Source organism: Quercus suber, unplaced genomic scaffold, assembly GCF_002906115.3.
Source record: "Quercus suber isolate HL8 unplaced genomic scaffold, Cork oak 2.0 scaffold_457, whole genome shotgun sequence".
NCBI lineage: Eukaryota > Viridiplantae > Streptophyta > Magnoliopsida > Fagales > Fagaceae > Quercus > Quercus suber.
The window spans coordinates 412,760-484,848 of NW_027069908.1; the positions used below are offsets into that span (position 1 = coordinate 412,760).

Consider the following 72,089-nt stretch of genomic DNA (forward strand, 5'->3'; position numbering starts at 1 on the left):
AAGTGAGCAAATTCTATTAGAGTTCAGAAGATCAACAAATTCAGTAGAGTTGCATTCCACTTCCATTTTTGAAAAACTAGTATTTTTTGCAGAATTGCAAAGCTATCTTCATCACAGAAGTCATTGTACAAAGGGAATTCAAATTCTTCTCTACCTGAACACTTGATGCAACTAACACTTCACCTTTGTTATTGAGTATAAGAAAACCAAATCCCACCAACGTAATCTAGCAAAACTATCCACATCCAGTTGAGTTTCAGACAGAAAAAAGAAACTTTGGGTTCTTCTTTGCTCGCTAAACAGCAAAGCTCTGTTTTGTCTCTAGGATCCCAAGCCTTCAACAATGAAGGCTTAAAATTTTCATGTGGGAAATGGGGGTGGAAGAGTACCACCATCGAAGGGTTGAGAAAGACACAGGCTATCACTATTAATAGCTTGTTTTTTGTGAGCAGGAGACTCTAACGGAGAAGGAATTATGGATGGGCATTTGGTTGGATGAACATAGTTGTTAGTTTTTATACCCCTTAACACAATATGTTTACATAGTTGTTAGTTTTTATACCCCTTAACACAATATGTTTAATGTAATATTAAGCCAAGTTGATTAACAAGTTTGTTAATTAAATATAGGTTAAACAAATATGTGTAAAACAAATATAATGTGGAAAGTAAAGAACACAAAAATTTGATGACTCAAGAAAACCAAACCGATAAAAAACCTAGAGATGATTTAAGCTAACTATTCTCAAGGTAAAAACAAATCCACTATGAAAGAATTGAAGTTTGTATAATAAGACTTAGACCACTAACATTATATTGCTATCTTGTGTAGAAAACTTACTACAACGACCACATGACAGCTCCGAGTTCATAGACTACTTCTTTCCTTGATCTACAGCAACCACAAGTTCTCCTACTCATGACTTTGAGACGCCTCTCAAAGATTTCAAATCTTCCTGAAAGTTCTTTATGCAGCAATTGAAGCAATCATCAAGTTCTTGACATGAATCTTGATCTTGATCTTGATAACTCTATGTGTGTATATGAAGGTAAACATCTCTCAGATCTCACAAAAGATTCAACACACAACTCAAAAAAGACTTCTAAAACGTAGCTAAGGTTTTTCCTTTTATACTTGGAGTGAAATACTTAACCCTACATGTCATATGGACTTAGGTTGGTTTGAGAATTCTGCAGAAAATTACTGGTGCACAACTCTTGATCGATTGAGTCTAACTTTCGATCGATCGAGCCTAGCAGATTTTGAATAGTAATTCCTACAATTACTCGATTCCAACTTTACATCAATCCAAACTATGAGCAAGCCTAAATCTAGACTAAATGTTTTGATCATAATTTGCCAACATATACAAATTGAAATTCTAATACATTAGTTCTTAAAGTCTTAGAACCTAACAATAGTTATTTTGTACATCAGGAGATGATTGATTGTTGGAATTACGCTTGATACGTTTCCATGATTGAAGTGATGATTTGTTATAGCTTGAAAAATCCTCTGAAATATTTGGGGTTATCTCCATCTCAACATCAACATTTGAATATCCCCAATTTTTATCATCCAAATCTGAGATCTTTTCCAAGTTTCCTTTGATAGACAACTTCTAATCCTTCTTGCCTTCCAATTGTTGCCTAGAGCACGTATCCTTCTTGTTATTTGTTGGAGTATTTGTATTTGAAATACTTTCCTCCAAAATAGTGGTAGCTAGACTTATCCAAAGGAAGTACCTTATTGGTTTTAGATACCACAGAATTTATTTGTTGTGGATTACCTAGTGATATGGCGTTTGGATTTGAATAGGGGATAAGGCTTTCAGAAATTATGGGGTTAGGTAGAATACTATCCCACTCAAAATTTGAAATTTGATTGAATCTAGAGATTTTGAATTTTCCAGCACATTTGAGTTTCTAATGGAGTCATGCAGCTGTTGTCCAACTATTCTTGTTGAAGATTTTCCAGCCGGCGGATGATAATTCAGCTGATGGTGGGTCCAAGACAGCTCATCATCACCTTCTTCCTCCTTGGAGACCTGTGTTTCCTCTGCACCTTCTTCACTTGATTTGGCTAGACTGAATTTGTTTTTCCCGTGACTCAATCTTGGAGCCATAACATGATGCCATGGGCCAAATTGGAATTCATCCTCCTTCGGAGAAAGACACCCATTTTAACTTTTCAACATTCCTGATACTGATGCCCAAATATACCACAATGTTCGCAAAAAATGGGTAGTCTCTCATATTTAAAATAAACACACCCTTCTTCCAGATCTTCAATATGAATCATCTTTCCTCTCATCAAAGGTTTTGTGATATCAATGTCCACCTGAATACGAAGGAATGGGCCCTATGCAAGATCACTCTTCGGAGCATCAACCAAAAGAGGGATGCAGATCTCATTGGCAATGCAATTACCAACAATTCTATTCATACTTTTAACAGGAATGTTAAAGACCCGAATCCAAAAATGAGAACGTTGGAAAGTCACATAATTAACTTTGGCTGATATCACCATTGAAATGCTTCAACAAAATAAGTCTCTTGTCATAAGACCATGGACTTCTGTCTAGAACTTCATTCATGTCCTCCTCTATTACAAAGATAGCCAAAAATAAATTGTTCCCCACTTCCTTGATAGATACACCATGCAAACCTCATCAAAGCTGTTGAAGGGTGGATTTAAAGGCCTCCTTATTAAAATCTTTATTTGTCTGTAATCTGAATAAGATGCTAAACCGGGCTTGTTGTTTAGAGTGAGCCACATCCTAAGAATTGACCGCTAAAACTCATTTTTCCTCTTCAAAAAGATTAAACTTCTTCTATTGCTCTCCATAGCCTTGTCCATGTTGCAACAAAAATGGAAAGTACGAACGGAGAAAGGTAAAGAAAGAACGAGCTCTAAAGAAAAGAAAAAAAGATGAATGAAAGTAACAAGAATAAATAGTCCCCTACTATGATTGGATGAATAGATCAGAGAGATTTGAATCTTAAGTAATAAAACGTAAGTTTGTTGCTTTTACTTTCCAAGACTACCAAGAGTCAGGGAGAGAAAAAATTTTAAGTAGACAAATAATATAAGGTTGATTGGGAAATTAGTCGTAAATAGCTACAGTTTCCAATCCTATAAGGTTTAGCAAGGAAAACAACAAACTATGGTACATGCAATTTAGCCAGATTGGTGGTGAACGTAATAATATATATAAAAAATTAAGTCCAAAGAATAACTTTTACATATATATGTATGTATATATATATATATATATATATATTTGTGACATTATTTAACATATTTTATTTTCTTACATTTAACAAAGTATTTACATAAAGTGTATATATAACATTAATAAAAATTAAAGGATTCTTAACTCTTAACCATGAAATCCACATTTAGTGGGTTTCAGTAGCTCAACTAGTAAAGTCTCTAATGATTGTATTAGAGATTTGGGGTTCAATCCCCGTCTACACCAAAAACTGATTGGTGTCTTGGTCTGATGATAAAGAGCTATCATCAGGAGCGGACGCCATAAGTTGAAACTCTCTCAAAAAAAAAAAAAAACCATGAAATCCACATTTATATATAGTGTATTCTAAAAAGAAAAAAAAAATCCATATCTCTAATTTTCTTAAAACATTAAAAAATAAATAAAGAATGTTTTTATTAAAAATATTTACTTATATATTTCTAGGATGTCTCCTAAATATTATTAGGTTCAATGAGCTATTATGGTGTAAGAGTGATTAGAGGAAAAATAAAGTGCATTAATAATTAATAAACTTTTTTATTTTTATAAAATACATTAAATACACTTTGAATTAATGAGCTATGTATGGTATAAGAGTAATTTTAAGAAACAAAAATGACATGGAGACACCAAAAGTAAAAGAGATAGGATTATTTAAATGTTTGCAGAGTATGCCACAACAGCAGTTTACAAAATATTTGTAGAATAATTTGTATCTATAACATTACTCATAGTCAAATCAGGGGGCCATTATTTAAATTTATACATAATTTTTTTAATATATTTTTACAAAAAATAGAAGAAGAAGAGCAATTTTTGGAAAGTCACATTTGATCTTCAATAATATGAGTAACACAATATATATATATAGGGTCCGATTAATATATGCCCTAAGGACACATATTAATCATCCAATTTAGGAAATTTTTTATGAGAAATTGAAAAAATCATTAAAAAAGTTAGTCATTTTTTCATTTTTCCATAAAAATTTTTCTAAAATGGTTTAATAATGTATGATCTAAGGGCATACGTTAGTATGTATATATATATATAAAAACAAAATTTAGGTTCAGTACTTCAGATGTCGTTCCTTAGATTTCATTATTAACTAAGATTCAACTATATTGTTGCTATTTAACTAAAAAATACACTTCTATCTCATAGAAAAAAAATTTCACATAGCAAAATCTTAATAAGAAAACTTAAATAACACAACATCTAAATATTGTATCTAAGTCTTGTCCTATAAAAAATTCATTCACATTAGCTTATCGAAATTTCATATAATAGTTGGCAGCCACCGCCAACTTATTAAAATAAACTATATATTCAACTTTAGACATAAAGTTGAGTTCATAGGTCCCATTTCAGGACAAATATATTACAAGATGAAAACTTAATTGAAGTTTAAACAAAGTTCTGGAACACATGCTACCAGAGGGCTTATTTAAGTTAGACAAACAGTAGTACTTGGTGTAGGACTTACAGGTAGAGCTTCCAGTTTCTGGCACTTAGACTCTTGTTGATATCATCAGCTATGGTCTCTGCATCCCTCGCTACTCCAAACAGTCCCCTCTTTGACAACCCAGCACAATACAGGCCTTTCTCTCCCTTAAAGTGAGCTGGGAATAGATTTTTTGGCATTCCTTCTTCATTCAGAGCATATTTATAATCCTATAAACACATTATTTTAGTCAATAATTAAGTACAAAATTTCTAGAAGTTTAGCTTCGTCTTTGAGTAAATTGTTAAAACAAACTACGTACCTTAAGCCAATTATTAGCTGAGCTTTTATAACCAGTTGCAAACACAATCGCATCGAACTTCCTCTCAGTGCCATCCATGAACTCCACACTGTCTTCATTGATTCTCACTATACCAGGGACAACCTGTGTCAAAGATAACAATAGATTTCATGTCAGAATTATGTGCCGCAACATATAGAAAAAAAAATCCCTTATTCCCAAACCAACCAAGTTTAGTTCCAACAGTTATGAATATTCTTGACTATTATAATAATCTCAAATTAGTTATTATCAGCCATTTAAGACAAACAAAATGATACAAACAAAAACAACTTCAATCCTCAATTCATGCATAGAAGTTGAGGCTAGTTATTTAATATAGTGGCTATTACTCTTCGTCTGCTCAGTGGCAAAATTAATATAGAATGGAAAGCAGTTACGGACAAGCACATGATATACGTGGTTTTATATGCGTTATGGACAAGCACATGATATACGTGGTTTTATATGCGTTATGGACAAGCACATGATATACGTGGTTTTATATGCGTTATGGACAAGCACAATACACAATACACGTGAATATAAATTAGTAATTTAATGTTAGATTAAGCATAAAAAGATATAATATCCATTATCTTGTATCTATTTGTTAGGATTTTTAAGCTTTACAAAAATATCACTTGATGAATTTTATTATATAAAAATTTTCAAATTTTATACTTCTTCTCAAATTTATAAAAAAATTCAAAGTCCTAACATTTTTTAAAAATATCAAAAACAAATTTTAACTTTTTTTTTTCTCTTGAATTAAAATTTTTGCATTTTTCTTTTTCTTTTTTCCCCCCTTTTTTAAAACTTTTGAATATTTAGAAAATATTGATATACCCTTAAAAAAAGACATTGATATAAAGGGAAATATTTTCTTTATATTTTGTTCAACAAAACTTGATCTATAAAAGATATACATAAATGAAAAGGAAAAAAAAAGTTTTGGGTGGGGCTGGGGAGTCATATCTATTTTCTAGACAGTAGTATAAAGAGTATGAAATTATAAAAACTAAAAACTAAAAGTCTTATAGTTCAATTAATATCTTTTGGTATTTTAAATAGAAATATCTAAGATTTAAATCTTTTCCCCTCCTATTCTATCTTTGGGATTATCATTATAGCTTAACTAACATCTCTTATTACCCCTTGATATATCATGCTTCACCATCTTAATGAAACCCTAGAATCACAATCCCTCTCCCTTACCCAACTATGCTTCATCAATTATGATCATCATGTATGTTTAATTATTTCTATCTTTATCAACAATCAAATTTTTACTATTCTTAATATGTTAACAGATTTAGTTGTTTGATAAAAATGTATTGATCAGTAGTAGCAAAAACATTATGAAGTTGTCACTTTAATTAAGTTACTAATTATTATAATAATATTAAATGAAGGTACGCACCTGAATCTCTCCTTGTTTGATCTTTCTAATTGCTCCAACATCAATAACAGGAGACCTTCCGGTTAACGATTTTTGAAAGAAGGGGCCTATATTTGGGCGATGGATGCCATACTTGGACAGATTGCCGAAAAAGAAAGCTGCATGTATCACGGTCAAAGCATCAACAATGTGAACCGGGAGATATTTCATTAAAGACATTCCTCGATGCACAGCTTCTCTGGTCAGCACATGAAACTGCAACCAATTGCAATAGTAGAATAGTCATGAATCAGTAATTCCATTAAAATCGTAATGTAATCATGTCTAGGTTTTTTCATTCCCATAAGTATATTCATGCGAAAGTATTTTTTTAATTAGGCCTGGGTTTCTACAAATATCACCATCCAATTTTTTGATCTTTATTTAACTCTCTATTTGAATAATTAATTTGTTGGAAATTAGGTTTTTTTTTTTTTTAATACAAAATAGAATTCTACTTTAACATAATCTAAGTGTATATATGTGTGAAGCTTCCTCCTGGAGACTTAAACCCCGGCCCTTGCCCTCTACACCCTACAAACACTTATACTTGTAAAGTGACCATCGCACCAAGGGTATGCGATGGTCTGAAAATTAGGTTTCTAACAACTCAAAAAGTTGTTGATATTTTTCCTTTAATATTCTTATGAATTTAATCAAGTTTTTTCTACCATATAATTATTTGATTTTTCCTTATTAATTATTATTACGTGGACATAACATGAATTAATTCGTTAGCTTTTTACCAACAACACAAACAGGAAAAAAAATTTAAGTAATCCGTGAACAATACTCCCTCGTTTCACATAAGAGGTGAGCTCCACACGTGGGTCCCACCATGGGATAATTGTTTAAATCAAAAGTTCAAGAATTATTAATACTCATATTCTAAGAATAATATTTGTAAAACTCTTTAGGTAGTTTCATATAAAGGTGAACTCCATGAGTCTTGTATATGGATCCCACAATTAGTGAGAGAGAAATGTGTAACGTAAAAAATATTTTATGAAACGGCTTCATGATCCCTCTCTCACATAGCATGTATGGATTTCACGTGTTGTAAGAGGGTGATCTCATTATATACCTCTTGGTGTAAAACCATGGGTGTAAGGAATAATTTCTTCTAAAACTCTCATCTCCTCTCTTCTCTGTCTCTTTTCCCTACACGCTATCACAGCTTCCTATGCCTTACTATCTTAACCTGCTTATTAAGTTGTATTCAATTAGTTGCTCAAACAACGTTTAATCCACCTATATGTACAAAGATGGAAGGCAAAATCTGCATTTATCATCATCAGTCTATTTTTAATCTCATGATCTCATCAACCTCAACTCAGCAGAGAGAGAGAGAGAGAGAGAGAGGTATCCCATAAATTAAGCATGCATGCAAGACAAAAACTGGTCTAAGTTGGTTGGTTACTTGGTTTGAAGACAAAAAAGATGAAATTAGCTCTCTTTATGTTATAGGGAGAAAAGTGGCAGTTCTACTATTTAGGCTCAATTTGGGCTGCCCTGCTGTTTGGATGGAGGAACCCGTCATTTTCCTAAACCTAAAAAATAGCAGAGTTGTCAATCTGCATGCAATTAAGGGGAAAAAACTAGCTGGGGAAACTGATATTTCTATCGCATAGGGACGGAACTAGGATTTGAAGTTGAGGAGGGCAAATATAATTTTTCTTGGTTTATTTTCTAAAATCTTAAATATATATCTACTATTTAATATTTTTTTTTTAAATTTGGGAGGGGGGGGGGTGTGGGGGGGGGCATAGCCCCCTCAGCATGTACATGGTTCCGTCTCTGCTATTACATAGGGACGGAACTATGATTTGAAGTAAAATGGGGCAAATATAATTTTCTTGAGGGGACAAATATAATTTTTTTTGGATTATTTTCCAAAATCTTAAATACATACCTACTATTTAATATTTTTTTTAAAATGGGGGGGGGGGGGGGGGGCATAGGCCCCTCAGCTTGTACATGGTTCCATCTAAGCTCAAAATGACCTCCTACTGCTTGAACAAGATGGAAGAACGTCAGTATATATAATAGACTGCAATAATGGTTTTTTTTTTTTTTTTTTTTGAGAAGGCAATAATGGTATCTATTTTAACTGAGAACAAGAAAAGAAGCATTTACTCTTGCATTCAACTAGTAGTAGAGTCAGAATTTTTTTTTTTCCAAAATGGACCAAGCTAAATATATATATACACATAAAAAAAATTAAATCCAAAAAATAACATATATATAATATTAATTTTTTTTGAATTTATATATAATATTATTTTATTGCTTATACATGGGATGTTTGTAATTTTGATTTAACATATTTTCTTACATAAAAAAAAATATTAACATCAAATAAGCCTTTAAATTTTTACACAAAAAAAAAAAAAAAAAAAAAAAAAAGAAGAAGAAGAAGAAGAAGTAAGTTTTGACATGTTTAAAAATACACAAGTCAATTTAATAAAAATAAAATATAATTAAATTATGTATGGTATGCATTAAATACACTTTAATTTAACCATGACGAAAGGTGCCTTCTTAATTTTTTTTATACAAATATTTTATAAAAGTTAACACAAAAGAGAGTTTGTGAGAGAATTTTTGTAGAAGCAAATTGATTCTAGATTATAGTAGAATTGGCACTGCATGAGAGAGAGAGAGAGAGAGAGAGAGAGAGATCATATACCGGGCCTCTGACAACAATGGAGGGGCGACTATAGAAGTTTGAGAGGTCATAAGCAATCTCCATTCCGGAATTACCACAGCCAACTACCAAGACATCTTGGTCTTGATATTTCAGACCTGATTTGTACTGTTTGGAATGTACAATCTCTCCCTTAAAGCTATCCAAACCAGTCACATCAGGTATATAGCCCTCGCCATTCTCACCGGTAGCAACCACTAAAAACTCAGCAACATAAACCTCCGTCTTCCCTTCTATGGTGTTCTTAGCTTCAACCCTCCATTTGTCTTCAGAATTGTCATAGGAAGCCGACTCAACAGAGCGGTGGTAGCGAGGGTTGATGTCAAACTGGGACACATATTCATCTATGTATCGAACAAAACATTCCTTGGACATGAAAGCAGGGGTATTTGGTGGATGTGGCTTATATGGTAAGGAGCAAAATTCTTTAGCTAGATGGAGAACTAGTCGATCATAGGTTCCTTTCTTCCAAAGAGAATTATGGCAATCTTCTCTTTCAAGGAGCACATAGGGAATGGAATGATGGGTCAAGCAAGCTGCAGTTGCAATGCCAGAAGGGCCAGCTCCTACAATCAAAACTACTGCTTTACTCTCCATTGAAAATGGTACAAACAAATTAAGAGCTCAAGGTTTTCCCTTGTGCTTGGATTGCTTCAATTTCTGTGTTCTTGCAATGGGCTAGGATGTGTTATTTATAACTGGTACATGACCTGAGATTAAGAAAAGAATCTTTGACTAATGACTTCATATCATGTGTAATTATCATCGGTTTATCTAGCCCATAGGTTGCACCCAGGGGCGGCTTAATGCATTTAGGGGCTTAAGGCGAAAATTAGTTATCTTGTTTCATATATAAAATTACTATTAATCAACATAAACCACGTATAATTTTTTTTTTAAAAAAGTTTATAAATACAAAAAAATTTGACAAAACTTTGATGTGGCAGATTAATAGTAGTAAGTAAAAGAGTGATGTCAGTGGTGAATTTAGTTGAAAACTAGTAAAAGTTTGCTAACTTGACTATTGTGAAAAATATTGTGATTTTTTTTGTGAATTGCTTTCTTTCTTTTCTTTTTTTCTTTTAGAAGTGCTACATTCAGAATATTTTTCATGACAAATTTTAGGTGTTAAGTTGCTTCTTGTTTTTTAGTTGAATCTACTACTAAAATTATTTTTTTGTTGTCAATAACAACCTTTAACAATCTGCTTTTAAGATTTTTTGTAAAATGTTGTGAAAAATGTTGTGGACATAATATTTTTTTCTCTTTTTTATTTGTTTTTTATTTAATAAGAAAATATTATTTTATTTATTGGTTAATATTTTGGCTTAATTAATACTATTGGTTAAAATTTAGAAGCCTTTTTTTTCACTTGTGGCCTTAGGTGGCCGCATCAATGGCTTATACCATTGAGCTGACCCTGGTTGCACCTAAAGCATGCAATGCAAGGTCTACTACGTAACGGAAGGTTGTGGGCTAATATTTTAATCTATTAGTTGGTAAATTTTTTTTGGTGTTAATTGCTTGAAAAAATCTTTTTAATTTTTGTGGTTGATAATTCAAAAAATGAGGGAGGGAAGATTTGAATCTTGTTTCTTTTCATAAAGAAAAGTAGACACCATCACTTAGGACATGTTTAGTACATTAAATGGAGATTACCGACATAAATAGTAATTTTTATAAAATGTAATAACTAAATATACATTTGGTAGACTGTAATAGGCACTGTAATGTAATAGTTTTTTTTAGAGATAATTACAGTATGCTGTTGATCCCGCAGTTCGAACATTTTCCCTCCTAAACCCCTAAGCACTTTATACATTAGGAGATGTCAATTCAACTACAAGACCTTTAACCTGTAATGTAATAGCTATCCATATTGTTTAACTATTTAATAGTTTGGTTATATTTTATTAAAGGGAATAGTAATTCCTTATAAATAGTTATTCTTTAAAATGAGGAATAAATATTCATCTTTAAAAGGGTTGTAATAGATATTTCTTAGTAGGTGTGTTAATTTCTTAAATTAATACATTTCCAAATAAACAAACTTTTTATATGCACATAATAATTATGAAAATAAAAAATCATAAAAAAAAATAACTAATCTCTCTTTCAAATTTAAAAAATATTATTTTTTAAGATATATAATTATATGAGTAAGATATTTCTTAAAATATATCTTTAAGTTTGATTTAAAATATTTTCATTTCATTGTCTTCAATGTTCTATTATTGTGCTGTCATCAAACAAATTAATAGTAATAAGTATTACATTACAGCACGTTGTTTTCCTTGTATTACCTATTCCTATTCCTATTCCTATATAATTATCATTACAGTATACCAAATGTGCCATAAATACATAAGTTTGGTTATGAGTTGTAACATTAGAATAAAACTTAAGATCTATTTTATAAAATATCTTAATCATACATTTATATTTTCTAGAAATTTTTTTTTTTTAATTTGAGAGAAAGATGAATTTTTTTTATGATTTTTTTATTTCCATAATTGTTATATGCATACGAATTTTTTTTTTTAATTATTTGATTTTAGAAATTATTACAATTACTAAGAAATAATTATTACAAATTTACAACCCTTTTAGAAAATAGATATTCATAAGGAATGATTATTTCCTATAATAAAAATTTAACAAAACTACTAAAATAACTAAATCATATGAATATCTTAAAAAAAAATCATAAAAATAACTATTACATTAAAGTGCCATTACAACACTATTTTATTTACATTTAGTATTTATGCATTTAATCTTAGTAATGGGTCATTTATGACCTCATTTCCACCAAATATGGAATAATATTTAATTCCAAATGGCAGATACAATTTGGTAATTAATTTTAAATGATTTTTTAGTCCAAAGCAGGGTAAAATGCCTTTAACACCCTTGAACTTTGGAGTAATTGTACTTACACTCCTAAACTTTTATTTTAATCAATTTAAAACTTAAACTTTAATATTGTAAGAAATAGACCCCCTTAAATTTTATTTTAAACTATTTAATACATATACTTTAGTACTAAACTTTTATATTGTTGCAATGAGAGCCCTCCATTTTCATTTTTTTTAAATAATGATTTGGTGCAAAAATAAGTTGAATTATAAATTTTTTGTTAAAAAAAAAAAATGTTAAGGGGGGTATTATTGCTACAATATCAAAGTTTGTGTATTAAATTGGTGAAAGACAAAGTTAAGTGGATTACTTTGCTATAGTGTCAAAATTTATGTACTAAATTAGCTACTAAATTAGCTAAAACAAAAATCCAAGGGATGTAAGTAGGGGTAAGCAGGGACCCACCCAACCCAACCCGAATAGAAGGGATTTGGGCGGGTCAAGTAGACATTCGGGTTGGGTTTAGGTATCTTGCTCAGGAGAAAGAAGGGGAAAAAGAACTGAGGATAAAATTGGAAGAAAAATTAGAATTGCATGGACTTTAACAACAAAATTTAAACAAAACAAAATGAAAGGAATGTAGTGAACTCAAGCCAAAGTTGGAAGACTAAAATGGAGAAAAACAAAGTTTCATGAATGATTTACTATTGGCCAAAGCAAAGAGGCTAATCTGTGATGTAGCCTTAAAAATTTGAAGAGCTTGTATATTCTCTCTAATAATAATTATGAGTGAAAAAAGTAGTAGCTTAATATTATCATTCCCAATCTTCATGTTATAAAACAAAATTACATGTTCTATCAATTGTAAATATACGTAACCAATTTTTTATGTTTTCCATATTTTAAAATTTGACCAAAAAAAGTATAAGAATATTACACAAAAATAGTGTACCTAATTTTTAAAAATATTAAGTTTGATCCAATTAGGTATTGCAAGATCAAGACACATCAAGATTTTAACAGATAATAGGCATTTTCATAGTTAGGGTTAATCACGTGTGATTATGAGTAATTAGAAATGATTGGTTTACCACATAAATAATTATAATTAATTAACGTTAATAGTCTCATTAGTTTGGGCTCATTGTAAGAAATGCACATCAACATGCATATGATTATTCTAATGGATAATTAGGTATTAATATTTATTGTTTATCTTAGAAAATAAGGTGTTGAACTAAAATTTAAAATTCATAAATATTTCTTGAACAAAATTTCTGCATTTTGATAATATTTAGAAATTCATGACTTTTCAGTGGAAAATCAGAAAACTAGAAATTTGGACAGAATTTCAACATTGTCTGATGAGGAGAAAAAAGGTGTATGCATGACCATGTTATACAATAAGGGGTTTTTAGGGGTGGCGTATCATTTAAGTAGTCAGTACTTCAGCTATTGCATCTAGTCAACTACTTGGCCAATGGAGCAACAATCATCAACTTGTTCGACAGTGGTGTAATAGTAGCTAGCATTATAACAAATTTCATGTTAACCAGTTCCCTTAAAGTAATTGTTAATAAATCATATTATGAAGTTTTTATTTTTTTTGAGAAACAAATTAACTACTAAACACACACACACACACTTAATTACATTCTCTCACCAAGCTCAAACATATTAGAAAGTTTTAATATTATTTTTACGAGAAATATAAAAAGCTGCCAACATAATCAATTGCTTTATCATTTTCTCATAAAATATTTCTAAAAATAGTTTCTAAACTAATACTTTTAGAGCATTCGTTAACATTTTCCTTACAACAAACAATCATACATGATGAAGCCAAAAATATCACTAGTGAGTCACACGATGTTTGCACACTCGAAACGATACCTGCACAACAAAAAAGGGAGAAGACCTTCTGGAGAGCACCGGTGTGGTGCCGGCCAAATACCCTCCGAAGGTCAAGTTAGAACTTGTTACAACTCTAGGGTGTTACAGAGGGGTTAATTATGCGTACCTCGATTTGTGAAGGTATTGGGGCTTTTTATAGTAGTAGAGAGTTGACCTCTCTTCCTTGGAGTAGAAGTCTTTTCCTTATAGGAGTCCTTATGAGCGTAGAATGCAGAATCCTTTCCTTGTAGGACACCATCACTAGCGTGGGATACAAGTCATTTCCTTACATACTTATGCGTGGTGACCAAGACAAAGATATTATTAAAACCGTCAGCTTGTCTTTTATCCTTCGGTCATATCGGCGTCAGCCCTAAGATGGAGTTAACCCTGTGGAGCAGGCTTCTTTCCATCTTGGACCCGTCATATCACTGTCCGTCAGCTAAGGGGGTCTTCAGCTTCTTACTTCAATTAATACCGTCAGCCTAAGTTGTAGACTTCGTCAGCTGTGGGCGCTTATAATTCTCACTTATCAGTTGCCCCCTACTCCATATCTCTGTCAATTCTAACTGACGGATTATGAGTTACATTTTTCCGTTGTTAATTTCCACTTAAGCCAGGAGAGAGAAAATGATTCAAAGGTGACTCCTCGAGCCGCCAACCATTAAATGCTCAGACACGTGGCATACTCTAGTTGGCTCCGCGTCTGGACGAGGGCATTGCTTCGTCTTCCGCGCCTTTTCCCCTTATATATAACCTACTTCTTCCCCCCATTTTTTCATTTTACCTTTACTGATTCTTGGAGAGAAGATCCGTCGCCTTTGTTCCATCAATTTCCTCAACATCGTCACCCGAGTTTTTGCCATCGCTTCCAAAAACCGTCACCCGTTTCGAGAAACTCGTAAGTCCTTTCTCTATCTTTACACATGCTCTATTTCAATCAATCTTTTATAGCGAGGTCATTAACTTAGGTGCTTAGAATACATCCATCACTTGTAGGTACTCATATGTCAAGCGACACATCGAGTGATCAATCGTCGGTGGGGAGCGGGCTACGACGAAGTTTTTGGTTTAGGCTATGAGTCTGGGAGTTTTTCCCAGTCGTCAGAGAGAGAGTCGTCTGCCCAATCTCTCGAGCCTATGACGAAGTGTTTGGTTCAAACGATGAGTCCAGGGGCTTTTCCCGGTCATCAGAGAGAGAGTCGTCTGCCCAATCTCCTGACGAGGAGGTAGGGAGTCACAGTGATAAAGGTCAGGAGGAGGTAGTAGGTGAGGAGGGTGACATTGAGGAGGAAGGAGAGAGGGATAGTGACAGAGATGAAGGTGACAAGGAGTCCTGTGAGGGAACTTCAGGAAGTCCCGGAGGTAACCATCCCTTCATCCTTCCCGAGGAATGGGCCGTTAACAAATTTTTACCAACAATGAGTGAGAAGGTATTTAAGGAGTTACGCATTCGTTTCCAGATCCCAGACCACATCCCAATCCGTCTCCCCAAGAAGAATGAAAAGTGCTATACGGGGGAGAACCGCAGATGTTGGTATGTATGACGCCATGTTTGCTGCGGGGCTTAGATTGCCCCTGACGGCCCTACACCGTCAGCTGGCTATTTTTTAGGGTTGTCCATCAGCCTGATCGCCTCAAACTCATGGAGGATCTTCATAAGTGCTGAGATCCTTTGGGGTCGTCTAAGTGGAGGACATCGTCAACTCACTTTAGACGAATTCTTCTGTTGCTACAGACCCCAGCACCTTTCTTCTTCCGAGGGGATATACCATTTTGCTATCAAGGAGAGAGAGTTAAGGTTAGTTTCTGAGATGCTAGATCCCAATAGAGTGTGGAATAGTAAATACTTTTTTGTTAAGGGGACAAACTGGGTATGTCGTCAGGAGGAATGAGAAACAATTCCCCATGGTTATTTTGATAATACATGGGCTTTCGTCAGGGACTCAGGTTTTAACTAACAGCTATTAACCCCATCAGTTTTTTTATATATATACTTTATTTATTTTTTATAGCGTCTTAACATCGTCAGTTTACTTCTTTTTTTTTTTTTTTTTTCAGCCCGCATTCATCCCTTTATAACTGACGAGCAAAGAGACTTTATCCGTCGGGTTCTCGAGATCCCTCTAGAAGAGCGAAAGTGTCGGGATCTAATTACTCTTGACGCTCTCTACGCATACTGTGGGGGTCCGGTACCATCGCCAGAAGCTTTCAAGTTAGAAGAATTTTCTCGCCGTCATAAGTAGTCATTTCCGTTGTCCCGTTATTTCTAGTTATTGCTGTCAGTTTTCCTCATATGTCCCATTTTCGCAGAAATTGAGGTAGCACAGCAACGTAGAAGGGTTGCAGCCGCCCGTCAGAAGGAAGAGAAAAGGGCTAAGGGGGAGTTGGTATCTTTGTCAGCCCCTAGGGCCGTCGCGAAGGGTTCATCGAAGAGGAAAACCGACGGGAAGGATGTCCGTCCACTCAAGAAGGTGGCCGTCACTACTGGGGATGAGCCCTCAGAGAAGTCAACCCCCAAGTCAGTACATGGGGCTGGAAAGGGGGTAATGACTTCTTCTGGTCCCGTCCTTGTGATTTGCTGGGGACGGAGGATTTGGGGGCGTCGGCTTTGTTTGACCTAACACAGGTAGGTCGTCTTCCTTATCTATCTTCTCTTATCTTTTCCTTGCTTATTGATTGACGGTTGTGCCTTTAGGCTTTGGTACGTGTAAAAGCACTCCAAGACTGGTGTGTGGCCAAGGAAGGAGTCATCACCCGTGTTAGTAAACACAATGCTAACATGTTGAACTAGCAAGCACAGTATAAAGAGGTCGTTTGTGTTCTGAACGTTGAACTGAAAGAAGTAAAGCGGAAGATGGCAGAGGCGGACCGTCAGAGGGAGAATTTAGAACAAGAGCTGACGGCCCTACGCGATCAGGTGGAGACGGCTGGGGCTGACGCGGTCCAAAAGTTTAAGGCGTCAGATTCTTTTATCAATTCCTGCAAGGGATATTACGGTACTGGATTTGATGACTGCCTTAAGCAGGTCGCGTCAGCCTTCCCAGACTTGGATCTATCTGGGATCACGTTAGATGACACTCTGCCAATGACGCTTGCTACATTGAAGGAGACGACTCTAAGGACGCTCCTCCAGCTGAAGATAGTGGCATCGTTCTGGCCTAACCAGCTGCAAACCCTCCATCAACTACTCCCAATCCTCTTGTGGAGGTCCTAAATGGGGAAGACCCCCTTATTCAAAAAAAGTGAAAAGATTTCTCATGACGCCCTTACTGTTTACTCATCCTTTTCTTTGTAATTGGTCTTTTGTTCCTTTTTGAAAACAACTTTGTTAAATGCCCCTTGGACTTTTATTTGTAATTCTTAAACAATTTTTAAGTGCCCCTTTGGGCTTTAATTTATGAGCGACTCACTCTTGCTTGCAACACTTCTAGTAACCGTTGCTTTTAATTATGTGTATGGCTATTCAATCCATGTGCTTCTTGCCTTGTAGACTTAGTTTATTTTCAAGTTGCAGGTTGAGGGCGTCATCCTGGTTGTGGGTTATAATTTTAGTAGTGATTATTGATTTAACCATTTTAATGACACTGTTAGCTTTGATAAAGTCGTTGCCCCCACTATGGGATTTTTAGCTGCTCCTTCACTTTTGAAGCTGCCCATGTTTAGTGTAGGGCTTGTTTTGTTTTAAGGGTTTGTTACGTCCGTCGGCTTCTTGCATTGGACTTACTCCTTGCTAAAATTCCTTTGTTTTGAAACTGTCACTTTGTTGAGTCCATTAATTCTGAGGAGTCCGTCACACGAACCGTTAGCCTTACAGCTTTGTCCATACTACGGACTTAGCAGAGCAATTTTGTTGAGATCGTCACTTTTTATGAGCCCATCTCTTTTGATGGGTCTATCACATGGACAGTTAATTTTATGGCTTTGTCCATAATATGGACTTGGTTTCTGGCCCATCCTCTTGGGATTGGCTCGTCAGCCTCGAGGGCTTACGGTCGCCTATTGTTGCAAACCGTAGTTTATCTACTTTTAAAGGTCTTCGCCTTTTGTGTTATTTGTCTTTTCCAAGTTTGTAGATAGAAAACTTCAGCCTTATTGCCTCGTCCGTTTTGTGGACTTGGCCAATACGTCAGTCCTTTTTATTAGACCGTCAACTATATAGCTTCATCCGCTTTGTGGACTTGGCCAACTTGTCAGTTTTTTTTTTTATTAGACCCTTAGCCTTATAGACTCGTCCACTTTGTGGAGTTGGTCAACTTGTCAGTTTTTTTATTAGACCGTTAGCCTTATAGATTTGTCCACTTTGTGGACTTGGCCAACTTTAGTCTTTTTATTAGACCATCAGCCTTATAGATTTGTCCACTTTGTGGAGTTGGCCAACTCGTCAGTTTTTTATTAGACCGTCAGCCTTATAGATTTGTCCACTTTGTGGACTTGGCCAACTTGTCAATAGAAACTTTGGTTGTTCTAAATAAACTCCTCTTATTGCCATGCATTTATATAAAAAGCCGTTTCGAAAAAGAAAACCTGCCCTTTGGGCTTATTGTAGCAAAAAACAAAGTAAATGATAAAACTGAGGAGTATAACTAAAATCTACGGCAGTAAACTATGAATAAAGGGGGGTGTCATCCTTCACGTCGTCATCTCTACTAGTAGTATTTTCGAAAGTGCTCAGCATTCCAAGGATGTGGCAGCTCCCGTCCGTCTAGCATCTCCAGATGGTACGTGCTCTTCCTCTGCCACGCCATGACTCAATAAGGTCCTTCTTAGTTTGGGCCGAGCTTCCCTTAGGTCGGGTCTCTTGCTACGCCCATGACTCTCCTTAGAACGAGGTCTTCAACCTAAAAGTCTTTGTGTCTGACCTAAGAGTTGTAGTGCTTGGCCATGTGGTCCTGGTACCGTGCGAGCCTTTGTTCTGCTGCTGCTCTGACTTCGTCCACCAGATCGAGCTGTAGACGCATGGCCTCGTCATTTTTTCTTTCGTCATGGTTATGCACCCTGTAGCTTGTGAGTCCGACTTCGACTGGGATGACTGCCTCACTCCCATACGTTAGTCGAAATGATGTCTCTCCTGTTGGTGTCCTTGCCATAGTTCTATAGGCCCAAAGTACGCTTGGCAACTCTTCTACCCATATACCCTTTACCCCCTTGAGCCGAGTCTTGATAATCTTTAGCAAGGATCGGTTCATGACTTCGACCTGTCCGTTGGCTTGAAGGTGGGCGGGGGAGAAGTAGTGGTTCTGTACCTCCAACTGCGAGCAGAAGTCCCGGAAGGAGTTGTTGTCGAATTGCTTCTCATTGTCTGAGACTAAGACTCTAGGGATGCGAAATCTGCATATGATACATCGCCAGACGAAATTTGGTACCTTCTTCTCTGTAATGGCTGCCAAGGCTTCAGCTTCCACCCACTTCCTAAAGTAGTTGATACCTACTACCAGAAACTTCAGCTGTCGTATCGTTGTCGGGAATGGCCCCATTATGTCTAGTCCCCATTGAGCGAACGACCATGGTGCCATCATCAAGATAAGTTCTTCGGGTGGTTGTCTGATAGCTTTGTTGAACCTTTGGCACTTGTCGCAGCTTTTTACATAACCCTCGGCATCCTTCTGCATGGTTAACCAAAAGTACCCTGTTTGCACTAGCTTATGCACTAATGATCTGGACCCCGAATGGTTTCCACAGATTCCTTCATGCACCTCTCTCATGATGTAGTCTGCTTCCTCAGGACTTAAACATCTTAGGAATGGCCGGGAGAAACCCTTTTTGTACAGGACATCTCTTATTAAGACGAATCTCATTGCTTGGACATTCAGCTTTCTAGCAAACTCCTTCCGTCTGGTAACACGCCATTCTTTAAGTAGAAGATTAACGGTGTCGTCCAATTACTTTTGGAGCCTATCTCTTATATATCAATGGAATCTATTAGTGGTGAAAGTTGAACAAAGGGGAGTACATTATCCAAGGTGGTCATATGTTTGGCTGAGGCTGCTTTGGCCAAGCGGTCGGCTTGCTCATTATCCTCCCTAGGGATTTGTACAATTTTGGCCTTCAACTTGCCTACCCTTTCCCTTGCTTGGTCCAGATACCTTTTCATCCTTTCGCCTCGACATTCATAGTCCTTGTTTATTTGGTTGGTGACGACCTGAGAGTTGTAGTAAATGATCATATTTGCGGCTCCTGCAGCTTTGGCGAGGTCGAGCTTTGCTATTAAAACCTCGTACTCCACTTCATTGTTCGTGGTAGGGAAATCAAGGCGGACCATACACTCAACCATGTCTCCTTCAGGTGTTAGTAGCACAATGCCAGCTCCCCCAGCCTATTTATTGGATGATCCGTCTACATGTATGCTCCATTGCGGAGATTTCTCTGCCCCCCTGTCTTCATCATTTGTAAATTCCGCTATAAAATCTGCGACAATCTGTCCTTTAATGGCGGTTCGTGGGCAATGCTAGATATCAAACTCGCTTAATTCTATGGCCCATAGCGCTAACCGGCCAGCAGCTTCTAGGTTGCTCATTGCCCGCCGTAAGGGCTTGTCGGTTAAGACGATCATCGTATGGGCTTAAAAGTACGGCTTGAGTTTGCGTGCTACCATAACTAGCGCAAAGGCGAGCTTCTCCATGGGTGGGCATCTTTCCTCAGCACCACGAAGTGCCCGACTGGTGTAGTAAATGGGCTTTTGTACTCTTTCTTCCTCTCTGATCAGGGCAGCGCTGACGGCAATAAGGGACATGGCTAGGTAGAGAAAAGGTTCTTCACCAGCCTGCGAGTGACTTAGTAACGGTGGGGAAGAGAGATAAGCTTTTAACTCCTCAAATGCTTGCTGGCACTCGATAGTCCATTCGAAGGATTTCTTCAGCGTACGAAAGAAAGGTAAGCATTTGTCTGTCACTCTTAATATGAATCTATTTAGTGCCGCTACTTTGCCATTAAGGCTTTGCACTTCCTTCACATTTTTTGGGGGTGCCATCTCCATTATGGCCCAGATCTTGTCTGGATTTGCTTTGATACCTTTCTGCGACACCATGAATCCTAGGAATTTTCCTGCCATCACTCCGAAGGCGCACTTTCCTAGGTTAAGCTTCATAATGTAGGAGCGAAGAGTGTCGAATGTTTCCTTGAGGTCTTCCAAGTGGTCTTCCTCCCTTCGGCTTTTTACCAACATATCGCCAACGTAGACTCGGACATTTCTTCCAATCTGCTGCGTGAACATCTTGTTCATGAGCCTCTGATACGTCACACCCGCATTTTTTAGGTCGAATGGCATTACTTTATAACAGAAGAGGCCTTGACTAGTAACGAACGAAGTTTTCTCTTGATCGGTTTCGTGCATCCTGATCTGGTTGTAACCAGAGAAAGCGTCTATAAAACTTAACAGCTGGTGAAGTCCACGCACATACTTAACAGCTGTCTTTGGGGAATGCTTTGTTCAGGTTGGTGAAGTCCACGCACATACTTCACTTCTCACTGGCTTTCTTAACCATTACAATGTTTGCTAGCCAGTCGAGGTAGTAATCTTCTCTAATAAAGCTCGCCTCTTGTAGTTTGCGGACTTCTTCGGCTATAGCCTGATCTCGTTTTGGGGTGAACACCCACTTCTTTTGTCGAACGGGTAAAAAGGAAGGTGACACATTCAGCTTATGCACCATGACCGAAGGGTTTATTCCTGGCATGTCTTCGTGGCACTAGGTGAACACATCCCGATTTTCCTTAAGGAATGTTATAAGTTCTAAGCGAACCGTCGGGCTGGCGAGAGTATTGATCCTTGTGGTCCTGTCCGGCCAGGAGTTATCAAAGGGTATTTCCTTGAGCTTCTTTATGGGTTCTGCTCCTGTCCGCTTCTCTTCTATGCTCATGGTTTGCAAATGATTATCCATTTCCAGCATTGCAATATAGCATTCCTACGCAGCCACTTAGTCCCCTTACAATTCCCCTACTCCGTATTTAGTAGGGAATTTGATCATCAGGTGATAGGTCGAAATTACGGCCTTCCAAGAGTTATGGGTAGGTCGCCCTATGATGGCGTTATAGGCAGAAGTGCAATCAACCACAAGGAATGCGGCGTTCCTAGTGGTTTGTTGAGGATAATCTCCAATGGTGACTGGCAACATGATCGAGCCTAGGGGGTACACTTTTGTTCCGCCGAACCCGACGAGTGGGGCGTTGGTTGGAACTAGTCGCTCTCTGCTGATCCGCATCTGTTGGAATGTCGGGTAATAGAGAATATCTGCAGAGCTTTCGTTGTCAACTAAGACCCGGTGCATGTTATAGTCTCCTACTTGAAAGCTAACGACCAGTGTGTCATCGTGCGGATGGTGGAGACATCGGGCATCTTCTTCCGAGAACCCAATAAGAGGGTTGTCGACTCACGGCATCTTCGAGATGATGCCTGTGAGTTGGACATTTTGGACTGCTCTGAGATAAGTCTTACGAGCTCTATTTGATAGGCCGTTGGCGGCCGTTCCCCCTACAATCATCCTTATGTCTGCCAAAGGTTGCCTCGGTCATTCGTTGTCTCGTCAGGGAGCTTACTCTTGTAAAGGCGGATCTATTCTTTCCTTGCTAACAAATTTCTATAACTTTCCTTGTCTAATGAGGGCTTCAATCTGCTGCTTCAAGTCATAGCAATCAGCTGTGTCATGTCTGTGGTCACTGTGGAAGTGGCAATATTTGTCTCTAGACCGCTTGCTAGGATCCTCCTTCAGTTTTCCAGGAAAGATTAAAGCCCCTCCGTCCTTGATTTGCATCTGGACTTGATCTATCGGGGTGGTCAACGGGGTAAAGCTTGTAAACCTCCTTCCCGAGGGCTTAAAACGCCTTTCATCCCTTCGGTCTCCCGTCCTTGGCTTCTTCCGCCCTTGCTCTTGTCGTGTATCCTCTTGCCTCTCCCTTTTTCTTGGCTTTTCCTCCCGAGCCTGCAGCGTGTCTTCAGCATTCATGTACTTGGTGGCCTTGTAGAGTACTTCTGACATGGTCTTGGGGTCGTTTTTGTATAGTGAGAACAAAAACTTACCCTTTCGCAACCCATTTGTGAAGACTGCTACAAGTATTTTGTCGTCGACTTCATCAATCAATAGTGCTTCCTTATTGAAGCGCGTTATGTAGGATCTCGACGTCTCATCCTCTCGTTGCTTGATACTCATCAAGCATGCTGTGGACTTCTTATACCTGTGTCCCCCAATAAAGTGGGTAGTGAACTGAGCGTTTAGCTCCTTGAAAGTGTTAATGGAGTTCGGCATCAGTTGGCTGAACCATACCCTTGCGGGTCCTTCAGTGTAGTAGGGAAGGCCCTACACGTGATTTCGTCCGCTACCCCTTAAAGGTGCATCAAGGTCTTGAAGGTCTCTAGGTGATCCAAGGGGTCCTTCACCCCGTCGTAACTGTCTATATGCGGCGTACGAAATTTATGTGCTAGGGGAAGGAATTGACGGCTGCAATGAATGGTGAGTCAGTGCGATTTACCAGATCGTCAAGGTCGTTGATACCCATCCTTTGAGGGCATTCATCATGACCTCCATTTGTTCCTTTATTGCCTATATCTCCGTGGCAATGTGTGGTTGAGTTGCATTCGTGAGGGATGGCATGCTCAAACTCTAACGCTCTGGTCTACTTAGAGCATTACTGCCCTCCAGCCTTTCTCGTTCTCTTCTATCAGCACTGGTGCCTTCTTGGTCCTACTTTTGAGTGCCTGGCCTACATTTTTCTGGTGTAACTGTTCCTCCAGATCGCGGTTCTGCTTAGTAAGGCACTCTACGGCAGCGCCCAAGGTTTGCACCTACCTTTCGAAGGCCGCTGCGCGGTTTCGTCTCCCTGAATGTTGTTCGTTGTCGCCATCAAGCGAGTCAACACCATGAAACTCTTTTGTCCGAAAAGCATTTGCAATGGCTTACAAACTAGAAAACGTCCGATTGCTTCGTACAGACGGCGCCAATTGATGAAGCCAAAATATCACCAGTGAATCACACGATGTTTGCACACTTGAAACGATACCTGCACAACAAAAAAGGGAGAAGACCTTCCGAGAGCACCGGTGTGGTGCCCCAAATACCTCTAAGGTTAAGTTAGAACTTGTTACAACTCTAGGTGTACAGAGGGGTTAATTATGCGTACCTCGATTTGTGAGGTATTGGGCTTTTTATAGTAGTAGAGAGTTGACCTCTCTTCCTTGGAGTAGAAGTTTTTCCTTATAGGAGTCCTATGAGCGTAGAATGCAGAATCCTTTCCTTGTAGGACACCATCACTAGCGTGGGATACAAGTCATTTCCTTAATACTTATGCGTGGTGACCAAGACAAAGATATTATTAAAACCGTCAGCTTGTCTTTTATCCTTCGGTCATATCGCTCAGCCCTAAGATGGAGTTAACCCTGTGAGCAGGCTTCCTTCCATCTTGGACCCGTCATACACTGTCCGTCAGCTAAGGGGGTCTTCAGCTTCTTACTTCAATTATACCGTCAGCCTAAGTTGTAGACTTCGTCAGCTTGGGCCTTATAATTCTCACTTATCAATAAAAATTGTTAATAGAAATATAGTGGCTGGATCGCTATAAGCATGTCAACAGCATTCTGGCGGAATCTCTGTTACTTCACAACCCTAGCAAGTAGTATCTCTATGAGTTTTTAGTCCATAAATCCTTGGCAACGAGTGTTTCAACTCGTCGATATCGAACAATTAGATCTACCCATTGCCCTATATGAACTCACAAAAAACAAATATTCACTTTAGTAGCTTAGTAGTCCTCAGATACTAACTATTAGTGTTTCAATCATGAAGGGCTGCTTATTTTATTATAATTATAATTATAATTATTTATATACACCTACAAGCAGGGGGGATCCAAAGCAAAGCCCTTCTTCTATTGTATAACCTAAAAAAAAGCTATATAAGCAAAGCACCTAAATGGTTGTGGAAACGATACATTTGGTTACCTTACTGACTCTGATTGGGGCTCACTTCTTCAAGCTCCGCTTGCTAGTTTTCATTTTGATAGGAGTAGGTGCTTGTTGCTTGTCAAAGTTGTAGCTTGAAAACACCAACAAACCAAGAAACCCAAGACTTGCAAATGCATGGGGCTTTGGAGAAGCAAACCAATACGACAACATGGAATTTGCATTTGAATTTGCGGCTTCCTTGCTCAAGTAGCCTTTTGTCTTTAGTGTCGCCTTTAGGACCCGATTGGATTAAGGGAGGAAAGAGAGAAAGTAGAGGGGAGTAGAGTAGAGTTGGCTGAAAATCTATTTTCAGCTAACTCTACTCTAGTATCTCTCTTTCTCCCTCAATCGAAACAGACAATTAGTGTCACTTACCCAAATTAAAATAACTTATACATTAACAATATTCATGTATAAAAAATTTGTCATAATTGATAACCATAACAATGGAAAATTTTTCATAATTGATAACCATAACAAAGATATTATCTCAACAATCTATTATATTAACCTATATTAATAAAATATATATATATATATATAACTTATTAAATTTTTGGCTTTTTTTGTTTGTTTAATACGTTGTGTTTTTTGGTCTACAACTCCACACTATACCTCCACATAATCACCATTAGAATTCTTAGCCATCATTGGAGATTCCTAGAACATAATCCGACAATATTCCTATTGTAGTAATAAATCAATGTGTTGATAACCTTTGAAATCATAATCACTTATGGGTAAAAATTAGGACAAAATTGGCACATGCCCTTTTCGGGCAAAATAAGTAGCATTTTACCCAATTTTTCAAACTAATTAGGGAAATACCCCTCTTTAAAATCGAGTTTAAAAAAAAAATTCTAAAACCTTATAGTGACGTTTTAGGGAGCCTATAGTGACGTTTTAATGACCTATAGTGGCATTTTGGAACTTGAGCTCCATGAACTCAAGTTATAGGTAATCTTTTTTTATTTTTTTACCTATAACTTGAGTTCATGGAGCTCGAGTTCCAAAACGTCACTATAGGACTTAACTCGATTTTGAGAAAATCGAATTTCAAAAGAGTAGCATTTCCCTAATTAGTTTAGGAAATGGGGTAAAATGCTACTTATTTTGCCCGAAAAGGGCATTTGCCAATTTTGTCTGTAAAAATTATATATATATATATATATAAAAGGAATTCTAGTCATAGTCCTGTAAACCTTTAAAATTCTATCAACCTTACTTTCTTAACTACGTCTTGAGTTTAAAAGCTTCTGAACCACATGAACCAAAAAGAAAAAGGAATAAAAATTTAAATAAGTAAATATTCCATTATTTCTTGAGATAGATAGTTAGTAGGGCCTCTAGGTGGGTGAATTTGAACCAAAGGCATGAAGCATTACAAATGATACCATTACTACTAGATCATTCTTAACCCCTAAAAGCTTCATTTCCATATCTTAATTCGAAGCAACACATCTCATTTGGTGCCAAAAAGCAATGTTATCAATGAGAAATTGGTGGAATTTGGGAGATCAAAATTCAAAGTACATTTTCCCATGATGTTGTTGGTAGTTTAGACCTAACCTGATTGGGATATATTGGTGGAAAAGAAGTTCTATGTACATCTTAGAGAGAAAAGGTTTGAGGACAACTTCAGGAAAGAAATTTTGTGGAAGGCATTGGGATTTTGAAATTTATTATAGAGAACTATTAAACCATGGAGCTTGCCAAACTAAGGCTCCACTTGGGAGTTCATAAGGGAATGCAATGGAATGGAATGGGATGATCATAAGAGAATGGAAAGGAATGGAATGGAATGGAATTAAGTAACCTTGTTTGGATGTTTTAAAATAAAGGAATGGAAATGAATGAAAATGAATGGAATGTAAGTAATCCTGTTTGAGAGCAACATGGAGGAAATGGAATGGAATCATTTTATGACAATATTACTATTAAACCCCTGTTTTAAAATAAAGGATTGAATATATAGGGGTATTTTGGGAGTTTTAGTAAAAAAATCATTAAATCTAATTGCATTCCCTCCTATTCCTCCCAATTTTTGGGGAAATGAAAATTTGAGGTTTTAAGGGAATAGAAAGGAATGAGTGTTCCCTCCTACCCATTCCATGCCCTCTCACTTAAACTCCCAAACAAGGAAATGGACTTTCCATTCCCTTCATTAAAACTCCCAAACAAGAGAAGGGAAGAATATTCTAAAATTATTCTTTTTATTCCTTTCCATTCCATTCCATTCCCTCCTCTCAAGCGGAGCCTAAGAGACAATGAATTAGGCCAAATTTGAGCGCACCTTTTCACAAACGATAACTTCTGCAATTGAACCTTTGAAAATTGAAATTAATCATAGAGATTAAATATGATATAAAAACACAACTTATTTCTTTTTTGAAAAAACAAAATATAGAAAGAGATTAGAATATATATGCATTGCTACCCCATTTTAATTACACACACACACACACACACACACATATATATATATATATACAAGATATAAATTATACTCTAGGCCTAATTTAAATATATACGTGTGTGAAACTCCCTCCTAAACGAACCTCAGCCCTTGCCCCTCCTCCCTCCCCTTCCACTCGACAAGAACATTGTACTTATAGAGTGACTATCACACCAAGAGTGTGCAGTAATAATTGACAATGATTGAGTAAAAAAGAGTCATGTAATATAAAGCAATGCTATTAAGTTTTATATTAATAATTTGTTGAAATATGAAAACTTGGAAAATCATATTGGATATGGCAATAATGGTAGCTTAATTGCTGCTCGATGCTCTCCATTTAAAGTGCTCGATGCCATTACTCTCAAAAACTCAATTCTTGACACAATTTTTAAAACAATCAGGCTTTAAAACTTTTCATAATTAATGTTCAATACTTAGACAAACAAAAGATTGAATATATTTCTATTCAAAAAATCAACCAAGATTTTTTGATATGAGAGAGAGAGAGAGAGAGAGAGAGAGAGAGGCTCACCTAATAGTTGGTTCAGAAGAAGATGAGTGAGAAGAACTTCAATGCAGATGAAAAGAGAGTAAGAAGGAGTGAGATGTTTTAGGTGGATGAGTTGAGAAAACAGAAAGCTAAGTGCGGAGAAATTTATAAACCTAAATGAAACGCCATTACTTTTTCCTTCGATATGACGTCATGATGAAGTTGATTTTATTTGTTTTCCCCTTCCATACATAGAGTTATAATTCAATATTTCAGTAGTACAACAATGATGTGGTACTCACTCTCTCACATTTTAATGAATCTTATTAATTAGATTTATGGTGTGATTCACCATTTACATAAGAGAATGGAGTATCACTTTACTTTACTTCAAGAATACTTAATGATTTTCTTCCATGCCTATATGAAACCACATTGTTTTGAGCTCACCTATGTAAGGAAAATTTATAGTGCATGTTAAACTCCCAATTATTTTAGGAGTAATTTAAGAATGCAATAAAGTATTTCATACTTAAATGTCTTACCATCGCATACCCTTGGTGCAATGGTCACTCCACAAGTATAAGTGCTTGTGGGGAGTGAGGAGCAAGGCCTGGGATTCAAGTTTCCAAGAAGGAGTTTCAAATACATATATACTTAGATTAGGCTAAAGTAAAAATTCTATCTTGTATAAAAAAAATAAAAAAATAAAAAAGTCTTGACACATGACACGTGACATATAATAGCGATAACTTGATAAATGTTAATATATATATGGCGTATAGATGAGGAAGTGACACATAATAGTCATAACTTGATAAATGTTAGTAATATATATGTGGCGTATAGATGAGGAAGTGATGGTATGAAAGTTATACTTTGATGAGTTATATTATTTTGTCCTATTTATTGATGTTTTGTTCTTTCTTTAACAAGATCATCCTAATCATAAGCAATATTTTTTTATTAAAGAAAATGAGTTTTTTATTATTATTATTATTATTATTATAAAAAAATTGCTAAAAATGCTAAACTGAGAAGTTGGAGAAATTTTTCAACAAATATGGGGGTCACTAGACTTTATGGCTATGTATTATATGAAACAATGTTAGTGGTAGTATTATGGCTATGTATTACGGAACAATGCTACTATTTTGGATGGATTTTACAAAACTTGGATGGTTTTAGTATTATGGAACAATGTTTACTAATTTATATGGTTATATATTGATTTTTTTTTTTTTGAGAAACCGTTATATATTGAAACTTGAATGAGATGGTTTTGAATTATAACATGGATGGTAGTAGTATTATAGTGATATATAAGTGTTAAAAGATTACTTATGTTTTAACTAGGATAATGAAGTAAAGAGCCTTGTAATTTAGCTGGTTAGTATCTACTATTTCCAAAGTAGACATTCAAGGTTCACATTTCCCTCTCCAAAATTATTAATAAATAAATAAAAATAGAGATAGTGTCATATGTGGAGTATATGTTTTATTGGTAAAACTACAGTCAACATACATGCCTTACAAATTTTTTTTAAGCATAATTTATTGTTATGTATCAATAATATATGTTTTCTGATTAGGGAAAAAAATGGTAACATATGTTTTAGAAGTTGTTAATAATTTTTTTTAATTTTTTTAATTAAAAAGGAAATTTTTTTATTTTACATCACATCAAATCTCATAAATTAAAAATATGCAATTAAAAACTTAAACAAATCCTAAAAAATATTTTAAGCCGAAAATTTTACATAAAAAATTACAACTAAACTAACAAAGCCTAAGTGAAAACTATTTTCTCTAAAGATGGTGAGGAATTTAAAGACTTAATAATTGTTCTAATAGGTTCAGATAATTAAGTAGCATTGCGGACATATTGAAGAACATTAGATCATATAAGTGTTGGGGATACTTTTTTTTTATAGAAAAAGTGTTGGGGATACTTAACTATTGATAAGCCTACTACATAATTAATAAAGGAAAAAAGCTTTATGGGCATTTAACCAACTACTATTATTTAATAAAGAATTTAAGAAACAACATATTACTATAAAAGGATATATAAGAAAATTTTATTACAAATACAGTTATATAGAAAAAAAAATGATGAAGGTATATAAATATGATATGAAAAAAAATCATGTAATATATTATTGTCTGTTGATGTTTTATCTGCTCCCATTCATACCCTAACATTGTTTCTTACTTATGAACTCGTAATGCCAAATATTAGATTAATCTTTCCTTTTTCTTTTTGTTAACCAAGAGTACGTCGAATGTTCTTTTGATATATATATATATATATATATATTAATCTCTTCCACAAGTTAGTGTACCTATCGAAAAAAGATGTGAGGATTTGTTAAGTTTGCATTGTTATTACAATTCTCTAATTACCTAATAGTTTTCTAAGTGATAGTTAATTTTTCAATCTTCTCATGTTACACCATCCATTTATAAGACCATAACAAGTAAAATTTAAATTTTTACTTGCATTTAATGGCTGTCATGGCACTAGAAGCTTCACAACACTGGAGAGTTTCTTTTCCCCTCGATTGAAGACTATTTTCTATACAGATGTCAAAAATTGAATCATTTAATTATAGGTTCAAATGATTAAGCAGCATTAATGTTATTTTAAAGATCATATGATTTTTTTTTAAGGGAGGTTTTGCATACTAGAGCTAACTTTGACATGACTAATTTATATATATATATATATATATTAATAAGTAAAATTGAAAGAAAATTCAATTAGATTTCCAATTGAATTATAATTGTAGTCTAATTTTGCACCACGTGTTATATCTATATTTTTTTTTTAATTTCTAGGTGAGTTAATATTGTGCAAAAGACGAAAAGTCTAATATAAATAAACCATATTTTTTTTTTTTTTTCCAATAAAAAAGAGTAAACTTATCCAAAAAATAAAATAAAATAAATAAAGAAGAAAGATAGAGTAAAACTCATGTATATATTTATGGCTTAAATAATATATAATTTGAATTCATATATGTGTAATTGTATTGTTTTTAATTATACTGTGGATATGCACGGATTATACCTTAGTAAGTAATAATACACAAAAAATTTTAAACTACTAATAATACAAAAATAGTAAAAAGAAAAAGAGCTTCATAAACCTCTTGAAAATAATGAAGAATATAAGAAACAACATTTTTTTTTTTTTTGAAACTGAAACAACATATTATTAAATAAGCCTGATATTGTGATTAATATAATTAAGTAAAATCTATTACAGGTAACATTATTAAAAGGTGTAAAATACTAATAATTACTAATAAATAGAAGAAAAGTCATTTAAATGATAGAGGTATGTAAATATCAAAAGACAAGTGTTTTTTTTTATCAAGATGGAGAGTTAACAACATTTTATAACTCTCTCAAAAATAAATAAATAAATAAGTATCAAATGATTTATTGTTGCCCAAGGAGCATTGTATCTTGGGTTATGATATAATCCTTTTTTCTTTTTCTTTTCTTATGAAGCCATGCATTACCTTTGAGATGTAATATTGACACTTATCAACGTGTCAAGTCTAGATTACGGTAATTTATCATTTTCTTACTCCATTTATATATATATATATATATATATATATATTATAGTTTAGGAAGTAAATTGAGGAACAAAATAAAAATTCTTTTTGTCTTTTAGTATCTCATTACAGGAAGAAAATTCAAGGGTAGTAAGTAAGATCAACAAAATTGAGTAATTAATATAACACATAAGGGTACCACTTAACTCAAAATGTTAAAGGAAAAGTTTCGCTACAAATTTGGTTATAACTAATGGATACTAAAACAATTAACATGGCTACAAATTTTAAAAATTTAAACGTTAAATTAGTGATAGCTCTTGGAATTTTTTTTAGAGTAGTCATTGAGAAATTTAAATAATATAAAATCTAATAAAGAGATAACTTGAATATATCAACGTCACAAAAAAAAAAAAAAATGAAGTACCGCAATTTCTTTCTATTAAGTATTAACAAAGAGAACCGCCGCGCACCCTTGGTGTGGTGATCACTCCACAAGTATAAATGCTTGTGAAGTGTGAAGGGCAAGCGTCAGGGTCCAAGTCTCCAAGAGGAAACTTCACACATTTATACACTTAGATTAGATTAAAGTAGAAATTCTATTTTATATATATAAAAAAAAAAAGTATTAACAAAGAGAGAAAGAAAGAAAAAAGGAATGATAAGAGAAAAATTGAAAATTAAAAATGCTAAGATAAAAGTAATAAAGTGAATGAGAGTTTGAAATGATAAGAGAGAGAAAGAGAGAGATGATATTCGCTACAACTGCGAGTCAAGTTACAAAGGAGAGTAAAATTGTTGCGATTGCAAAACCAAAAAGAGCATAGTATTCCATTAGGTAGCATTTTAAGGAAAAATAAAATTAGAGATTTTTTTTTTATAAGTTGAACGAGTTACAAATTTTAATGATTAGGGATTCTTATTTTTATTTTTTTTTTGTTTTTGAGTTTTCTTTTTGTTGAATAATTTTTTCACTTGCTATAGTTGGGTCTTATTTTGTTTTTGTTTGGGTTTTTATTGTTGTTATTTAAGTCTGTTTTTGGGTTTAAAGATTAAAGATTATATTTGGAGCCAAAATTATTTTTGGAGTAATGATATATATTCACAACATTTTCACAACAAATTTTATGCGACAAGTTTTTTTATTTTTATTTTTTGAGACAGAGTGGCAAGTTATTATTAGTAATTAAAAAATGATGTTAGTATTGGGCCCAATTAGTAATAACTTAACGTATAAAATTTGTTATAAAATTACTGTAGAAATATTGTGAATGTAGCATTAGTTTTATTTTTGTTGAACCTAAATCCCTGTAATTCTTAAGTTAAGGTGTTTAATATTATTATTATTAAGGTAGTCAAAATAAGTTAATTTAGTATATAATTTTTTTTCACAAGTGTGTGTATATATATATATACACAAACACTTTTTTTTGCAAGGCAAAGTGGTCATGTGACTACCTTGATATAAATGTGGAGCAACCACTGTGTTAGATTGCATTTTCTTTATATTCTTAACACGTGTGGCAAATTTTGTACTAATTGGATATTATTTATTATTTTATCCTTAAAATTATTTTTCATAATTTTTATAATACAAAAATTTGAAATTTAAACATTTAATTGATGAAGTAGCTATTGATTTTTTATTTTCTGGAAATTTTACAAACATGGAGGTTTAAGAAAAAAAAAAAATAATATATATATATATATATTACCACCTTAACAGTTTTAAGTGTTGTTTTTAAAAAATTAAGTAAAGTTTTAGTCATTGGTAAGTATCCGTTTGGATACACTTATTCTACGTCCACGTCCACGTTTCCTTCCTCTTTTTTTTTTTTTTTTTTAGCCGCATGTTTTGACTTTTCTTCTGTAAATAGTGCACTCTTGCACTGTTCACGAGTCCCATAAACTTCACTTTTCAGCAACTTTTTTATTAAAAATGGGTCCCACGGCACTATTCACAAATTTAAAAATTATTTTGCTATAATATTCAGTTTTCAATTTTAGCAAAATAAGTTTTATCCAAACGGATCTTAAGTTTTTAGCCAAACTTTATCTAAGATTAAATTATTGAGTGTCCAATTATGTTATTTTAATTACTTACTGGTCTCATTATTTACTCACACGTGTGTATGCCCAAAGATGCCTATAAAGATATTGGAATTTGAGTTTAGCAAAAAAAAAAGAAGGATATTGGAATATGAAATTAAAAGAATAGGGAGGCTTCAATATACTTTGCTCCAAGTTGAGGGACGACTAAGAAAGATCATCATCAAACATCCACGTAAGATCAAGAACGCTAGAATAACTCTCCAAGTATTGTTCTTGTATACAAACGGCTCATGCAAAACCATCCAAAAAATTTTGTTTCAATGAATATTTTATCTTGGCCGTTTCAAAAGATACATCATAGCTACCATCAGTGTTAGAGATCCAAAAATGAGGTTACAAGTTCAACAGAGGAGTTGCTTTTTGTGCGAAAAATGTGGCATGCATTCACATTTGAATCAGTGAGGGAGTTACAAAGACTAAAGTTGTAACGTTCAATGGAGGGGCTGCCATTTGTGAAATAGGGTTACATTTGAATCAGTGTGGGAGTTACAAAAATTAAATTTGCAGCTTCAATGGAGGATTTGGTATTTGTGAAGAAGGGCGACACTTGGATCAGTTTGGGCGTTACAAAGGTAAAGTTGCAACTTACAATCGATGAGTTGCCATTTGTGAAAAAGGGTGACATTTGGATCATTACAAATTTAAAGTAGCAACTTCAATGGTGGAGTTGCCATTTGTGATGGATGGTGACATATGGAGGTGATTCGTGTATATATATATATATATATATGACTTGCCTCTTTCTCTCTTCTATATATATATATATATAGGAACATTAATGTAGTAGTACTCTTTGCCACTGTGAAATAGCAGCAAATATGGAAGAGGTGCATGTGGTAATAAGGATAACATATATAGGAGCTGTTCTTGCAACTTTTTCGATCTGATTGCTTAAACTAATTCATTTCTAGCACCATCCTCTTCAAAGAGGAGAATAATGCTTCTCTTCACTTCGAAATATATATTATATGATCGAACATCGATTAAATCTTCACCTTGCTGTACGTTAATATATACTTGTTCATATAAGCCTCACTCTACCGCAACCCCATCTTCAGACATTAATTAGCTCACTACCGCGCACTTACGTTTCCCAGTTTCATATATAGGAAAATTTTATGTTGTTGTTGTTCTACTATTGGAGAAATGAAAGTTTATGTTGATAATGGTGAAACTAGAAAATTCTTTCAAGGGTACCTTGCTAGGTCATGTATTGATAGAAAACTTTTAAGAGATAGTAATTTATCTATATTTATTTATTTATTTATTTATTTTGACAGTACATGGATTACTATAACATGGCTATAAGAATCACAAACTGATCTAACTCTATCTACAAATGTGAAACTAATAAAACTTTTTTTTTTTTTGGGTGGGGATAATTAACAATGTGAATGGACGGACCAGAATAAATTTTAAACAATATCATTGTTATAAATATTTTATTTACAAAATTTAAGATGCTACAGTTACAATAGTATTTTTATTGTAACTATAGCATTTTGATAAAGTGGTTTTATATATGTCTACAAATTAATAAGTCTTATGGTGCAAAAAATGCTTAAATTTCTCTTAAAAGTTACCATGACTTTTTGAGTCGAGTTGTGTTATACCTTTATATTAGAATCTCTTTTCCTCTCTCTTGTGTGTGTGTGTGTGTTTGTGTTTGTTTTTAAATAAAAACCAATTGCTTAGATTACATTCTAAACCTATAGTTTAGGGGCTGTAACAAATAAAATGTGGTATCCAAAGAAACAGATTAAAATCTAAAATAAACCATGTACTTTCATAAGTAATAAATTAAATTCTAAGGTTTAAAAAAGTAACAACTTAAACATTGCAAAAGTAATATATTAAATCTCAGTTGAAAATGAATTGTGTTTGAAATTTGATATCAATCAACTGTTTAATTTATTACCTTTGCAACCTCAAGTTTTATTTGTCGCATTTAAAACTGTAATAATTAATTTATTATTTTTGAAACTTTAAGTTTTAATTTGTAACTTCTTCTAAATTTTTTTTTTTAATTTTTAACTATTAACACTATGTTTTTATACCTAAATTATAGGTTTTAACATGTTTTCTCTTTATCTTCTCAAAAAAAAAAAAAAAAAAAAGAACAACAACAACAACAACAACAACTTGTTTTCTCTTCACAAAATTTAGAATTAAAATGGCAAAATTTTTAACTACTAGTTTTGCAAGAGATTTATAATTTTTTTAATTATATAGCTAAAATGGAGGAGAAAGATTTAAATCGTTGACGTTCTATGGAATATACTAGAAGGTATCAGTTGAATTATAAAAATCTTACTAGAAAAAAAAATTTAAAATAAATAAAAAAAATATTTTTTTGGCTATATATTACCAACACAAAGTATTAGATGTTATAAAATATTCAAAGGAATCCAATTACAATATAAAATGCTTCAAGATTAATGTTGCAGTGCTATGGCAAAACTAGGAGCAACATTAATCTTTAAGCGAGGTTGTGCACATTAGAACTAGGTGTAAATGTGTAATCAGGTTTAGGCATATTAGAACTAGGTGTAAATGACCATCGCACACCCTTGGTGCGATGGTCACTCTACAAGTATAAGTATTTGTGAGGTGTGGGAGGAAAGGACAGAGATTCAAGTTTCTAATAGGGAGCTTCACATACATATACACTTAGATTAGGCTAGTGTAAAATTTTTATCTTATATAAAAATAAAAAAGAAAAGAAAAAAGAAAAGAACCATGTGTAAATGTGTAATCATGCAACTTCTGATTTGGCAAAAGAGGTTATTGTGAAATGAAATTCCTAGATTTTGGTGGAAGAATTGGAAACGTCCTCTCTCTCTCTCTCTCTCTCTCTCTCTCTCTCTCTCTCTCTCTCTCTCTCTCTCTAGTCTTCATCTTCCTATCTCCTTCTTCCATCTGTTGATCATCCATTCGCCTCTCTTCTGGCCGTCCGTCCCATCAGAGGCCTTATCGGTACTCAAGTGGTTCACTCTGATCAACGTTACCCTGCCAAGGGGTTATATCCCCATTAATGCGGCCAGAGGGGTTAGGTGAATACATTAAGTGTGAATGTGACAGCTTGCTCTGGGCTTGTCCCCTCCCAAAAATTATCCTTAGTATGCCGAGGACGAAGAGGTCCTCGGCGTGGGTCAAAAAAGAGGCTTTCCCCAACTTAGCCTTGGCTGGTCAGTCTTCCTCGGCGCTGGCCTTGGGCCTACTATGCGATGGGCTGTGGCTGTCAGGCCCACGGGCCCCACATATATATATATAAATTATATTATGCATCTTATTGTATATCTTTAACTGTATTTATGCATACACATGGGGTTACAAGCTAGTATATAAAAATATGTGAAGCAAAGAGAAAATCCAATTAAATTTCAAATTGGAATTCAACTAATATCTAATTTTACGCCACATGTCTCATCTAATCTAAATTTTAGAATTTTGTGCCAAGTGAGTTAATTTAGGTAAAAATTAAATTTCAATTAGAGTTTAATTTTGTGTCACATGTCTCATCTAATCTAATTTTTAAATTTTTATGCCAAATTAGTTAATTTAATGTAGAAATCAAGGAGTCCAATATAATAAACCATAAAATACATAATCATATAATTAAAAAAATTCAAATTTATAAGTCACATGTGCGCGCGCGCGCGCACACACACACACACACACATATATATATATATATATATTAATAGCTAAAGTAGAGAGAAAATTTAATTAAATTCTTAATTAGAATCTAATTTTGTGTCATGTGTCATTTAATTTTAGGTGCAAAAATCAAAAGGTCTAAATTCAATTAGATTTTAGATTGAATTTTAATTGAAATTAAATTTTGCGTCATGTGTCTCATCTAATTTGTTAATTTTTGTGGCGAGTGAATTATTGAGGGCATAAAACAAAGAGTTTAGATTCAATTAGATTTCAAATCATATATATATATATATAGATGGATTCAAGTTACACCCTTGTGTAACTTCATAAGAATTACACTTTTTTTGGACCATTGATTTGTATTAGATCTAAGGGTGAAAAAAAGTCATGGTCATGTCATTATTGTTCCCTATAAATTACTCCTTCTGTTCTACTTTTTTTGTCCTGTTTGAAAAGTCAAACTTTTTTTTAAAAAAATCATTTATTGTATTGTCTACCTTTTAAAAATGTATAAGTTTCCAAAACTACCCTTAAAAAAATTTATCAAAAAATTGAATCAGTAAATTAATAAGGATATAATAGGAACATTAGTAAATTAATGACTTTTATTTTTAGAAACATGACAATATTTTGGGACATCTCAAAATGGAATAGACAACAAAAAAGTGGGACGAAGGGAGTAGTAATTAAGTCATTAACTCTTCTTATTGAAAATAGAAAAATAAAAAACAGCATTAACTCTCTGTCCATCATCATCATCTTGATCTTCTCTCCCTTTCTCACATGGTCTTGTATATTATTACATAAAGAATTTAAAGTCTTATTAGCCTTTCTTTTTTTTAATCACTTTAGAAAGAGAACAATAATTTTGTCCCCTTATTTTGAAAGTCTTTCTTTGTTATTATTCTTGATCTTCTTTCTATTTTTATATGTTTTGCGCATTAAAAGACAATAATAAAATTGGAAATATTTTCTATCCTTTTTTTTTAATGAGTTCTAACTTATAAAACAGTTAAGAGTACTTAAATTATTATACGTATGATAAAAAAATTACATAAAAGAATTCACAAGAAACGAGAAAACAATAATAAATATATATAAACACAAATAATCCAAATAATAATTGGCGTTGAGTCAAAAGTTATATATATTTTTCAATTTTTGATAAGTATGAGCACAGGATGGGGATAAGTGTAGAACAAGATTGACCTTACCACACTAGTCACGCCCTAGTTATCCAAACACTAAATTGCGAAGTTATAAGATACATATATAGTGTTTAAGTCCGCCCTTGACATAGAACACAAAAGGCAAGACCCAACCTCGCAGGCACACTTGATCAGTTAGTACTTGAAAACAGATATGAAGGATGCTTTGAGATATGGAATTTGCTCACCCTGTGAATGAACCAATGTTGGCTAGCTATGTAGTAAGAGAGAGAGAAAGATGGGAGAGGAGATATGCATGGGGAGAGTATAACCATGTGGTGGTGTGTACTCAGATTGTATGCTAATCAAGAAGACGTTGCTAGAGAATGAGAAATGATTCCCAGCAGTTGGGAAACTTTCAATTGTCTTTGTGTTAATTCATCATAGAGAATTATTGCACAAAGACTGCGTGAGAGAGGGAGAGAAGATGAAGCTAATGATGGAGAGTAGAAAGTTAATGCTGTTTTTTATTTTTCTATTTTTAATAAGAAGGGTTAATGACTTAATTACTACTTTCTAGGGAACAATGATGACATGACCATGACTTTTTTTTCACCCTTAGATCTAATACAAATCAATGGTCCAAAAAATGTGTAACTCTTATGAAATTACACCAGATGTAACTTGAACCAATCTCATATATATATATATATATATATATATATATTATATGTAATTGTGATTGTTTTTAAATGTACCCGTACATATGCATGGGATTACACACTAGTACTAGATAATGTCTCGCGCGATGCGCAGACTACTTTATAATTTCATTTGAAATTATTTTTATGTATACTAGTAGCAGACTCACGCAATGCATGGAAATAAATAATTATTTTATATTATAATATAATGTATAATATTTATTTCTCTAAATTTGTTGAAGATAATTTGTTCTCCTTAAAAATTAAACAATTTCTATTCAATCCAATTAGGACTACTTTGGTCCACTTAGTCCAATTTGGTTCACTCAATCAATTTTGGTCTCCTTCAGCCTATTTTAAACTAATTGGGTTTTAAGTTGATTCTTTTTGTAGGTTTTCTTTTCAAATTTAGGTCAAAATTTCAAATTTTTCTTAAGTTTTGGGTTGAAAAGTGTGAAATTTTATTATTTTTGGACTAAACTCTTTATTTTTGAGTTAAAAAATACAACAAAAAAATAGACATTATAAATCAGAAATATGAGTCCCAAAAATGCAATAAAAATTATAAATATTCAAAAATCTTATTCGGTCTACATTGGTTCTATTTAGTCTATTATGTCCACTTCAGTCCAATTTGGTCCTATTCGGTCCATAAGGCCATAATCAGTCCATTCGATCCTATTTAGTCCATTTTGTCCACTAAAGGTTTATTTGGTCCATTCGGTCTTCTTCAATCAACTTCAGTCTTACTCGGTACATTCAGTCCACATTGATCCTATTCTGTCCATTTTGGTTCTATTCAATCTAAATTGGTCTTATTCGATTCATTTTGGTTCTATTGGAAGAATAATAAAACAATAAATACTATTGACAACTTTTTATATTTCTCATAAAAATAATGTCAAAATTTTCTTATTATGGTCTATTAACAATTGCCTTATGTATCAAAAAACAATTACCCTAAGAGCATTCATTAACATGACCCTTAATTTATTAGTTTATATTAATCACTCTTACACAACATCAAACTTTATTGCTTTATATTTTTTGAGAGTTTTAATCTTATGGCGTCCATTCTTAATAATAGTTTTTTATCATTAGACCAAAACACAAATTAGTTTTTTATGTAAGTGGGAATTGAAATCCAGATCTCTTATTCAACCATCAGAGACTTATTACTTTATATTAACTATACTACTCATGCACTAACTTTATTATCTAACCATTTTATTTTATTTTTTACCTAACATTGAACTTTATTAGCACACGACTCATGCACAAACTTTATTGCATCACTATTTGTTTCTTTAGGATCTATTACATGACTATTTAGATATATTAATATGGGTCTATTAACATGTGCCCTTAAAGCATTTGTTAACTGACCATTTAAAAAAAAAATTAATATCACTTTTATGGAAAATACAAAAAGTAGTAAAGAGAGTTTTTAAAAATATTTCATAAACCAATACTTTAACGACATCCGTTAACTTCTTCCTAAGTTTCAACCCTGCTGTCTATGTCAATGGTTATGGTGTTCAAAATTTTGTAGAACTAGTAAGTTGCCTGTGCGATGCACGGATAATTTTGTAATATTTTATATAAGATGGTTTTGGATAATATTGTGTATATATATTATAAAGAAAAAGTAAATTAGAGTAAAGAAACATATACATTTTAAGGTATTAAAAATTAGTTTAATAGCTTCATTGCATATTTGTACCCTTCTTAAGGTACGATTTTTTATTTATTTATTTATTTTTAAATCATGAAACCAAAAATAAATGCAAAAGAGTAACGGGACCATGAAAATTAACAAATTTGTGTTGTGTTCACATATTTCATACCATGAAATGAAAGTTTGTCCAACTCTCTGATCGTCTTCCCCTTATTAAAACCCCCCCCCCCCCCCCCCCCCAAAAAAAACCCAATACATACAAATCCAATAGCTGTACCAACCATTTCCATGGTTTTGATAATTAAGAAATATCAAATTACATTGTTTTGATCTTATGGAATAACAACTCAACTCTTCAAAGAAAAGTTTCAAAATCAAAAACATAATTGTCTATGTTGCAATTACTTGAGCCCTGTTAAGGATTCTACTAATACTAATCATCATACTAGTTTGAGTTCAAATACAAGAGATAGAGATAAGGACATATCTGGCAGCCACACCAAATACAAGTCCTAAGTCTGTAGAAGACTATCCTTAGTGTTAAGATAATCAGGTTTTATCTTAGGTGATGAGGTTGTTTGCAAATCAACCAACATTTAAAAAAGATTAAAAAAATCGAGTAAGTAAAATTGGAACACAAGATACAAAGTACCTAAACAAAAAATAATTAGAAGTTCCTTTCAAGAAATTTGTGGTCTTGCTGTAGTTGTCTGATGCTATTTGTAGCTCCTGCTGTGAATATTTTTGCTTGAACATTTTATTAAAAAGGATGAGGAAAGTGATAGGTTTTATTTAGTGGAGAAAAAAACTGACTAAAATAAGAAAAGCATAAAAAGATGGAGATGGTAGAAACGTACTAGGAATTGCATAGAAAAAGGAATTATAATGAAAATTGAAAAAATATATAAGGAGAGAGAAAAAGAGACACAAAAAGCATCTAATAAGGAGAGAGATAATCTGTATGCTATTAATTTGGTAAATATTTAATGATATAATAATGGATAATAGTGTTTTGTTTTTAACCGTTTGATCTTTTGGAAATCTACGACTTAAAAAGGGTGTAACCCTTATAGAGTTACACCAGGTGTAACTTGAACCCATCTCATAAATATTTATGATTTCAATGTGCGTTTTTATATTAAAGACATACTTATAAAATAAATAAATGAGTAGGATTGGACATCACAATATTGCTCTTTTCTAAATGAAAATCAAGTATTTTTTTAATAAATTATGTTTTTTTTTTTTTTTGAGAAGGAACGATTTTAAGTTATTCAAAATAAACATGAATGCATAGCAGCATAGGTTTAAAATTGATTATTAGTATTAAATTTTTTTGTACAAAATAGAAATTTTATTCTTTAACTTAATCTAAGTATATATATATATATATATATATATGAAACTCCCTCATATAAACTTGAATTCCATTATTCTTTAACTTAATCTAAGTATATATATATATATATATATATATGAAACTCCCTCATATAAACTTGAATTCCGACCCTTACCTCTCCCCATTCAATAAGTGTAGATAATCACGCCAATAATACACAGTAGTAAAGTTTATTATTTTAATGTGTCATTAAAAGGACAATTATTGAATTCCTAAATTATTAATTTATTTTCATGAATACATGACCAGTTCAATATGATTTAAGGCCTTAAACCACAAATTTAAGTGAAATTTTTTAATATTTAAATATTATAGTTTATTTAATATTTCAGATTATAAATTTTTAAACTTAAAATCAATTTTCTAACTTGTTGAGGTGAAAAATTACTAATTAAGTTTTGTGTTTAAATTTTGTTGATATTCCTTATTCAATGAATAATAGTAAATCTACTTAAGTGGTCCTTATGATAAAAAGGGCAACAGGACTAGGCCTAGTCAATAATACATCAATAAATATTTAATTTGATAAATTGGAAACGTATCAAATATAGAATATGTCCATTGTCAATTTTTTTTTTCCTTGTGTCACATGGCACAATTTTACTGGGCAACCCTACAACATCAACTTTATTTAACACAAGTAAAGAATAATGGATCTTGCATTAAATTCCGTTAAAGCCCAAAATGCCCAAATTTTATCAAACTACACAGGTTGGCTTTCTTGCCAAGAATTTCTTCTTCTTTTTTTTTTGGATTTGGGCTCTCATACCATATAAATTCTCTTCACTTCAAGGGACAGGCTCACTACCAATATTTTCTCTATATCACATAATGGATTCAATGCCCACATTACTTATCAATATTTTGGATATACACTATTGTCAATTTCTTTAAAACATTCTCTCATCTTTCCGTGTTTGTGTTAAATACTCAATATTCTCACCCAAAAAAAAAAAATCACAAATCTTTATTTTATCTAGATCATATATTAGACTCATGGACTATTATTTTTTCTCACTTCATGAAATGAGTTTAAAGCCCAAATTTTACTACTTCACATAAATGGTTCAAAGCTCAAATCTTACTTCTCAACACAACAACAACAACAGCGAAAAAAAAAATTGGGACCAGTACATCTAATAGTGCAAGTTAGATTTGAGCTTATATAGAGAAGTGAAATAAGTTATCTAATAGTACATTTACATGAGAAAACTCAAAAAGATGCAAGTTTTGACATGACACTATAACAATAAAAAGAAAGTGATACTGGGACATGAAAAATACACACATTTAAACAAAAAGAAGAATCTGATTGCTAAAGAGACACCAGATGTATGTGGAAAACCCTAAAGAAGGGATAAAAAACCACAGTTCGAGCAAGAAGGTAACATTTTTGCTCTGTTCTACTTGTATTATGCGTGAAAAGATTAGTTTACAATTATGTTGTCTTTCTTTCCTACCAACTCTCCACTTTCATCTCAAAATATCTACTTGGGTTCTTACCCTAATAGCATTGCTACATATTCCTTTTATACTCTAAGGAATGTGGCTAAGTACAAGGATAGGTGTCAAGTTACCATTCTCTATTTTGGATATTTTCACAGTTATGATATTATCTACTGACTAGGGGATAAGAACTTCACCAACATGGCACTGGGACCTACAGGTAGGTAGCTTTGTCACTGCTTAGGAGACAAGTCTTGGACACTGAGAGGGACATTAGGAGTACTGTGATTGGTACACGTGCCTCTGAGATGACTCATTGTGCATTCAACCAATAAGGGGTGTCCTCATAGCCTCTGACCTTAGAAAGTCACTATCTCCCTTTTTGTCAGTGTTTGAGTATCATGTTACATGTAAATCTTACTTCCTTCCCAAGGCAATCACGCCTTTAGCACGGACCAAGACAAAATCCTTTAGCCAACGCTTCCTCTCCCCTTGCTCACAACCACTCCACGTGTAAGGTCAAGATTCAACCACTTATGCATTCCCCCATGCCTTAGTGGTGTTATGTACATCAATCAATAAACTTATTTTTTATACATAATTTTAGATCACAAAAATTTGAAATTTTAACATTTGTTTGATGATATAACAATTGATCTTTGATTTTCTTGAAATTTTGTAAGTATGAAGGATATGATAAAAACATGCAATCCAACGGTTAAATTTTTAAAATTCACACTTAATATAAAGATATATGAGTAGTTTGAAAGGTTTCTTTTCAAACTAGTTTGGAGAAACTTTGTTTGGGTACAAGTCTATCTTTTTGCCACGTCACCTCTTGTTCCTCGTTAGCAAACAAATATTGAAGGCAACAGAACGGCTTTGATACACAACTAAATCTCAAAAAAACTATGGCTGAAATCCTAGAAAGGCTCGGGAAATCTGCTACTTCGTATCACTCATTACATATCAAGAAAGACATCATAAAACTTTACCTCATAATCCAAGCATAAGCACAAGAGCTTTCATGGGGAAAACTTGGGTTTTCTGGTTTAAAGGGTCAATTTGGTATTTTTAATAGCTCTAGTAGTCTATAAGAAAAACCTTCACATGAAACTTGACTTGCTGAAATAGTCACTTATTAGGCTCTTAAAAAGCTAGAGCACAACAAGTCTCTCACCGGCTAATATCCTTCATCAACCACCTGAACCAACTTTAGGATTTGGGACAACTTACACCCTTTATTAGAGAACCGACTTAAAACATTTCTTTCTTTTGTCTTGTGTGTTGGCTTTGCCTTTAGAACTTGGTTTATTGGACATTTCTTACTCCTATATAGAAGAAGTCCTTTATTTTAATAAAGGGATTCATTCCTTAATACTACTTTCACCATCCCATCCATATTAAAAAAAATATATATGTAAGAAAATCCTCTTTCACACCTTACTTTCCATCATTCACTCCACTACACTAAAGAAGGCAAATACATATCATTGAGAAGATCTAAGCTGGTTGAAAAGTAAAAAAATGTGGTGAATCCATTGTTGTACGCAACTTATTGAACATACTCTTCTCCTTTTACTACACTCCAATTTAACCCCATTAATCCAGACCAGAGGGCATTAATGTACAGATTTCTAAGACTTATTTGTTTTAGCTTATCGTTAGAGGTGTATTTTCATCTGACCTCTGTGGTAGTGTAATAATTGGTCTCATTCTATCACTTGGCAAGAACTATTTTGTTTTGGGTAAAATACTATTTTGGTTCCTAAACTTTACTAAAAGTTTGTTTTAGTCCTTATACTTTAAAAAGTTCTTTTTTCATATCTAAACTTTGTAAAAAGTTTTTTGAATAGTATAGAGACAAAAATAACGATGAAAAAAGAATTTTTTTTTTTCCAGTAGTTTAAGGATGAAAAACAAACTTTTAGTAAAATTTAAAGACATAAATAAAAAAAATTCAATAGTTTAGGGATGAAATAAAAACTTTTCAATAGTTTAAGAACGAAAAATAAATTTTTTAAAGTTTAGGAATAAAAAACAAACTTTTAGTAAAGTTTAGGGATCAAAATAGTATTTTACCATTTTGTTTTCTTCATATTGCTAGATTTATATTATTTTGACATTTGCCTTACCACTGGACATATCAAAGCCCAATTATTATACGTGCATGTCTCACTATTTAGATTTTAGGCCTGACTTCTCTTATAGGCCTAAGAGCATCCATATTGGTGAAGATAAAAAAATGACTAATTAGCATCTACAAAAGCCACTTTATCTATTTTACCTATTCACTTTACAATACGCCAAACATTAATGGATCTATATTTTTAGTTATTTGATTAAAATAATATAAAGAACTCATTAAAATAAAATAAAAAATATCCACCACAAAAACCTTTCAATCAGTCACAGCTACCTCTACCACTACTCCACTAGCAACAACCTCCATGTGGCAACCACAACCTAAGACAATTTAAAAATAAAAAAAAAATTCAAACCACCACCACCACATCCACAACCATAACCCACTGTTACAACCAAATCCAATACAGCCACATCCACCAACACAGCCCACAGCAACTACAACCACAACCACCAAACCCACATTTCAACCACAACCAACACAGCCACCAAACCACCATTTCAACCACAACCCACAGTCACAACCAAACCCACAAACAAAATAAAAAACCAAACCACCACTATCACCACCACCACAGCTACCAAACCACCATCATCACCACCAAACCTGAACGGTTTTAGACCCCTTAAACCAACCAGATTAACCTAATTAATTAGCCCAAGTGATTAACTTAGTCAAATTATGCAATTCTAGGTTATCACAAACATACAATCATATCAAAAATATAAAGCAGCAGAAAAATAAATAGCATAATGATATGATGACCTAGGAAACCACATGGTAAAAACCTAGGGAGGATTTGACCTAGTTATTCTCAAGGTAAACCTGAATCCACCATGCGAAAGAATCGAAGTTCGTACAAAAGGACTTACAAGCTCCCCGCTTGACTTCCTAATGCTACCCACCAGTAGAACTTACTGACACGACCACGTGCAAGCTTCGAATCCACAGACTCTTTCTTTCTTGGATTCTCCAATCAGTTACAAGCACCCACGCTTGTTATTCTTTAAGTTCCAATGGCAGCAACCGAGTTGATCATCAAGATGTTGATACTATCTCTACCTTGAAAACCCTAAGTTTTGTGTAAAGAAAAGCTCATCTAGATCTCACAAGAGATTTATACAAAACAGAAAAGTATAAGCAATAATACAACATGAACGACTCTAAAAACGTGGCTAGGGTTTTGCCTTTTATACCTATGGTAAAAACAGAAAACCCAAAACATTTAATGAGTTAGGGCTGAGTTGGAAAATTCTGCAAAAAAGCATTCTGCCTGAGATTCGATCGATCGAGTCTTTCTTTCAATCGATCAAGTCAGGCCAAAATGCACCAATGCATTTGCAGCCTCTCGATTCCAACTTTACATAAAATATATAACTTTGAGCAAGCCTAAACAAGACTAAACATATTATTTTGATCATGGTTTGCCAACATTACACATCAGAGTTCTAAATACATAAATTCCTAAATCTTTAGAACCTAACAAACTCTTCCTTTGGCAATCCGTGACAAAACACAAACACAAAGCTCAAAGTTTACAAGTAAAAAGCCTTTTACAAAAATAATGCTCATAAACACTAAAATTCAATCCTAACTACTATCCATTAGTTACAAGTGTAGACAGCTACTCAATTGAATCAACCTATATATTCCTGAAACACTCAACAAACGCATAAATGCACGTGTGACAGAAAACAGTAAATAAACAAGTATAACATTCTTGTATGATTCACACAACACATAATAAAGACATATATCAATGAATAACTCATAAATATAAATCAATAAGCAGTGAATCACAAGAAACAAGAATCAAACAAGAATCATGTATATATCATGTATATCAAAAACAATGTTACTCCCCCTAACATGAATAGCCCCCAAAAAAATAATATACAAAGTGAAGCACCTAGATACAATCTAACATCTCCACTAGCTCCTCAAAACAAAAAACTCTCCCCTTAACTACAAAAACTCCTCTACAGAGTCAAAACTCTACTACCCCTTTTTGTGACGGAATGCCAAAGGACAATCACACGCCATCATCAAAAGGAGGTGGTGAGGGCAAACGAAGATGTGTTACGTTGGCTCGTAGAGCACGAATCTCGTCAAGCAAGTCCACCAAAATCTAACTATGAGCCGCCTGAATGGTCATGACAGTCTCCAAGGTACGACGAATATCAAACTCATCCGAAGAAGGTGGAGGAACATCAGCACCAGCAGCATCACTAATAGGATCGGGAACATCCTCACCAGCAGGACCTGTAAAAGAAGAAGGAGGAGGTGCGCTACCAGAAGGCTCAGACCTAGAGTGTTTAGAGCCAGCTTGAAGATGAGCAACCCTCTGTCTAAGAAAAGACGCACTTATGGGAGCAATCACATGAGCGGGCTCAGAGGAAGGGAAACCACCAAGATCAAGATATAGCAAAAACCTATGAATAAAAATAGGATGAACAAGAGCATGAGACGAAGATGAACTCCTATAAACTTCGTTCAAAGAACGAAGAAACAAATGAGGAAAACTGATAGGAGCATCTGTCACTAGAGCATACAAAAAGACACACTGCTCGAGAGGAATGGTGTGAAGATGAGAAATGGGCCAGATAGAATGACAAGCTATCCTAAAGAAGAGATAGTGCAACTCAGATAGCTCAACAGAGGTGATCCTAGGATCAGAACCTCACTAGATAGAAAACCTAGTGATGTAAGACATGACATCACTCAATAAAGAAGACTCATTATAAGGGTAGACTGGGTGCTGGACCAAGGGTACCCCTAGAGTATCAGCCATTACCGTAGGAGTAATGGAGTACTCTACACCTCGTATCCAACTCTTTACTAAAGTGTTGGAATCACAGACGCGGATAAAGATATTCGAGAAGAACTCTCTAATTAGAGTAGCTGGAGGAGGAGGATCAGAAACATCCAACAGAGGTAACCAGCCCCGACGCTTAAAATTTGCCCTAATGGCAGGATCAAGCTCATCTAAAAGAACAGAATGCTCAGCCCAAATCTTTCTCTTAAAGTTCAGCTTCTCATAAATCTCTTGGTTTTTTTCACTTGGAAACTTCTCTCAGTCAAAGGAGGGAGGGGAAGAAGTAGGTGAGGGAATAGATCTACGAGCCCTAGTCTTCCTAGGCATAGTGCTAAGGAAAGGATAAAGACACAAAGAGAAAACCAAAATAACATAAAAACCAAGGGCAGACTGCAAGTTAGCACAAAAAGATATAGAACAAAAATCTATATGATGCATGAACAATCACAATGTCATAATGCATGTACTAATGCAGTAAACACAATTCAAATTAAGTTCAATTGCACAAAATTGGCGTGAGCATAGAGTTTCTACCAAAAACCCTAAAAATTTGAAAAACCACTTGAATGTTTTGAAACAAATTTGATGAATTGAACATTACATAACACAACACACAGATTATAATGCCTAATTACATCAAAACAACAAGCCAATTTCATCAATTTCAACATAATTGAATAAAATCCCCAATTTGGATCCAATACAAGCCTTAGAATTTTAATTTTTCTCAAAACCCAAAATTGATCAAATTAAACTATCAATATCAAGTTTATATCATGTCCCCACAAAAACCCATTGATTAATTTCCCAAAATAAGGTTTGAATCAACAAAAATCCCAAAATATGCAAAGGCCTAAAATATCCCTCAAATGCATGGATTTATGCATGAAATCATGAAAGTAAATTCAAAAGGAATGACAAAAAGGTCTTACCGGTGTTGGGAGAGGAAAACCTTGCAAAAATTTCAAAGGAAAACGACAAAAATTGAAGGTGGAGCCTTGTCGAGTTGGACAGAAAGAAAAAGGTTTGAAAAGGTTGAAAAGTGATTTGAACTATCCAAAGTCAGATATTTGAACAACCTTTTCCACGATCTTCGATTGATCGAAAATTACTTTCGATCGATCGAAACAACCCGAGACTCATAAGAAGATTTTAAGCTCATTTTCAATTGATCGAAAAACAGAATGGATCGATTGAAACAGGTAGAGACTCACTAAATTTTGGAAAAATCACAGTTTTGAAAAAACAAATACTTTTTGACACAAACTCTTCAAAGCATTAGAATTGATGAACAAAATGCATGAGTATGAGATGGAATGCCTTTACAAAAACCTAAGTTTTAATCCCAGTTTCTCCAAAGAAAATTTCAGCCATTCTCCCTTTAAGTTCTCAAGCAAAAAAAAAATATTTTACATAATACTCAAGGTATTTTCAAACTTGGTTGGTCAGACCAAAAACATACACAATAACATGTACAGTGTTTAGCAAAGAGTAACTTGTGTAGTATGTGCAACTAGTAAAAACTTGAGATACATGTGAGGTGATATGTGAATAGAAATCAATCACAAAGTCTACAAAATTCATCACACATAATTTAAAAGAGACTATCACCAAAAGAGTTACATCATATAACTCCCACATCTCCTAGAACATAAGCTTGCAATTATGTAAGTTTCTTAAATTTTGCCACATAATTATGTGAATTGGTATCAAGCCTAATAGTACACACCAATTTTAATTATATGAAATGGCATCAAGCCTAATAGTATACACCAATTTTAAGTATTAAGCAATTAACCGAGGCTACACTTTATGTTCTTTTTGTGCATGTACTACACTTTCTCGAGCACAAAATCTTATGATATGCACTAAGGTGTTCATGATTGGCTAGTGAACAGTGGTGAGATGGTTATTTATGCCTTTCTCAAAAGGATCAAGTCCGATAGTCAAATAACATGTGACTTCAAGATTAAGACAAAGTGATAAACACTATAAACATCTTTCCCATACAACATACACTACAAAGTTTCAACTAGTCAAGTGCAATAAATAAGCTCATCAAAACTAAACAAGGTACACAAGACATGTTATGTGTAAATAAATTGACCAACCTTGTTTTCAAAAGCCAAGAAAAATAGTGCCAAACAAATTTTTGCTTTCTCCCTTTTTTTAAAAAAAATTTTAAAAGAGAAAACAAATAAATCCTATAATGAAATGTATGAATATAATGCAATGCAAGTCCTAGAAAAAAAAACATAAAAATAGACACCAAAGAATAATGGTCACAGAGGAATGAGTAACGAAGCATAAGGACCATGTCAAAAAGACTCAATTAGATCGAGCATCCAAAACCGTTTAGATGCACCATGAGCATTGGAGTTCTTATTCACATTCGAGTGATTTCCAACTCTAGGATTGGAATAAAGATTCAACGCCTTTACCAATTCACCAATGAGTGCCATAGGATCTTGTGCTTGAGGCACAAACACTTTTGGTTTGTTTGCTCTCTTAGCAGCTTGAAGCTTGTAACAATTAGGACGAATGTGTCCAGACTTTTCACAATAATGACAAACCCAAGCAGGTTTACCATGCATCTTGTCCTTAGAAAGGGTAGACTCCTTAGGTTTAGACACTTTCAAATCAACCCTAATCTTCCTGGGGGTGAAACTTCCACAGGTTTAACAACCTCACTCATAGGGGGTTTAACAGTTTCACTCACAACCTCACTTGCAGAAGGTTCAAAAGAAGATGAAGGAACAAAGTTCGTAGGATGAGATGCAGAAAAAGAGATGCTTTCAACAAAACCTAAACCAGATTTGTCAGAATGATACTTTTGAACATTCAACATTTAATCAAGTTTAGAACTAATCTAGCAATAGATAAATCATGTTCCAAAGTTTTAATTTTATTAAGCAAGAGCATATTTTCAGATTTCACATTGTTCAAAAGATCATTAGCATCAAACAATTTCACAAGCAAATTTTTCTTATAAAGCTCAAGAGATTCAATTTTCTTCAGGCTAAGTTCAATATTCATAGCATCCTTTGCAGCAACTTTGCAAAATTTATCATAGGCCTCTTGAATATCTGCATCCTTAGAGAGTTCCACATCAGAAGAGTTCTTTTCAATAGATATACTTTCACTGACTACAGCAGTAGCAATAAAAGTAATGAAGTTTCCATCCTCGTCACATCCAGACTCATCATCAGAAACCTCATTATCACTAAGAGTTACAGCCATAGCTTTACCCTTACACCTCAAGAATGTAGGACATTCAGATTTAACATGACCATACCCTTGACAGCCAAAACACTGAGCACCCAAAGAATTGTTTGAAAACTGACCAACTTTTTCTCTAGGTTTTTCAAAGTTATTAACCTTACTGGATCATTCTTCCTAAAGTTTATAGGTTCAGCAGTATTTATACCTTTTGCCTTTCTGTTGTTATTCCTAAAAAAGTTTCTAAAGTTCTTGGCAAGGTACGCAATCTCTGTAGCAGAGAGCTCATCATCAAATCTACCAACCTCAACATCATCAACTGACTTAAGAGCCATTTATTTGGATTTAGTAGCTTTAGGTTGGTCAGACTCATAGGACTGAAGAGATCCTACAAGCTCATCAACAAGGATGGAGTCCACATCCTTACTCTCAGTAATAACAGTCACTTTGGGTCTAAAATCTTCAATTAAAGATCTAAGAATCTTCCTAACAATTTTAGGTTGATCGTAAATTTCACCCAAATTAAAAGCAGAATTAACAATATCATTCAATTTAGCATAAAATTTATCAAAAAATTCTTCATCAGACATTCTAATGCTTTCAAATCTAGAAGTTAATTGTTGCAGTTTATTGATCTTAACTGCCTTTGTGCCTTCATGCACAGTCTAGAGGATTTTACAAGTAGTATGAGCAACCTCAACATTAGAGATTCTCTTAAATTCCTCTATAAAAACAGCATTAAAGATGGCATTCATAGCTTTGCTATTGAACCCAGCTACTTCTTTTTGAGAAGTTTGATACTCACTCATAGGAGTAGTGGGCTTCTCCCATCCGTACTCAATGGAATTCCAAACCCTCCCATCAATAGATTTCAGGAATGCTTTCATCCTTACTTTCCAATAAGCATAGTTATTCCCATCAAAGTGAGGAGGAACAACAAGAGAGTGTCCATATTCCATGACAACAGGGGTCAAGGATCAGCTTAAAGATCAAAAGATCTACAACAAAAGAGCTACCTGCTCTGATACTACTTAAACGGTTTTAGACCCCTTAAACCAACTATATTAACCTAGTTAATTAGCCAAGTGATTAACTTAGTCAAATTATGCAATTCTAGGTTATCACAAACATACAATCATATCAAAAATATAAAGCAGTGGAAACATAAATAACACAATATTATGATGACCCAGGAAACCACACGGTAAAAACCTGGGGAGGATTTGACCTAGCTATCCTCAAGGTAAACCTGAATCCACTATGCGAAAGAATCGAAGTTCATACAAAAGGACTTACAAGCTCCCTGCTTGATTCTTAATGTTACCCACCAGTAGAACTTACTGACACGACCACGTGCAAACTCTGAATCCATGGACTCCTTCTTTCTTGGATTCTCCAATCAGCTACAAGCACCCACGCTTGTTATTCTTTAAACTCCAATGGCAGCAACTGAGTTGATCATCAAGATGTTGATACTATCTCTACCTTGAAAACCCTAAACTTTGTGTAAAGAAAAACTCATTTATATCTCACAAGAGATTTACACAAAACAGAAAAGTATGAGCAACAATACAATAGGAGTGACTCTAAAAACGTGGCTAGGGTTTTGCTTTTTATACCTAGGGTAAAAACAGAAAACTCAAAATGTTTAATGAGTTAGGGCTGAGTTGGAAAATTCTGCAGAAAAGCATTCTACCCGAGATTCGATCGATCGAGTCTTTCTTTCGATCGAGCCAGGCCGAAATGCACCAATGCATCTGCAGCCTCTCGATTCCAACTTTACATAAAATATATAACTTTGAGCAAGTCTAAACAAGACTAAACATATTGTTTTGATCATGATTTGCCAACATTACACATTAGAATTCTAAATACATAAATTCCTAAATCTTTAGAACTTAACAAAACCTAAAGAAAAAAAAAAATCAAACACCATACCACCACCATAGCCACCAAACCACCACTACAACCTGGTATCACCACCACCACAGCCACCAAACCCACAGGATAAAAAAAAAATAAAAATTAAACACCATAGCCACCAAAACCATATGAACACAAAAAAAAAAAAAAAAAAAAAAAAAAAAAAAAAAAAAAAAAAAAAACCCAATCACAACCAACACACCCAAATTCCGATTTGCGCAAAGAGAGAAAAGAAATGGATTAAAGGGCAGTGGCAAGGACATGATCCACGGCATGACCCACATTGTGACCCACGACATGATCTGATCTGAGATGAGAGAGAGAGAGAGAGATATAAGCTGAATTTGAAAGAAAAAAAAAGAATAAAAAAAGGAGCAATAGAATTAAAAAATATTAAAACCAGTAGCTACTTGCTATAGTAAACAGGTACTAGTACCTGTTTACTATAGCATGTAGCTAAATTTTTTTAGCTATTTTGTAGTTTGAGGAGACAAAAATAGCATTATAGCTATATGCCTCCACCAATAATGATACTCTAAGAACATTATCATCAAGTGTGTCAAATGCCAAATATTTGGCATTTGACACACCAAATACCAAAAACAGACCATCATAAGGCGTGTTAAATGCCAAAAAATTATGAAACATGCTACAATACCCTTTCATCTTTAGCACGGTACGAATCAAAATGCCATATGGTGTTTATTATTTTTTGTTCTATTTCTCTCTCCTTTCTCATCACTTTATTCCTTTTTTTTCCTCTCCTCTCTCATTCTTCCTCATACATTCCTATCAACCCATCTCTTCTTTCACTTTTTTTTCTTCTCATTGTTGTTGCTTATCTCTCTTCTAATCAGCCTTGCCGCACCACCTGTTGCCGATCTTTGTGTTTTTTGTTGTTGTTTTTGTTTTTCTGTGGTGGTGGATTTGGTGTTCTACTATGGTGGTTCTAATGTGAGATGGTGGTGGGGTATTGATGGGTGGGTGAGTCAGCAGTGGGTAGCAGTGGGTGGGTGTGTGGGATGTGGTTGGGTTGTGTTTTTTGTTGTTGTTTTTGTTTTTCTATGGTGGTGGTTTTGGTGTTCTGCTATAGGGGTTTTGGTGTGAGACGGTGGTGGGTGGGATGTGGGCGGGGCGTTGATGGTTGCTAGTAGCGAGGGTGGGCTGTGGGTTGTGGTAGGGGTGGTTGGTTTTTTTATTTTGTATTTTTATATATTATTGGTTTTTTTAATGTTATTTTAATATTAGAATATATTATTTTAATGTATAGAATTGAAGAATAGAAGATGTGATAAATGGTGAATTGTAAAATCATGTGGTAAAATAATAAAGTAGGTTTTTGGTGTGTCAAAAATGACATTTTTTATAAGAGAGCTGATGAGAATGCTCTAAGAAGTGCATTGGTAGCCATTGGTCATCTTTAGATTGACATGAAATTTTAGGCTTTGTCAAAAAAAAAAAAAACCCAAATTTATCAAGGGCCCCCTTCCAGTGGTACACACACACAAAAAAATGTCCCAATGGCCAATAGGGTCAATATAATAAAAAAATCAATCATAATAAAATAAAATAAAAACCACTTATTTTTATCTTTAAAAAAAACAAAAATGTAAAAAATTGAAAATCCATAGTCAAATTTTAAATCAACACTTTGACCAGGTGGTATGGTGCTTATCAAAGCACCCTTAATGATAATTGACACAATTCCTTTAGTATCTATTTGGATTCACATTTTGTGCTGCGTTTCACGTTTGTGTTTATTATTTACTGGGACCCACGCTACACAGTAGGCAAAATAAACACTGAGGAAACGCAAGAATGAAAAGAGTTGAAACGCAAGCTCTAACTCACCATTTCATCAAATTCCAAACACGTGTTGAAGTATTGTTCATGTACACAAAAGCGAGCAAAATTCAAGAATGAATTGTCAAAAGAGCTGAAATGCAAAAGAGACGCACCGTTTCACTAAACTTCAAGGTGTGTGCGTGTACAGTGAAAAACGGTGCGCTCAACGATTTGATGAAAACAGTGCGTGTACTGTTCATTGCACAAGCATAGCTATCATTTGATCAAAACGGTGCGCTCTGTTCAATGGCTATTTTCATTCTCTTTAGTTTTCTTCTTTTCTCTCAACTACCGTGGCAGAATGTCTTCATTACTCCGTCCAAATCCTCTTCAATGAATTGCACCTATCCACCAACCACAAAACCATCAAAACAAAGCACACACAGTACAAGCAAACCCATTACGCGGAACTCTATGAAAAGATCCCCTCTGTTCTTCATTTGCTCGAGCTCATATTCTTTCCGCTTGGGACATCGTTGCCGCCACTGTGGGTCTCTGCATTCATAGGTAAGTTGTGTCTAACTTCTTATACTGTATGATCTGTTGGTGTGTGGTTATATTGTTTTCCATGAGGCTTCATCAATCTGTGGTTTTTTGTGTTCAACGTTTGTGTGTGGTTTTTGTGTTCAACGTTTATGTGTGGTTCTTTTGTGCTTTCCATGACACTAGTATGTGGGTTTCTTAATCCTTCGTGTAATACCATTGTTTCTCTTCCTACCTCTATTGTATTTGGATATATGTGAGTTTACGTTGCATTTTTCATGTAGGCATGCCTAACTGATTATGATATGCACACGAACTGTTTGTTGAAATGCCTCAATGAGTATAGAAAAAACTTGTAGCAAAAATGGTTAAAGAGAAATTGAAGGACAATGGTAGTAATGATCCGAGAGCTGACTGGAAAGACCCTAAGGAACTACAAGCTTTTTGTGAGTTCTATGTTGTTCAAGTCATAGACAGTAAGAGGAAAAGAGGATTTTTTACCAAAACTAGGGTTGATGCAGTGATTGAACAATTGGGTGCCATGGGAAAAGTAGTGACTTACCTGCAGATTAAAAACAAATGGGATCATCTTAAAAAAAGGTGGAAGCAGTATAACGAGTGTTTTGACAATGAGACTGGGTTGGGTTATGATGCTGGAACTGAGATGCTTGAGGCTAGTGATGAGTGGTGGACCCGAAAGATTGCGATTAGTTCACTTTACATAATTGTAAAAAACTTTACTGTCTACAACTATATTATTGTGTTCTAACTACTGGTTGTTCACATGTAGACATGTCCCAATGCAAAAGCCTTTAAAAATAAAGGTTTGCCGAATCGTGATTTCATGAACATCATGTTTGGAGGCACGGTTACAATGGAGAAAAATGCATTCTGCATGAGTGGTCAAATACCAGAGGAAACCATCGAAGGGTTCGAGGACTTTGCCGATAGCACAAAATTTGTTGACCCCCAATGTGAACCTTTTGTGAATGTTGATGCAAAGGAGGTTGAAGGTCCAGCATTATCGAGGGCAGGAATGGCAGTGACTAAGGGGAAAGGCTTGGCAACCAGTGTCCACCTTTTCAAGCCAATTTGCAAGAAATCAAGAAAAAAACGTTTAGTTATGCAAGAGATGTCCGACTCTTTGAAAAGAATCTCAAATGTTATTGTTGAAAGTAAAAGTGTTAGTACTCGTACACCATTTGCTTCCACAGCAACTACTCAGGTTAAAGCAATTCTGGACATGGTGTTGAGTCTTCCCACGGTGCACTTGAGTTATTACCTTCATCTGTTCAGCACCTTCTACCTCATGAAAAAAGAGCAGAGTAGGCACATGTTTGCAGCATTTCGCGATGACAAGGACGTCCAGCTGAAATGGCTAGAAAAAAAGTACCAAAGGTACCTTGAATTTCATTTTCAATAAAGGAAAGGAGATTGTCTCAATAGGGTTGCTTAGGCTTGGTGTAGTAATCGGATTTTTAGTGTTGTACCTGATTGCTTTAAAAACGTATAGAGTTGAATCATTGGTGTTGTGTTGCTATTGACTTAATGCTTTCACAATATGAAGTTTCTTAAATTGTGATACAACTAACTTTTAGGAATCAGAAGAAACCTCATGTTGTAACTTGTAAAGTGTCGCTTAGAACTTTTGACATTTTAATATCTTATGTCTGCTTAATTTGATATCTATGGTGTCATATATTCTCTTATCCTGGAATAAGGCATAAACTCCACAATATGGTTTGTAATTTTCATTTTTCCTTAAGGGTTCAATCCCTGTGGCAACAAACAATTTACTTAAAAAAAAAAAAATTCTTAACCTGCAGAAGATTAGTTATTTTCATGCTTTACACTTTTTGACGAAGATTCCTTACTTTTATATTAGTTTATTATGAGTACCTTTGGTACTATATATATTTGTATCATGATTAATATTTAAAATGTATGTTAGGAAGCGGGTGATTGTTTAGTATAGAAATACATTGTGCTCGTGGTTTAGCAATCTAATCAATTGGTTGTAATGTCTATTATTTGTTCAAGGCTCTGAATTGTAAGCTCGATATCTTTTAGATCATTATTCAATTGCTATAAAGTAGTCTCGAGGTATACAAAAGGATGGATTTGCTAAACGACTCATCTGATTCCCAGCACCAGTGAGTTTCTATACTTTCCCCTCTAGATATGAATATCCAATTTGTAGAAATCTTGGATGAAATCGTGAAAGCATATGCTTAGGATTGTTAATTTATTGGTACCACCATAGTTTGACCCTAGTAGTAATAAAGGTTCAATAAAGTTTAACAACTTATCTTTAGTCTACATATTATAGTATCACATTAGTATTTGTACATGCAATTAAAGTCAGTAACATATGCAGGGACAATGACTTCGACCTGAGCGACGACATTGTACTCGTAACATATACAGTCGGGTGTGCATGTGTAGCTTACATGGAGACCTATATGACCAAAGTACCATTGCATACAAATATACAAACAGAGTATGAATGGGTATAGTATACATTAACTGGAAATGAGTAGAAATGTCGACATGTGTTTGGACAATTGTGTAATACATTATGCGAGTATGAATATAACGGTACCAGAAGAGTTTGCTTGGAAGAGTCTCTGGCAATGACATTGGTGGTACTTGGTCATGCTAAGGGTAACAGAATAGTGCAGGATAGATTTCAGTACTCGGGTGAGACAATGCATCGACACATGGCCATGGTAGTTACATTGTTAGCTACCATTATGGCAGTAAACATTATCAAGCCTGTTGATTGTACATTTCGTGATATGCCAAAACATTTTCAGCATTCAAGTCGATATTGACCACATTTCAAGGTACTTTGTGAACTTGGTATTTTGACTTGATTTTATTCAAATTATCTTTATGGTCATACCATATATTTCATTTCACATGGTATTTTTGTAGCAATGGTTAGGGTTGCATTGGTGCAATTGATGGGGTCCACGTCCCTGTGGTTGTATCAGTTGATAAGCAACACCCGTACTATGGCAGGAAGGGGATCACCACAACAAATTGCATGTGCGCATGTGACTTTGACATGAAGTTCACATTCGCATATGTTGGATGGGAAGGGTCAGCGCATGACACGAGGATTTTTTTAAGCTACCTCAATAATGATAGTTACAACTTCCCAAAAGTTCCGGCTGGTTTGTAAATATGTAGTTTAATTATAGTATTAAAGTATGTATTAATGTAGTGAAAATGCTAATGTAATAAACGTGTTCATTTTCAGGAAAGTATTATCTTGTTGATTCAGGGTACCTTATGAAGAAAGGGTTCCTTGCACCATATAAGGGGGAGAGGTACTACATCCCCAAATTTCGGCCTCATGAAGTGCTGCATCGTCCAGAGGAGAGATTTAATTATGTCCATTCATCACTCCGTTCGGTCATAGAACAAACATTTGGAGTTTGGAAGAATAAATGAAAAATTTTGAGAAATATGCCACCCTTTCATATACACACTCAATCGTACATCATTGTTGCTACAATAGTTCTTCACAATTTTGTTAGAGCACATGAGATAAACAATGACATCGAACATTTTAGATCTACAGGGGGCACATCTGGACGTAGTGAGAGAGGTCTTTACAATCCCGTGGCATATATAATCTCAATCTTGGACGAAACTGAGATGAAAGAAGTTCGTGACAGTATCACAGCATCGATATGGGCGGACGATAACTGATTATGGTGACTATTATTTTTGTCACAATAGAAATTTAGTGTGTTGAAAATACCATTAACATTATGGAAAATTTTTTGTGGAGACCATAACTGATGGTTCACAAATTTCAATAATGTAATACCATTTGTTGTTATATTGTTGGTAAGCAGAACTGAGGGCTCACAAAACTTGATTGTAATACCTTTGATTTATGTATTTGTATATATCGTTACATATGAAACTCATGGGTATTGCAACAATAGATTTCAAGCGTACAAGGGACTTCTAAATAGATCCCAATCTTATCTGAATAAGAGATAAACTCAATGAATTTTAAGATTACAACAGTAATCTGCTAAGAATTTAAAAAAAAAAAAATTTAAAGAAAACAATATCTACCCTAAATTTCTTTTAAAGACACCAAGAACTCTAACTATCAATTGTTGAGTGTATATAGATAAATAAATATAATATATATATATATATATATGTATATATAGACACACATATACAACAATAGAACTTACAATCTCCGTCAACTTGGCCATTAACATCATATAGCAAATTCAAGCGTCTCCATATTATTTTAAGAAGTACAACTATATACATATCATAAACTATTACTTGCAATAGTACGATTAACATACAAAACAAATGTAATAATACAAGTCTGTATTATTATATACATACACATCCCATTATGGCAAACACATATGCCTGAATTTGACTTCCCTAAACCTAGTAGAGAAGATAAACAATACTAGAAATATAACCCAGGATACTACTAGAGCTATTAACAACTTCTTTGCTTTCTCTTTAGAAATCATGCGTGCAGCCTTGGCTCTTTTAGCCTTTCGTTTTGCAACTCGCTTCCTTTCCAATGCTGCGGCTGTCAGGACGTGTGCTTGCTTCGACTCTTCATTGGCAACTTCCACCGCATGTTTCAATTGCTTGAATTTGGCGATAACAATAGGTGTTGTTGCTGTGCCACACGTACAACAAATGCTGGTGTCTAACCACTTGAAGAACTTGCATGCACGGTCATTATCTTGTACAATACAATACAACACATAAACAGGAATACAACAAATTGGTTCTTTAATGTACAACACAAATATTTTGCCAATACTTGGATATGGTACTTACTGGCGACTAATAGCGACAAGTATAAAACCTCCTACCAGATGTATGAAGTTTCAGGGAAGTCCTAATGATGCAGTTCTCAACGTCACAAAGATGGCCATCATAATTGGAGAGATAGTTACTTGTTTCCAACATTGTATATCTTGGGCTTAAAAAAGAAAATAGAGGAAAATGTGCATATGTAAGTAATCAATATAACGAAAGAAATAAGAGAGCTAAATAACATCAACCTACTAATAAGTAATCTCACTGGAGGAGCTCAAAGTTGCTTAAAACTGATGACTTTGCTGCCTCCAAGACAATTTAACTTCAGCACAGAAACACTTCACTGAAATCTACTAATTGCACTACTCTTTACTCTAATGGTCAGCAACAACAACAACAACAACAAATGTTGAGCTTCTATAGTCCCAAATCAGAATCTGTATTAGCTGAAAAGAATTCTCACAATGCCACATTATTGCCTTACTTTCATCACTCATTATCAGGTTATGGTAAAAATACAGGTACATATATTAAGCAGTTAAGGATGTGAAAGTGAAATGTCTTTATTTAATAGGTGTACTTGCATGGAGATTATTAATTCATGATCAGATTGATTGGTTTGGGTTTAATGTTTGATTGTGGAGTTGGATCTATTGGACATATATATTGATGTTAGATAAAGTCTAAAGATGGGTTGTCATTGGTTATTTGGGTTTTGATTTCCCTGTACTGGTGAAGGGTCTTTCCAAGGAAATCTTCGAGGCTCTTGTTTTGAGTCTTGTCAAATAAAAAAAGTCTAACTATTTAGGGTACTATCAAAGCCTAAGAAATTCATAATTTTTGTTGTGGCCCCTTTAAATATTGCAAACAAGCTAATTTTTTTTTGGCTTCCTTGCCTTCACTGGTTTATTTTAAATCTTTTCTGGTTTTCTTTTTCAGGCTATAGTTCTGGGAGGTTGAATGGTACAAGCATGCATGGGGCTTTAGCAAGAGCTAGAGGGCCATTCACTCTATCTCAATGGATGGAGTTAGAACACCAGCCCTTGATCTAAAAATATTTAACTGCAAATATGCCTGTACCATCTAAGTTGCTCATCCCCATTAGAAAAGCCCTTGATTCTATTGGGTTCTCTAGCTTTACAGGGGGACTTCTAAGACCCAATACATGTAAAATTAGGAAAGCAAGATTTCTTACATCCACGAGATTGGCATCCCAGATCTCTCTCAAAATGCTTGTAGAAATTAAAATATCAAGCACAGTTGCACAAACATCAAAAGAGAAAATTAAAGTAGACTAATATTCTTTATAGTATGAGCATATTTAAGGAAGGAAATTTATACAATTTTTTTTTCTTATAAATTATAAATGATTGCATTAAACCAAAAAAGAATTACATAAAAGAAACCAACAGAGTATACTGTTCGTATATCCAAAAGGATTTTTAGTTCAAGTTACCAATGTAATGAGTCAAACAAATCACAACATTGTTTGAGGTCTACTTCCATCCAAAGACAACCAATAAAACAAAGATTTGACAAACTAAGATTTTATGTCTTCAAGCATCATCCTGTTTCTCTCCCACTAAACATTCCACAATAAGCAAAGAGGAATAGCACTCCAAACTCCACTCTCAAATGCCTTTGAACTCCGTCACCAACACTTAAGCCCTCCTTTCATTGTCTACGGCGTCATCCACTCACACCCAACAACTACAATGAAATCCCATAATTCCATAGCCATAGGCAATTGAATAGCAAATTATCCACATTTTCAAAACTTATCCACCTACAAGCAGAGATGGTGGCAGGTTGGTTGCTGGCAGCTTTGGATCCAAGGTGGTTTTCTTTTTTATTGCTAAGTTACATGGTGAGTCTAGAACTAAAAAGCTCACTCTTCACCCTGTTTTTACAGAGAGAGAATCAAATATTTTCCAATCTCAATTTACACAATGTAGGTCCATAAATATGTAAATACATTAACCAATCTCATTGCTAAACAAAAAACAGAGCTGATCATAAAGCTAAGTCGAATCTTAAGCAAAAAGAACAAACAAAAAAAAAAAAACCCAGCAGATCCACAACTCCGTTTATACCTTTGATCATCACATGTTTCAAACAACAATCAAATTATTGAAATCCACTTCTCAAAATAGAAAGAAACAAAGAGAAAACACACACACAAATCACAGTAATGAGAATATTGTGAAAGTAATATGTACTTGTGATTTAGAACACGAAAGATCCACAATTCACAAACTCAAAAACCCATTTACCCAGAAATTAAACAAATGGGTCAACAAGTGAAATTGGAAGAGGCGTGAAATGGGTTTATGGGAAGAGAGGTGTCATGGGTGGGAGCTTGAGTGAAATTAGGGAAATGGGTGAAATGGGTTTATGGAAGGAAGAGTACATGCTAACGTTGGATTGGGGTTGTCTTCCTCGTGGATTTCTCACCTGAGCTCTTCGCCGGCGTCGGACCGATGTAGGTCTTCCTTGTGGATTTCTTTGGTGGGCGTGGAACTCTTCAAAGGCACAAGCGTTAGCTAGGGTACGGTGAGGAGAGAATAGAAGAAGGGGAAAAAAAAAAACACTGTATTTATTTGCTACAGTACTTTCGACTGAGCTACAGTACCCGTATCACCAAATAATCATCCACGTTTTTTCACTTATTTGCTACAGTGTTTTCCGTTTTCAGTTTTCAATTTCAGCAAAATAAGTTATATCCAAACAGACCCTAACCTCCTTTTAATTATTTTCATTTCCCCTCGCTCAAACTCATTTATGAAGTTCCTATTTTGTTTGTAGTGGTTATAATAGTGTTGTTCATAAGTTAACTTTTATTTTTTTGAGACTCATGCAGATGACTTGGCATGGTTGGAGAATCTTCTTTTTAACTCTCGGTGATGCACTAGTAGCAGATGTAGTAATCTCTTAATGTTATTCAACAAAATTGTTAGACTTTCACTCATAAATTTTTTTTTTTTTTTTTTAAAAAAGTATTCGTTTGGATGAGTGGTATTAGTAGAATAAAATTATGTAAGTTATTTAACTTATATATAAAATTTTAAAATGTTATTTCTTTTAAGTGCCATTATAATTTGATCTAAAATATTTTATGAACCATTATCAAAATATTATTTAAACCCATGAATAAATAAATAAATAAATAAACTCAAATACAAATAATTTTATCATGATTTATAAAAAAAAGTAAAAAAAGAAAAGAGTAGAGTAAGGAAGATTAGAAAAACATATCCGACGGAGCCCACAAAGCGAACCAGGTTGACGAGTGAATGATGAGGGATGATGGTAAAAATTCAAAATTTAAATCTCTTGACAATGGGGAATTGGAATTCCTAAAATATGCTTTTACGTTACACATTTTTTCACCCTCGTTGGAGGGAAATTGAAGGAAGGAACCTCCACCCCCACCCCCACGTTAGTGCACGTAGCAGCGTTCAATTTTTTTTTTTTTTTTTTTGTTGTTCACTATTTCCTTTTAACTTTTTATTCTTTCTGATCTGATCTGATGCTTCTACTACTACTTGTAAATAATAGTAATTTCTCGACAAAAATAAAATAAAATAAAATGTGAAATAAGTAAATTAATATCACCAATCACCATTCACTATTCACCACCTTCTTCCTTCCTTTCCCTTTTCAATTCAACAAGCAAAGCAAAGCACAGCACGACGACGACAACCTTGCATCACCGCAGCAACTAGCACCAATACGACGTCGTTCTCTCATTCCACCGGTTTTTCAAATTCCCTCTCTTCTATTCGTATCTCTACTCTCCAGAATCCGATTCGACTCTCTCTCTCTCTCCCTCTCCGCGTAAGCACATCTCTCTCTAGAAACTTCATTTCTTTGATGTTTCTGCTCTGATTCGCTTGTGATTAGTTTTATATGTGTTTGTGAGTATTAGGAACCTAGGGTTTCTGGATTTGAGGTGTTAGGGTTTTTTTTTTCAAATAGAAAAAAAAAATGATAATGGTAGATTGAGAAAAACCAAATGGTGAGACTTCTAGGACTGAGTCTACGAGACTCCGATGAGTCTCCGCGTGAGATTACGATCACCTCCCAAATCAACCGGGCGAGTGAATCCGGCGAGAATGGCTGGCTCATTCGCTTCTTCGACTCGGCGTTTTTCTGCGAATGGATCGCGGTTAGCTATTTGTACAAGCACGATCACCCCGGGGTTCGCGATTACCTCTGTAATAGAATGTACACTCTGCCATTACCCGGTATCGAGAGCTATTTGTTTCAAGTTTGTTACCTCATGGTGCACAAGCCCAGCCCCTCTTTGGATAAGTTTGTGATCGATATATGCTCCAAGTCCTTGAAGATTGCTTTGAAGGTGCATTGGTTTTTGATGGCCGAGATTGAGGATTCAGATGATAATGAAGGGATTAGTAGGATTCAAGAGAAGTGTCAGCTTGCAGCCACTTTGATGGGCGAGTGGCCTCCTTTGATTCGCCCTCTAACTGTCACATCTTCCAGCCCTGGAAGTAAAAATCAAGTCTTGAACAAGTTGTTATCATCCAAACAGCGCTTGTTGTCGCTAACATCTTCACCGCCCACCCAAAAGTCTCTATCTATATCTCTATCCTTCTCCCCTTCTTCGGGAGGCAATTTGCAAGAGGATGGTAGTCACTTGTCGTCTTCTGAGGAGAACAACATTTTGAAGAAGTTTATTCCAAGTCCAAAGGTTCGAGATGCATTGTTGTTTAGGAAGTCCGCTGAGAAAGAGAAAGAGAAAGACGAGGATGAGTCGGAAAAGGATGGGTTCTTTAAAAGGCTTCTAAGGGACAGTAGTAGTAGAGGTGAGGATGAGGGGGGCTCAAGGGTTCGAGATGTGTTGCTTTTTAGGAAGTCCTCAGAGAAAGATGATGATGACTCTGAAAAGGATGGGTTTTTTAAGAGGCTTTTGAGGGATAGTAGAGGCGAGGATGAGGATTTTACATCGAGCTCAGAAGGGTTTTTTAAGAGGTTGTTTCGTGATAGCAAGAGTGATGCTGAGGATAAATCGGTTTCCAAATCAGTTGAAGACGATGAAAAAGAAGGATTCTTTCGTAAGCTTTTCAAAGATAAGTCTGAGGACAAGAAGGATGGGAGTGAGAGGAAGGAGGATGAAGATGTGGTCAACTCTGAAGAAAAATCTTCAAAATCTGTTGAAGATGATGAAAAAGAGGGGTTTTTCCGGAAACTATTTAAAGATAAGGAAAAGAAAGATGAAGATATGGTGAACTCCGAAGAGAAAAGTTCAAGATCTGTTGACGATGATGAAAAAGAGGGGTTCTTCCGGAAACTATTTAAAGATAAATCTGAGGACAAGAAAGATGAAGATACGGCGAATTCTGAAGAGAAAAGTTCAAAATCAGTCGATGATGATGAAAAAGAAGGGTTTTTCCGGAAATTCTTTAAAGATAAATTTGATGACAAGAAGGATGCACATGATAAAACTGATGAGGGGAGTGCAAATGCTGAGGAAGAAGAGCCTTCTGACTTTTCATTGTTCCGAAGAGTGTTTCGTGTGCACCCAGAAGATTCCAAAAGTACTGCAGCAAATGAAAACAACAACGTCGGTAGCTTGTCTGAAAGTAGTCCAGGAACTGAGAATTTTTTCCGCAAGTTGTTTAGGGATCGTGACCGTTCAGTTGAAGACTCGGAGCTGTTTGGTTCAAAGAAGCACAAAGAGGTCAGTTTAGAATTGGTTTTGTTTTTGTTAATTTGTAAGCATGGCCTTCACTTTCCAGCACTCTTTTCTTTCCAAATTATGTTTTGGCATCGGAATAGAAGATATGTTTCCCTTTTTGGTTTTATCAGATTCTGTAGTTGTAGAATGTTATCTGAACATTTGATGATTGATTGACACTCTTTAATGTTTGTGTGCACTCTACTAGGTTCTTCAATTCATGTGGAATTCCCAATTATACTTTTTATTGTGTGTGTAGTATATGAAAGCTAGTATTATCCCATGTACTCTAGTTTTTGACACATTTTTCCAATTTTCAGGCCAGGCTATTAATAAAGTTTCAGAATAGATCGTGAAAGTAATTGCAGAATGTAAATTTGCTAGTTTTGTAGATGTCCCCAATGGGAAGGTTGTTCTAGTAGCAACATACTGTGTACCTTGCAGTTGCCACTTTTCAAATTTCCATCTGCCATTGTTGGTTTATTTATTCATTTTTGGTTTGCATTGGCACATTGACTCTTGAATGTCATGTCTTAGTGGGGATAAATAATTTAGCACTAGAAAGTAGGCTTAGATTTGCAACTTGAAATATGGTAATGATCCAAGTAGTTGAGTTTGAGTTGGCTTAGCAAATGATTAGTGGGAGTGTAGTAAGTTTGTCTACAAGAAAATTTGTGAATTGTAAAATGCAGATAGGATTATGAGACTCAAATCTGTTACAATGCAATTGATAGCTATAGGAATGGAATAGGGATGGTAGTAAAATAAAATGAAAAAAAAAAGGGCAAAAGTTTTAAACTGTAGCTATTTCTTGAAAAGGATATGGTATCATAAACATAAGCTTGTATTATGCCAAAAAATGTGTTCAATATCTTTTAGCTCATGTTTGTTAGAAGTTTGACCAAATGAATGTATTAAGGACAATTATAAGGCGGTGTTGATAATATTCAACTAATATATCAACACTGGGACGAGCTGTGAAACCCGGACGTCTTCGGTTCGAGCAGCCATGCGTGCATTCACTCCCTTGGGGCCATCAGATTGGGGGAATTTAACTGCCCCTTGAATTACCCAAGGTGCACTTGCGGGAAACTCCTTGCTGAGGGCCTGTGCACCCTAGGATTAGTTGGGGCTTTGCTCTGGACACCTGGTGCCAATCAAAAAAAAAAATTCAACTAATATAGGGACAGAGAGGATAGGTATTTCCTATTTTTCAATGAAATTTGATTACTTATAAAAAAGTGAGGGAGGATATTTAGAGTATACCGATTTGGTTATATTGGAAAGTTAGAGGGTGTAAAAGCTTTGTAGGGGACACAGTTTTGGAGAATGAAATGAGGCAGGTCAAGCTGTTTAAGATCTTGCAATTATACATATGTTGATACATTTGACAACCTTATAGGGTGGATCAAATTGAAGAGAAATTATAATGGGGGCATTAGATGTATATTTAAGACATGGCAAAGAAGCGTGGCAGTGTTTTTAATATTGTAAATGCTGAAGTGAAGACTTGCATTATTGGATCATACCACCTTTGTTTGGCAATAGGCTGAAAATTTTCATCTTGATCAGTACTCTTTCATTGTAGATTTGTACTGAAGAAGAAGAAGGAGAAGGAGAAGAAAGTGGGTCCTTATCATCATATAATGGATGGAAATTGTTGACGTGGCAAACATAATTTATGGCATGTCATCAAAGTGACTTCGGTATCATGAATTTTGTTTGTTACGTCTACATTTTCCATGCATCAAATGATTTTAAGGATCCTCTTGAAACATTTTAAAGTATAAAGACTGAGTTTGAAACAATGGTCAAAGGTTGAGGACAAAATGCAATTTAACCTTAAAAAAATCGCAAACAAGGAGAATCATTGTTGATCTTATTATATGTTTATCCTCAAGAGCATGCAATGCTAACTGTTGTACCTTATTTGTATTTGGCTCCTATTTTCCATCTTGCATCACTAGCAAATTCAATTGGTCTTCCCTACTATCTGTTCCTCCTACCTCCTTTGTCTATAGGTCTGCTTTACAGCTTCTCTTGTTTGTTTGCTAAAATCAAACCTGCAAGCCCCTTATATTATAACCTTCTTGGAATGGAATGGAATGGTTTTTTAAGGAATATTCCATATGTTCTCCTATTTGAGAGTTCTATGAGAATGAATGAAATGGCCAAGGAGGAATGTCTATTCCATTCCATTCTCTCTGCATTGCTCTTAAATATGGACAGAACAATCCATTCTGTTCATTAATTGAAGAGAAATTATGTTTTATCCTCATGTCTTTGAGACACAAATAAATTTAATGGCATAATAGTAAAAGTATACATTCATTTCATTCCCTTCCTTCTTTATATGCTTCCAAATGTACCAGAAAAAGAATACTTAAACCATTTTCATTACCCCCCTTCACATGTGGGCCTAAACTTCCTCTTAATAAGTGGAGCTCAACACTTGAGATTATAACATTCTAAATAGGAGAAGGTTGAGTGATAGAACTCAGGATCTCTTGCTCTAATACCATGTCAAATTACTGATTGTTCCAAAATTTTAAGATTAAGCTTTGGGGATAATTGGTAATTTAAGAGGCTGGGGACCACACCTCTTAAAAGGGAGGTCACTAGTTTGAATCTTCCTTTCCCTCCTCCTTTTAGGCTCTATTTGGTTGGGAGGATAAAAAAGTGGGAAGATAGATGATATTTTAGTTTTCCATGATGTGTGTTTGGTAGAGAGGATGGAAAAGTAGAAGGGAAAAAAAAATAAATCACTATTATGCCCTTATGGAAAACAAAAACAATAGGATAATAGGGATAATGTTATAATTTCATGTTCATGGCCATTTTCTCTACCCTTTTTCCTCAATTTGTAGAGAAAAAGAATGGTTGGCCCGGGTGGAAAATCCCCGACCTCACTATTTTCCATCCTCTTTTCTCTCTAACCAAACGGGAGAAAAGCCCCTTTTGCTTTCCATTTTTCTTCCTCCTTTTTCCATCCTCTCCCTTTTCACCTCAATCAAACACAGCGTAGGGCCAAAACTAAGTTATCCAAAAAAAAAAAAAGGGAAAAACCCTCTACATATGTTCCCATATATGGTAGCACCTTTATTCACGCAATGGAAATTAAATTGAGGAAAAAAAAGACTTCAAAGGCATATCATCACACCAAATATCATGAAAAGATTTAATAAAAGAAAAAGAAAAAAAATCCCATTCCATTCTCAACAAAAATCTTGTATGCTTCAAAAATCTCTCCCACCCGCCTCTCACATGTTTCCACATGCACACCCCATGAGCACCCGTGACCTCCATTGAACGCCAGTGACCCCTCATATCTTTGTATTTGGTCCCCCACAACCCTTCTCCAAAGAGAATCCCTGCCCATAGTGGAGCAACCATAACCATTTCCCCATGGAAGCTTGATTAAAATGCCAAGCTTCCAAATACCTAACCCTCCAGATTTAATAGGGAACAAACTACGTCCCGATTAGCAAGATGAAGTTTATCCATTAGCTTGCTCTCTCTTTGCTACTCCCTATAGCCACTTGTTTAGGAGCGTCTGTTTGTGATCCTTAGAAGATGATTAATTTATCAGCGAAGTAACTTAGGCAGAACTGCAGTCGGTCATGAAATGTTTTGCCAATTATACTTGCCAGTTAGTTTTTCCCCCTTAAATTTAATTGATATGTAGATAACATGATGAGGATCATGGATGAAAGGTTTTGATATGGTGACATTTTCCTTGATTTAGTTTGTCGAGAGAACCATGGGTTGACCTAAGTGGTTTATTAGAGAGATGCTTACTGGCACACACATTGATTAATTGATTTGCCATTCTCTTAATTTGGCAGCAAAAGTGTCCTGGTTCACCAAAGCAACAGATCGATAAGTCAAATGCAAAGCCCCCACTTCCAAATAATTCTGCATCGCATTACCGAAAAGGGGCTTATCATGAGTCAGTGGACTTCGTGCATTCATTATGTGAGACTTCATATGGCTTGGTTGATGTATTTCCAATTGAAGATCGCAAAAGTGCTCTCCGTGAGGTTGGCTATGTTTTTTTTATGCTTTGTCCAGATTACTTACAATACATAAATACATACATATATGCTGCTTGAATATTTTTCTAATACATTTATTGTGTTTGTCATTTATGTGTTTCTAGTCTCTCACAGATATGAATATGCGTGTGGCTGAGGCTCAAAATAGTGGAGGTACTTCTTTAATCACCGTAGATTTGAGTTCTGGGATGCTCATCTAGAGACATGGTGCTTTTGAGTATTTTGCTATGTGCAATTATTTAACTAGTGGCATATTATTTTCTATATACTGGTCTGAAAATCTCTGATGAAATAATGCCAAGTTAGGTGTTTTAGGAGCACGGATGTGTTTCTAAAAATGTGCTTTTTTAATGTAAAAGTTTGCATAAATCTTAACTTATGAAAATGACAATAATTTTGAGAAAAGTATGTTCTGCATATAGTTTCTATTTCTCTATTCCATTTTCTGAAGATGTTGGGAATGCCCGTTTGGAAACAAGTCTAAGACATTTCAGAAAGGGGCAACTTTAGAAGGTTTCTTTATTCTTATAAAAGTATATGCAGAAGTGTTTGGTGTGTTAACTTGTGGATATACAATGCATCTTTCTTCAGATTGATATATAATGTTACTTCAACGAATATATACTCGGGTCTAATTTTGAGGGGTAGAAACTTCTAATGTCCTCATTACTATTGGGGGAAAAAAGATGATGGGATTCTGCTTTTTAATAAGCTGATGTTTATGAAGGCACTTTTAAGTCAGTGCAACTGTTCTTATGTCTGTCGGGTGTTTCACTTAAATGTTAGCAACTCCCTGCTTTCGAGGTCCCAGGTGAACATACAATTTCTTCTCTAGTTGCTTGACTGCGATCTAAACTAACAAGGCCAAGTGTGCAGGAATATATTTTTCTTATTACTATGGTCTTAAACTGAAGAGGCAAATTTTTTCTCAAGGTTGAGGCTTGCTAACAAAAAAATTGGCCTTTAGCAAGCTGTGTGTTGTTTTTTTCTTCATGTTCTTTCATGGGGTTTGTTATATTAGGTTGTGTTTGGGATAAGCTTATATTGGACAGCTTTTTTTTACTATTTAGCTTATTTTTATTACTATTTATAGGTTCCATTGCACTTTTTGGTATTATTCATGGGTCTCACTGTACTATTTTAGCTAATTTTTAGCTTTATCTATAGTATTTTCAGTAAAAAAATTTCAGTTTCAGTTAAATAAGTTGTTTCCAAACGGATCCTTAATACCCACATGCATAGAAAATTTTGTATCAAAGATTGGAGTTATTTTGTCACTGCTTGTTCTCAATATCCTTTTTGCTTTAACTAATAGGCCTTCACCCTGTGCATATTTATCCAAACGAAAGGCCTTCACCCTGCACTTTTTCTAGAGCACTATTGATATATGTTTTCTGTTAGCTGGGGTATTTGTTATATAGCTTTTATGTCTTAGTTGAATAATACTGATTTATATTTTTTAGGAGTTTGTTTCCCAATGGGAAAGGGGATGTATCGTGTGCTTCATATACCTGAAGATGAAGCTGTTCTTTTGAATTCT

At 34.5% G+C, this 72,089-nt stretch overlaps 3 protein-coding genes across 4 annotated transcripts in view; 1 reads left to right on the forward strand and 2 right to left on the reverse strand.

Moving 5' to 3' along the window:
• Positions 1-4,702: 4,702 nt before the first annotated feature.
• Positions 4,703-13,331, reverse strand: LOC112019414 (probable indole-3-pyruvate monooxygenase YUCCA10). 2 transcript variants are annotated; one of them, XM_065762405.1, is made up of 5 exons: positions 13,319-13,331; positions 9,172-9,770; positions 6,465-6,698; positions 5,024-5,146; positions 4,703-4,931 (listed from the first exon to the last, which is right to left on the reverse strand). In XM_065762405.1, the coding sequence occupies exons 1-5, from the start codon at positions 13,329-13,331 to the stop codon at positions 4,740-4,742; spliced, it is 1,161 nt and encodes a 386-aa protein (XP_065618477.1). In that variant the 3' UTR covers positions 4,703-4,739. The 2 variants fall into 2 exon arrangements, with proteins under 2 accessions (XP_065618477.1, XP_065618476.1); XM_065762404.1 differs by lacking the exon at positions 13,319-13,331 and having other exon boundaries at positions 9,172-9,786.
• A 9,183-nt stretch (positions 13,332-22,514) lies between these two features.
• On the reverse strand, positions 22,515-23,180 carry LOC136062829 (uncharacterized). The gene has a single exon (XM_065762409.1). The coding sequence runs from the start codon at positions 23,178-23,180 to the stop codon at positions 22,515-22,517; it is 666 nt and encodes a 221-aa protein (XP_065618481.1).
• Positions 23,181-64,294: 41,114 nt separating this feature from the next.
• Positions 64,295-72,089, forward strand: part of LOC112022585 (phosphatidylinositol 4-kinase beta 1) — a 19,684-nt gene continuing 11,889 nt past the window's right edge. The window contains exons 1-4 of the mRNA XM_065762410.1: positions 64,295-66,497; positions 70,340-70,534; positions 70,654-70,702; positions 72,013-72,089. The exon at positions 72,013-72,089 is cut by the window's right edge and continues 56 nt beyond it. Coding sequence (XP_065618482.1) covers positions 64,812-66,497; positions 70,340-70,534; positions 70,654-70,702; positions 72,013-72,089 — 2,007 coding nt within the window. The 5' untranslated portion in view covers positions 64,295-64,811. The remainder of the gene's footprint in view (positions 66,498-70,339; positions 70,535-70,653; positions 70,703-72,012) is intronic.

Bases quoted from the DNA above. Each gene is read 5' to 3' on its own strand.
- LOC112019414 (XM_065762404.1), bottom strand. From the start codon at position 9,786: ATGGAGAGTAAAGCAGTAGTTTTGATTGTAGGAGCTGGCCCTTCTGGC. The intron at 5,147-6,464 runs GTGCGTACCTTC...TCTTTGACACAG, and splicing joins TCAAACAAGGAGAGATTCAG to GTTGTCCCTGGTATAGTGAG. The intron at 4,932-5,023 runs GTACGTAGTTTG...ATGTGTTTATAG, and splicing joins CAGCTAATAATTGGCTTAAG to GATTATAAATATGCTCTGAA.
- LOC136062829 (XM_065762409.1), bottom strand. From the start codon at position 23,180: ATGCCGAACTCCATTAACACTTTCAAGGAGCTAAACGCTCAGTTCACT.